Source organism: Equus przewalskii, chromosome X (assembly GCF_037783145.1).
Source record: "Equus przewalskii isolate Varuska chromosome X, EquPr2, whole genome shotgun sequence".
NCBI classification, from domain to species: Eukaryota; Metazoa; Chordata; class Mammalia; order Perissodactyla; family Equidae; genus Equus; species Equus przewalskii.
Window position 1 is genome coordinate 10,449,358 of NC_091863.1, and position 72,089 is coordinate 10,521,446.

The following is a 72,089-nucleotide window of genomic DNA, read 5'->3' on the forward strand; positions in this document are numbered from 1 at the left end:
TTTGTGGCCTAATATGTGATCAATCCTGGAGAAAGTTCCATGTGCATTTGAAAAGACTGTCTATTCTGCGGTTTTTTGATGGAATGTTCTGTATATATCTGCTAAGTCCATGTGGTGTAATGTGTCACTTAAGGCCAATTTTCCTTATTGATCTTCTGTTCAGATGATCTATCTGTTGGTGTAAGTGGAGTGTTAAAATCCTCTACTATTATTGTATTACTATCTTTTTCTCCTTTTATGTCTGTTAATAATTGCTTATATATATTAGGCTTCTATTTTCAGTGCATAGATATTTATTTGTGTTATATTTTCTTGTTGGATTGTTGCCTTTATCACTATGTAGTGTCCTTCCTTGTCTCTTGTTACAGTTTTTGTTTTAAAGTCTATTTTGTCTGATAGAAGTGTTGCTATCCTATCTTTCTTTTCATTGCCATTTGCATGGAGTATCTTTTACCATCCCTTCACTTTCAGTTTGTAAGTGTCTTTAGGTCTGAACTGTGTCTCTTTTATGCAGCATAAATATGGGTCTTGTTATTTTATCCAGTCGGCCGCTTTATACCTTTTGATTGGAACACTTAGTACATTGACATTTAAAGTCGCTATTGGTAAGTATGTACTTATTGCCATTTTGTTACTTTTTTTCTGGGTATTTTAGTAGTTCTTCCCTGTTCCTTTCTTCTTCTCTTGCTCTCTTCCTTTGTGGTTTGATGGCTTTCTTTAGTATTATGTTTGTGTTCCTTTCTGTTAAGTTTTTGTGTATTTATTACAGGTTTCTGGTTCACGATTACCATGAGGTTCATATATAATAATCTTCATATGTAGCAATCTATATTGAGTTGATGGTCTCTTCATCTTGAACTCTTTCTAAAAGCTCTACTCTTTTACTCCCTCCCTCCCATATTTTATGTTTTTGACATGATATCCAACCTCTTTGTGTGTGTGTGTGTATCCATTATCCTCTTATCATGGAAATAGGTAATTTTAGTACTTTTGTCTTTTGACCTTCATATTATCTTCACAGGTGCATGATCTGCTCCCTTTACCATATTTTTGCCTTTACCAGTGATTTTGTTACCTTTTTTGGGGTTAATTTTCTTATTCCTATCTGCGGTCTTCTCTTCCCCACTTAGATAAGACCCTTTAGCATTTTCTGTAAAACTGGTTTCTTGGTGATAAACTCTTAGTTTTTGCTTGTCTGGGAAACTCTTTCTCTCTCATTCCATTCTGAATTATAACCTTGCTGGGTAGAGTATTCTTAGCAGTAGGTTTTCTCCTTTCAGTACTTTAAATATATCATGCTACTCCCTTCTAGCCTGTAAGGTTTCTGCTGAGAGGTCAGCTGACAGCGTTATGGGGTTTCCTTTGTATGTAATTGTTGCCTTTCTGTTGTGGCTTTTAGGATTCTCTCTTTATCTTTAATTCTTGACATTTTAATTATAATGTGTCTTGGTGTGGGCCTCTTTGGGTTTATCTTGTTTGGTGCACTTTGTGATTACTGTACTCAGATGTCTGTTTCCTTCCTTAGGTTAGGGAAGTTTTCAGCTATTATTTCTTCAAATAGATTCTCTGCCCCTTTGTCTCTCTCTTCTCCTTCTGGGACACCTATAATATGAATGTTAATGTACCTTATGTTGTCCCAGAGGTCCCTCAGTCCGTCCTCGTTCTTTTTATTCTCTTTTTTCTTATCTGTTCATCTTGGGTGATTTCCTCTAGTGTTTTGTCCAGCTCACTGATCCATTCTTCTGTATCATCTACTCTGCTATTGAGTCCCTCTAGTGAATTTTTCATTTCCAGTATTATAGTCTTTATTTCTGATTGGTTCTTTTTTATATTTTCCAATTCTTTGTTGAAGTTCTCGCTGAATTCATCCATTCTTCTCCCAAGATCAGTGAACATCCTTATGAGTCTTAGTTTGTACTCTTTGTCAGGTAGATTATTTATCTCTGGTTTTTTAAAGTTATTTTTCTGGGGTTTTGTCCTGCTCCCTCACTTGGAATGTATTTCTTTGTCTTCTCATTTTGCCTCTTTCTCTGTGCTTATATATGTGCATTAGGTAGGTCAGCTGCATCTCCTTATCTTGTAGAGATGGTCTTATGTAAGTGATGCTTATGAGGCCCAGCAGTGTGCTTCCCTCTTGTCACCAGTTCCAAATGTTCCAGGAGTGTCCCCTGTGTGGGCTATGTGTGTCTTTCTGTTGTGGCAGGGTTGCTCTTGCTGCAGATGCCTTGGGAGGCTAAGCTGTTCCCCTGGTTGGTTGGTTGTAATGCTCAGCTTTTTGTGGCAGCTATGGACCCTTCAATCACTTTATTGGGCATAGGGAGCCCCAGCACAGTTGGCTGTAAGGTCCAATAGCACATTCCTGTAGCAGTTTTCTGTTAAGTGAGTAGGCCCCCAGCATGGCTGGTTGCTATGCTCAGGGGCTTATAATTGCTGTAGGCCTCAGGCCTTCAAGGCTATTGTCAGCTCTCTTAGGATTGCAGCTGAGTGGGGCCAGCTCTAGCCATGAGAGCACCCAATTGTTTCAGGCTTTGGAAGGTGAGGCCAATCTCCTATGTGGCTGTTTGAGAAGCACAAGTCTGCTGCAGATGACAAGCACCACTGCCCACAGGTTACACACACTGTCAACATAGTCCTGGCCCATGTGTGCACCCTGACCCACTGAAGTGGACACAGTCACCCCACTGCAGAGGCCCCACATACTCTGCTAATGCAGACCCACTCCTCTTACATGCTCTGCCCTGCAGATGTGGACTCACTTGCTCAGCTGCAGAGGTTCCAGGCACCCCATCTATGAGGGCCCACAAATTGTCTGAGGGCTTGTTGTTGGGTGGGGCCAATCTCTAGGGTGGACTGTCTGCCCTGGCTAAGCTGGATTAAATTGGTGCTTTAGTGGGTGGGGACGATCCCTGGGTTAACAGACCAGGGGAAGAATGCCAATGGCATCTGCCAGCTTCTGTGTCAGCATGCCTGTGCTATGTTACAATAATGGCTGCCACCAATGTCTCAGTCCCTGGGGAGGTCTCACCTCTCACCCAGATGAACCCAGAGCCTATCAAGTGAGTCTCTTTTCACCAAAGGATTGTGCACCTTTCTTTCTGGTGATTTTAGTTTGCTTTGCAAAATGGGTGAATTTGTGCATGGGCCCTTTAGGATCAGGATTTTTCTGCTTATGTCCAATAGCTTTTCTAGGGGTATTCCCTGTTGTAGTTAATTGCCAGCAAAGCCAGATATTATGACACTCATCTCTGTTGTGCTGAGTCCAAAAGCTGCTTATAGTGGTAATGTTCCCCCGTTCAGGTCACCCACTCCTCCAGGGAAGGCTTCATACCTTAAGATTGCTCCCAGCTGGCTGTGAAGTGCCATCACTCAAAGGTGGCATTTTCCTCTCCAGAAAAGAATTTCTGCCTCTTCTAGTTCAGTCAGCACTGTCCCTTGTTGTGGGGGTTCTTTTTATCCAGTTTTCAGTTCTCTCTCAGGGGTAATTGTTCCAAGAGTAGTTGTAAATTTGTTTTGTCTGTGGGAGGAGGTGAGTTCAGAGTCCACCTATGCTGCCATCTTGACACTGTCTGTCATTTTGAATTAGGAAGTTTGGACCTGCTCTGTGGGTATGTCTTTCTGGCATGATTACATTTTCCATAGGGATGTTATTTGGCTCCTCATTCTCTCTTTTTTAAAAATTATTTTATGGCATTTCTTACTTGTTATGGCATTTGGCTTTGATAATTTTTGGTTGCTTATCTCTATGTGAAATTAATTGTCTCGAACTTTTTAGGAGAAGGTGGGGCTCAGTATATCTTTCCTAGCTTCACAGAGCTCCCTTGTGTATTGGCTCCATATAGTGTTCAAGAACATGGTTGTTTACCTTTTGCTATTGTTTGGTTCTGTTCCTCTCCTCCTTTTATCTTGACTCTGTTTTTCCTGAATCTCCATTTCCCCCATCCTGCTCAATGTTGCTTTCATTCCTAGTAGCTTTTCTAAATTGTGAGACCTTGTCCTGGAAAAGAGCCCTGGCATGTCAATTTTGAGAGTCCATATGCTCTTAGTTGCTCCAGCCCCATTGGTGTTCTTATCAGTGGGTCCTTGTCCTCATTTCCTATTAGAGTGAGCAACCCCCTGCAGTTTCAACTGGTGTTCTCAACTTAAGCTACCCTGATCTCTCTCAGGGGAATGCCTTGGCTAGCTTGGTATTCTTTAGTCCTTTAGACACCAATGCTTCTTCCTGCTTTCTCTCACAAGCTGGTACCATGCAGGTCTCAGAGTTAGTGATTTTTCCCCACCTGCTTATATTTTTGGATTCATAGGGATAACTTATCAGCCAGTTTGTTTGAAAATATCGTCTATGAGTTTTTTTCTCTCTAATTATTCTGTCATCTTTATGTGAAAATTTGAAAAGATTCAGAAATGATGTCACTGCCATGATTTCATCTTCCAGCTTTTTCTATTCTTTCAAACATTAATTTTTACAACTTTCTCTTGAAGAGTGACAATGTTTTATATCTTTTTTAAAATACTACCAGCAAACATTTTTCTTGTGTCATATAATAAGGTGATTTTACTTTTACACCAATACTTACATCTAGAGTTCATTATATACTTGAATTTCTGTCATATTATTCAACCCACCATATGTGGAAAAACACAAGCTGTATAAGAGGGACTTATATTATGTGATAGCTAGATACCAATTACAGACCTACTGGGTCTATAATTTAACAGTAAGTCCCAAGTGATGCCTTCAAGTGAAGTCTTTAAGGGTTAAGCTCAGTGTGTAAGTGGTGGTGATTGTGAGGGAGGTGAGGGGGCATGTAGCTTAAGAGAGTACTCGCTTACTGTGAATGCTTGAGTATTATGAGTATTCTCACTGAAATTGCTTCCATCTACAAAATTTGGATGAAAATTTACTGAGGTCTTACGAAGGGGATTTCAACAGTTTTGGGGAATTCAGCAGAGTGGTTTTCAGGGTTATAAAAGTTATCTTCTAGGCAATTTTCTCTTTCTCAGCAGGGAGAAATATCACTCAATCTACAGAAAAGCCTCCTCAGGCCCCCCTAGGTGCACTATGCAGTTTGCTACTCTGCTTTTGCCCCTGGGTCCGTGTGACTACATTAATATATTGTATTCCTCTCTGCTTCTTTTAAAATGTAAATAAGATGTGATTTTATTCATTTATTGAGGAAAATGTGCAGGAAGGTATTAAGAGGTAACTCATTTTATTTTTATTTCTTGTTTATTTTGAAGGTGCATTAGAAGGGCCTTAGTTACTTAGAGGTTGCCAAATGGCTGAGCAAATTTACAAAACCCGTGGAGAATGATTTTTTAAGACATGAAAATCTGAACATGCAGACTTTTAGCTTTTGCCCTTGCATTCATAATTCCCATCAGATGACAAAACTAAAAACCTGAGTGTGACTTTAGGTAAGTCATTTGATGTCTTTGGGCTCATTTTTCTTTGTCAATTGATAAGACAGGCTTAGCTATTTTCAAAATTCCCTCTCTTGCACTTGTAATCACCAGTGATCTTCTTAAAATGAATTATAAAGAAACAATCATAACGTCACTGAGTTTCACATTAAGGCTTTAGCCCATATGCCATTTTGAAGTATTCAACAAATGTCCAAGCTTTAGGATATAGATAGAGTTTGGATAGTTGCAGGGAGATCCCTTCCGGTTTAAGGTATTTGAACTACTCATCTTTCATCTCCTCAAATTTCTTCATGGTGTTCTTTGTTAAACAAAATTTTAAAATTTTGACATAGTAAAATTAATCAAATTTTTGTGTTATAGTTTTAAGAAGCTCTTCCCCTCACCTACACCACCAAGATATTCTCCTACCTTATCTTCTATTATTTGGTAGATTTAATTTTTCACATTTAGATATTTAATTAAGGTCAAGATCCCATTTGTATATGATGCATAATAGAAATGCAGTATTATATTCCTCTGTATAATAAGCCAATTTTCCCTGAGGCCATACAAGGAGCAGTCTTTCTTTCCTTTATTACTTTGTGGTACACTTTCAGATATTAAGTTTTCATACATTTGTGAGTCTGTTTCTAGAGTTTCCATTTTGTTCCATTGTTTTTCCATATCTGCTTGTTTTCCTGGCCAATCTCTTACTGTGTTTATTACTATGGGATTTATGGAAATCTTAAATTTTAGCTAGGCCAAGTCCCCCTCTTTGCTTTTATTTTTTTGGTGAGGAAGGTTGGCCCTGAGCTAACCTATGTTGCTGATCTTCCTCTTTTTTCTTGAGGAAGATTGTTACTGAGCTAACATCTGTGCCAATCTTCCTCTATTTTGTATGTGGGACACTGCCACAGCATGCCTTGATGAGTGGTGCTAGGTCTGCACCTGGGATCTGAACCTGTGAACTCCAGGCCACTGAAGTAGAGTGTGTGAACTTAATCACTACACCACCAGGCTGGCCCCTCTTTGCTCTTCTTTTTCAAAGTTGAATAGCTATTTGTGCATATTTATTCTTCCATATTATTTTCAAAATAATTTTATCAAGTTCCGAAAAAATCTACCTGTAATTTAGATAGAAATTACATTGAGTTTATAGATTAATTTGGGAAGAATTGACTTCTTCACAATGTTAAGCTGACCCAGCCCAGAACATGAAATATCTCTCTTTAAATTCAGATCTTTCATGTCATGTAATATAGTTCAATAATTTCTCCATTGAAGTCTTGTATATTCATTTTATACACTGTATTGCCATTATGAATGGCATATTATTTATACTATATTTTCTAGTTAGTTATTGCTGTTATAGGAAAATATTGATTTTTGTAAGTTGATCTTTAATTAGTGGTTTTGCTGAGACTTCATTTTTTTCCAGCTTTATTCAGATATTATTGACAAAAATTGTATATATTTAAGGTGTACAATGTAGTGCCTTGATATAAATAAAGTTTGTGTGATGACCACAATCAAATCATATCCATCACCTCACATAGTTACCATCTTTTTCTTGTGGTAAGAACACTTAAGATCTACTCTCTTAGCAAATTTCAAGTATACAGTACAGTATTATTAACTATAGTTACCATGCTGTATATTAGATCTCTAGAACTTATCCATCTTATAACTGAAATTTTGTACCCTTTGACCAACATCTTCCAATTTTCCCCACTCCCAGCCTCTGGCAACCATATAAGTGGTATCATGTAATATACGTATTCTGTGTCTGACTTATTTCACATAGCATAATGTCCTTCAAGTTCATTCATGTTGTCACAAATGGCAGGATTACCTTCTTTTTAAAGGCTGAATAATATTCTATTATACATATATGTACACACCATAATTTCTTTATTCATCCTTTGACAGACACTTAGGTTGTCTCTATACCTCGGCTATTGTGATAATGCTGCATTTCACATGGGAATGCAGATATCTCTTTGAGAAACTGATTTTATTTCCTTTGGACATATACCCACAAGGGAGATTGTTGGATTATACAGTAGTACTGTTTCTAAGTTTTTGAGGAACCTCCACACTGTTTGCCATAATGGCCGTACCAATTTACATTCCCACCAACAGTGCACAAGGTTCCCTTTTCTCTACATCCTTACCAACACCTATTATGTCTTGTCTTTTTCATAATAGCCATCCTAACAGGTGTTAGGTGATAGCTCATTGTGGTTTTGATTTGCATTTCCCTGATGATTAGTGATGTTGATCACCTTTTCATATAACTGTCAGCCACTTGTATGTCTGCACAAATTTCCCTGGACTTCTAACTTTGAGAGAGTTGATTTATTTCTGGTTTATCTTTATTTGCAGAGTGTAGTCCTTTGTTGTCACAACTGCAAAACCTGTAGTGTTCCTCAGAGTCTCCTCTTTTGGGTGGTCTTGAACTCCAATTTGTGTCTACTTAACACCAAGGGTCTTTTAAAATCTCTTCTCAGTTTCATAGTCTTTCAACCACTATATTTTGAATTAAAAGTTAGCCTGAGTAGAAATGAAGCCCCAAACGCCAAGCTCATTTCTCTTGAGTTTTCTTCTCTCTTGACTCTTGGTCTTGTCATTCTTTACTTCCTTTGTAGTTCTCCAATGACTTGAAGGAGACATTTGAATACTAGTCCAGTATTTTAGTTGTCCTCAGTGGGAGGGTATTGCCCAAAACAACCTAGTTTGTTATTGCTAGAAACAGAACTTGACAAACCATTTTTGACTAACCCCATAAGCTGCTACTCCACCAGGCAACTCCTCTTGCTGAGAATTCAATAGTAGACTCTTAGAAAGAAGCAGCACAAGAATGAGGCAATCTCCTCCAGCCTCGGGGCTTTGAGGGGATGGGGGGAGAAGGAGTGACTATTAAGGATAGCAGAGTCACCTGCACCTGTTTTACTTAAAATTTTTTTGAAATTTGAAATAATTTCGGATTTATAGATAAGCTGCAAAGATAGTACAAAGTGTCCCCATATACCCTTCATTGAGCTTACCCTAATGTTATTAACCTAACATAATCATTGAACGTTTGTCAAATCTAAGAAATTAACATTGGCTCGATACTATTAACTAAACTACAGACTTTATTCATATTACACCAATTTATCCACTAATGTCATTTTTTTCCTGTTCTACGATCCAATCTAGGATGCCACATTGCATTTATTTGTCATATCTTCTGATGTGTGAGAGTTCTCAGACTTTCCTTGTTTTTCATGACTGACAGTTTTCCATGACCAGAGTACTGGTCAGATATTTAGTTGAATGTCCCTGAATTTGTGTATGTCTGATGTTTTCTCAAAACTAGAATGGGGTCATGGGTTTTGGGGAAAAATACCACAGAGATAAATTTCCATTCTTATTCTGTCATATCAGGGATACATGATATAGTTGTGACATTACTGATGTTGTTAAGCTTGATCACTTGGCTAAACATGTGTTTTCCAGGTCTCTCCGCTGTAGAGTAACTATTTTCCCTTTCCAACCATTTTCCCTTTCCAACCTACACCTGTTTTCATTAGCTGCTCACCACGGGGAAGAACTTCTTTGCTATCTGGATATCACCCTCACAGACCCCCAGCAGCCTGAATTTCTTTAGTGGTGGAACAAGCAATGATAGCCTCAAGGTAATGTGAAGAAATAAAAACAATAGGAGAACTTTAAAGCTGTCTTTCAACCGAGCTTCCATTGCTGCAGCTGCTGCCTTCCACCCCAGGAGGCTGCCTTCTCATTACTTCGCTCATTTATGACAGACTCGCCCTCAGCCCCTCAGGGCATCTTGAGGCTTTCCTGATTTTACTTCTTCAGTTCATGGTTTTGTCTTACTTTTCTAGGAGGTGGTTTGTCAACTTGTCAGAAACCAGAAGCCACCCTTAGGTAATTTTCACAGCCCTATGGGATTCCATAGTAGTGATGACTCAGTTTTACAGCCAAAGAAACTGAGGCTTAGAGAGGCTAAGGAATCTGCTCAGTGTCACAGAGCTACTTACGCAGAGTTCAAGTTCATACCCAAAGCCCTGGATTCCAGCCATTTTGATATACTACCTGTCTGACACCAACTTGAGCAGCTCATACTCAAAACAGTGCCCTCTCCATTCATACAGAACCATTGTCCTTGGGTCAAATGAGTACCAACCTCAACTTTGTTTCCTTAGGATGTGTTATTTTACGGGAGACATTGTCCTCTTATGTGAGGAGCCCTAAGAAGTCAACCCACAGCCCTCCAGACACCTGCAGCCTTATCTGAATCTCCTGGATTTCTCTTTATGGCTAGGGCTCTCAAAATAGAGCCCCTGCGACACTTGTTTAAACTGATGCTTCATCTCTCCTGCTCTGAGTATCTCTCTTGAGCAGTGTGTCAAGGTCCTCTTCAGACAAGTATTTCAGGGTAGTCTAAGATGAAATTTATCCTGCAAATATTTATTGAATGTCTGTTGCTGAAGAGCTGTGTTAGGTGCTGGTTGAGAAGAAGTGTAATTTGGGGAGAAATAAAGATTCCCAAGACACAACTCCAAACGTCATGGGGTTTAAACTAATTGGCATTATAGTGAAAAAGTACATATTTCTACCTCTATCTCTATATGTATTTCTATCTACACACACACACACAACTGGTTGCAAGTTTTTTCCATTACCTTGGAAGTCAGGGAAATATTTTCTGCACCTGGATATAGAAAAAAATGACCAACAAATGCAATTCTGTGGCCAAACTATATGCCTTGTCAACCTTAGAGAAGTTTTCTGGGTTAGGAAGCTACAGAGTTTTATTTTTTAAAAAACTTAATTCTTTTTTCTATCTGTGCATTTGGTGACAAATCTTGTTTCACTTTCCTTGTTTCTTTGATGATAGCAATTTCCTCTTAGAAACATGTTTAATTTTTCCTATCCCATATGTCATTCCTGCACAAAATCATCTTGTTGACTCATTCTGATATTATATGGAATAGAAACCTGGTGGCTTCTTTTTGGTCTCCAGAGCATAATTAAAACAAAATTCTTCTGAATTGCTTCCATAAAAGAACATACAGTTTGCCAAAAAAAGGGCTTAAAAGGACACAGATCATCTCTTTTTAATTGTCATTACAGTGGGCCTTCCGGATGCATGCATTTTAATTTAGATTTTTTCACCATTTACTGAAAAACAGCTATTTTCTTCCTCAGCTAGGTAGAACAAATGCTAGGGGCAATTTAGAAATAGACTGTGGCTTTTGTGACATTTACTGGCAATTTTTGGCTATAATAACTGTTCCACTGTACCAGGCTAACAAAGGATGAAATATTGCTGGAGAAATGTTTTCTCCTCCCTTTGTATAGTCTTACCAATTCATTTGGCTTCTACTACACAAATATATTGCTGTTTTTTTAAATTGGAGGTCATAATCTCATGGTTTGCAAACTCCTTGAATTCTCGTGAACTGAAGCTCTATTTTAGTAGTTTATTTTTAATCCCAAGAAACTGGCAGTTTTAAAGATGTGTCATGTGGTGCTTCCTGAGTAATTTCCAAATAATCATGTTTTAAAAAACTACTTTTTAGGTTAATTAGGAATTTCTCTAGAGATAGTTAGAAAGCAGATCAGTGGCTGGGGAAAGTGGTTGTGGAATGGTGACAGAACGCTTCTGGCAGAATGGTGCTGGAATTTATTTAAGTATGGGTATTTAATTTATGTATGTATGTACATTATGTATAACATATGTGTACATATATATACAATTTAGTATCAAAAATTAGAAAATTCAAATAACTGGATTTAAAAAATATGTTCACCCTACTTCTATGGCAAACTACCCATGTAAATAAAATCCTCATATCAGATTTTGTGTAGTAAATTATGTGCTGGAGTCAGAAAGGTGTGGTTCAACCCCTGAGATCTATATTAACTATGTATTCTGGTAATTGAGGTAAGCTTTAATGTTAGCTTTATTTTAATGTAACTGAAGACAAATCAGTATTTTAAAGCTATGGGATCACTTCAGAATACATGTATAAACCTAACGGAAGGAACATTTTCCCAGATCAATCCAACAATCTGTCAATTAAATGCAACAGCTACATTGAGGTATCTATTGTTTAAATGGTTTCATCTCCTTGTTGATATATATCACAAATATGCAAAACAGAGCTAGTGTGGTAAAGTGAAAAGTGCACCCAATTAAGTTAGGACACCTTGATTCTAATCCTGAGTCTGTCACTAGCAATATATACACATGTATCTTTTTACTATTATTAAAGCACTTCTACATATATTGTATCATTTGATATCAACACTTGGGGAAGAAGATATTCGCATTATTACTTTTTTCTTTTTAAAACATTTTATATACGCTTGTATGGATACTGAAACTCGTGAGATGAAGGTCCTTGGCCAAGATAATTTAGTACCTGGAAATGTTTGGCACTTGAATCCAAGCCTCTGGGCTTTAGAATTCTTATCTGTAAAATGAAAACTGGATGCTCTCTAAGGCTCCTTCAGTTAAAAAAAAAAAACGACTATGTGGAAGTTATGTTTTGTAGATGGAAATAGTATATTAACAAACCGAACTTGTAGGATATGACCAGACAGCACATTGATTTTTGTCTCCCAGTCACTCTACAACTTATGCAGTAGGGGAAATGCCACCTCTGGTCCTGGACAGAAACTCAGGCAGTCTTGGGACTTTTATGTCCACTTTTAGGGAAAGAAAAGCCTAACTGTCTTTTTAAGTTGCCAGCATAGTCCCAATTCAGAATTTACAATATCATGGCCTTGTTATATTAAACAGTTCTAACTTAATTCTTCTCTTCTGCCTGACCTGGGAGCCTTCTTCAGGAGAGGAGCCAGGGAGGCAAGGCACCCTTCCCTCCTTCCTCTTCCATCATTCTAACCACAGTTTTGACAAGACCAGGGTCTAAAGAGTGGAGGGGAGTACAGAGGTACTAAAGCAGGAAAGTTCTTACATATCTGGCACTGTTATAAGCTGTGTCAATTCTGGGCCTGAGTCCTGCAGGGGCCCTCACTGGGAATATTTCATGGCACTTCTCGTGATGTGGAGTGCGCATGTCTCTGACTGCTGCTTCTCCTCAGCTGCTGACCTTTCAGTGGTCCACTTTACATGAACTCCCTCTGTTGAGGTCCCAGCTCCCCTCCACACTGACCTCTCGGGTAGGATTTAAAATGGCACCAGGTCTCCTAGCTGGTCCATGGGAAACACTCATGCATTTTCTGCCTTGGTAAGACCAGTCCCAAACCAGCCACTTGTCTTTTGCTCCCATCTTCAGGGCCTGTTTCTGCTTTCAGTTTTTGCAGGTGGAAGTCGGAGATCTGGCCAATGTGTCCCTTTGATGCTATGGAACGTGTCAAGCCTCTCTTGACTAGAAATGAAGGACAGGCATTCCACACACTCCTTGAGATGATGGGGCTCACAATTCAACTAACTCTGTCCAAAGAAACTCTTGTCAAAAATTCTCCCTAAATCTCACCTTCACTGATGCTTTATATCTTCAATAGAGACAGTCATTGAATTATTTCTGAAGCACTAATTTTGACATTTTTGTTCTCTTTGGAATGCAGTATTTATTATTTTCATATATCAGCCAAAACCAAAATGGGAACAGAAAGTGTTCCATTGTTTCTAAGCCCCATGAACATACGGAGAAACTAGTAAAAGTTTACACCTAAGTATGGCTAGTCCACATTGGCTATAACACAGTCAACCTAATCATTTTGGCCACTATGGTAATGAACAAACCAAATGAACGATACTTATTTTCTGTTGATGAAGTTGGCTGTGTCACAGTTTTGGTGGTGGATAAAAAATTCTGGATTTCCTCCTCTTGTCAAAGGAATGGAAAGACAAAAAGGTGAAGAAGTGTTTCATTAAGGTTTTTTTCCCCCAGCTTTATTGAGATATAATTGACATATAACATCGTGTAAGTTTCAGCTGTACATCGTGATGACTTGATACATGTATATATTGTGAAACGATTACCACAATAAGGTTAGTTAACACCTACATCATCTCACTTAATTATCTTTTTTTGTTGTTGTAAGAACATTTGAGATGTACTTTCCCAGAAATTTTGAAGTACACAATATAGTATTGTTAACTATAGTCACCATGCTGTACATTAGATCCCCAGAACTGCCTCACCTTGTAACTGGAAGTTTATACTCTAACATCTCCTCATTTTCCCCACCCCTACCCCTAGGCTGTGGCAACCACCATTCCACTCTCAGTTTCTATAATTTTGGCTTTTTGAGATTCCACATATATGTGGAATAACTTCCAGTTACAAGATGAATAAGTTCTGGGGCTCTAATGTACAGCATAGTGGCTACAGTTAACAATACTGTATTATATATTTGAAAGTTGCTAAGAGAGTGAATCTTCAATATTCTCACGACAGATGAATGGTAATTGTGTGAGGTGATGGAGATGTTAACTAACCATATTGTGGTAACCATTTCACAATATATATGTGTATCAAATCATCACGTTGTATACCTTAAACTTCAAGATGTTATATGTCAATTATACCTTAATAAATCTGGGGAAAAATACATAAACCTTGACTTCCCTGCCTTCCTATTCCTAACCCATTGAGCCCTCAGAGCAGGTAGCATTATATGGTCTAAGACTTTGAAGACGGATCCGTCTGCTACAGGAGCTTCAGTTCTAAGCTTGTGAATAGTTTCTGCCATGTAGGGCTTTTTAGTTTCCCATGTGGTATGTTAGGGCTATATAAATGCAAATTTCATTTCATTTGGAAAGGAAATGAGCCACACAAAATGGACATGGCTACAACTCTGGAATTAAAGGGAAAGTGCATTCCTTCTGTCAGGAGGGCCAACACAATACTCCATACCCAAATGCATCTTTTTAGAAGTCTTAGCCATTAAAAAAGAACATGAGAGTTGGGATGGAAACAGAAACAGGATGAATTCTCTGTTCCATTTCATTGCTTTATTGCTCAGCAGCTACAAGGCAGAACTCACCTGTTGGTTTTCTCTGATGATTCCTGATTCTGCACGACACTGGGCTCAAATGAGATTCTTTTTGAACTGATTCTAACAATTAATTCTAATAATGAGAGACAAATTGCTGCACCATTGTTGGATGGAGTTTTTCTATTGCTTAGCAGACAATGAACAACTTAGGAGCAATGCTTCCTAGACAGAAAAAAGAGCAATATCAGGCAAATTGTGTGCCTTAGTATCACAGGGCACATGTACAAATGTTGTATCTTTCTTCTCTGTGGCAGAAATTTCTTATCAGCATAGCAGAAAAATCTTGTTGCATTATCAAAAATAATAACTGCAAATTGGCTTTAACAGACATATCTTAGTTTCCTAAACATTGAAGTACACAAAAGAAATATGGAGTCCTGGCAGGATAGCTGACAATCCTACCCTCAAATAAAAAACTCAGAAATGACTACATTAAAATGAAAAAAAATATTAAGTACTAAGTTGAGTTCAAAAGGAAAAATGAGATTAATTTTCAGTTGCTAAAAACAAAGAAGGAATGTAAATTCATATTGGAATTTTATGAGTGGAAGGTCAGAGGGGTTTGAGGGAAATGAAACAGATATAAACCCTAGTGGGATTGAGTCAGACGTGGATTAAAGATGGCCACAAATTTTTTGCCACTCTTTCCATCAAGAAGTAGAATTTCCATTTGTACCTAGGCTGGCCTATTACTTGCTTTGATGGATAAAATGAGACAGAAATGATGCTGTGTAATATTCAAAGTCATGATTTAAGAGATCCATAGCTTCCACCTTCTCCTCCTGGAATCCAACTGCCTTGCTGTGCGAAGCTCAAGCAAGCCTCATTGAGTGGTCATACGGAGGAATGCCAACACATCCTCTCCGAAAGCCCCAGCTGAGCCCCCAGCCGGCAGTTAGCATCAACTTCCAACCATATGAGTGAGCCATCTTGAATGTTTCAACCCCAGTAAATCCTCCAGATGACTGCAGCCCAGCTGATACCCACATGCAGTAGAAAAATCACCCAGCTGAGCACAGTCAACTTATAGACTCATGAGAGATAATAATTGCTTGTTTTGGTTGTAAGCCAATAAGTTTCAGAGTAGTTTGTTACACAGCAATAGATAACAAAAATAGGGCCTGAGATTTTAATGCCCACCTAGTAACGGAATGTATGGCTTTAGCCCCACCAATGCAGAAGGGAGATGCTGAAACTAAGACCTCTGCATAAATCCAGGACACAGAAGTCTTGCTCCCTTGGTAAGAGGAACTAGAAACACTTTGCCCACCATCCCAGATATGCACTAGGAAGCTTGCCTTTCTTGCCTTTATTAGGGGGCTAGATGAAAAAAACAATCTTGCATGAAAATTGAAGCCTCAGGCCAACATTATGCCTGGCTGTGGAGTCTAAATTTACACTACTCATTTTGTGCAGGATTTCTCCAAGCTGCGAAATTAACATAAAAATTGATCAAGAATGGATGAAATTCCATGAGCACTTTAATAGAAACAATTTAAAACTGTCCTATTGCAACACTTCCACAATTTAAGGTGGCTATGACACTTAGAGTGGGAGGATCCTGCTGAAGATGATCTCATAGTAAAAATCTGCAAACCACATGAAGAAATGATTCACTTTGAGGAACGGTCAAAAGATGCAAAACACAGAGGGGTTAGCAACCATCAAACTGAAGAATCTATTTTTAAGAAGTGTATTTAAGGGGTTGGTCCCATGGCCGAATGGTTAAGTTCTCGTGCTCCAATTGGGCAGCCCAAGGTTTCACCAGTTCAGATCCTGGGCCTGGACCTATCACCACTCATCAAGCTGTGCTGAGGCGGCGTCCCACGTTTTCAGCTGAGAAAAATGAGACTTTGAAAAGCGACATGACCTGGCACTGTATTCCTCTTCCCTCCACAGTAGTATCTGTGCAAGTTCCTGTTCCGCCATGCTTGGTTCTACCCATTTCTCCACCGCACTGACACTGCTTTTTAGCCAGGTCACCAATGACTTCTGTGTGGTCAAATCCAGTGGGCTGTAGTTTGCCAGTCTCTGCTCTATATTAATGCCATGTCAGGCCCTCAACCTTGTCCACTGCTACAAATGAAGCTGTTTAATATAGAAGTTGAAGATTTGAATGGAAAAACTTGCTGGGGGGAGGAGACACATATGCATCATTAACAAATATTGCAATCCCTCTCTTCTTAATGCTAACTTTTCTGCCTATATGCAAGCGAACAAATTCTTGATGCACCTCCTTTCCAGAGGAAATAAAAGATTTTTAACCAGCCTGCTTAAATCAAGATTTTATATTTTAAGGAAAGTGACATTTCCTATGTATGATTGGAAGCATAACATTATAAATGTAACTAGCATTTAGACTATAAGGAATATCTTACTTCTGCATCATTTTGAGTTTATCAAAACTGTCAGAGAGGACTCCAGTAAGGGTAAGCAAGAGAAGTGGTGGATTGGGTCCAAATTTATTTCTTTCCATTTTACAAGATAAGGATGAAAGTATGAGAAAGAGAGTTTCAGGGAATAACTGAAGCATAAAGATGAGAACTTTCCAGCCCTCACAAGAAATAAGTTTATCCTTAGTACCGCACTCAGCCCTCATGGGAGAAATCCCGGGGGAACTGAGGTCTGCTAAAAAATTATTGCATTTTGTAATAACTGAGAACCTGGCTATAAGAAGAGCTCGATTTTCACTTGCACTGCACAGGACAATGGTGATTTGAAGATGGTAGAGGGAAGGCCAATCCCCTCCCACCCCTATGGTGGCCCTACCATGTCACTGTCCCTAGCCTGCATATAGTAGTGACTGAAGCTTAAATATCTACATCCTACATTTCTCTCTGATCTTACCTATCTTCCTGTTATTTCTGAGAGAGTAAGTTTTATGATCCTTGTTCTAAAACAGAAAGGGTCCTCTCTGATTTTCCTTCTGAGGACTGCTTGCTCTGCTGATTTTCTCTCTTCTGTCCCTTCCCCTCAACCTCTGTTGTTTTTTCCCATGACTTTCCCTTTCTCCTCAGATTTCCTGTACTCAACAGTAGCTTTGGCTTTCCCCCAAATGGAAGTTCATTCTATAGTTACTTGACTGTTTTCTATTTCCATTTTGTATTTCAATTTCTGTATTTTCCAAGGGTCTTTCCTCATTGAGTAATTCCAGCTCCTAACTTTGGAAAGAGTTAGAAAGCTAAAGTTTTAATTTAAAAACATTTTTTAATGATAAGTTGGCTATTTGGAATTAAGACCACTTGTTACAGGGCAACAATATTGTAATTGATGGTTATGTGTCAAACCAACTACAGAAGTATCTTGAGCCCATACTCTGTATAGAGTATGGCATAATTATAACACCTGTAAGTTTGTGAAACAGGAGGAAAGTGGAAGAGGAAGAGAATTCTACCTTATTCCTGGTTTGAGCCCATTCCTAGATAAATTTTCGCTCTTGGTACAGCTTATTGTTGGCTTCTCATTAACCTCTCCTTCTGCATCCTTCCTGGCTTCTCTTTCCTGACCTTCTGAATCCTTATGCTGTCCTAAGTTCTAGTTTGTGGAGTAATGAGCTAGACTTTTCCTGTTTCCCAGAGTGCTCTGATTCAGTATTCTTTCCTTTCGCTTCTTTACACTCTAATCAAAATATTCATGCTCTCAATGCATTGAATCTCAACTAAGCTTTAGGGGAAGGAGGCAGAGGGAATAAATTAGCTTACATGGAGAATCTAATATGTTTGGAGAACTTTAATGAACATTATCTCATTAATCCTCACAACCATTTTATTAAAATGGCATTTTTTTCTTTGGTGAGGAAAATTGGCCCTGAGCTAACATCTGTTGCCAATCTTCCTCTATTTTTTTTTTTGTATGTGGGATGCTGCCACAGCATGGCTTGATGAGCGGTGTGTAGGTCCATGGCTGGGATCCGAACCCATGAACCCAGGGCCGCTGAAGCGGAGTGGACAAACTTAACCACTAAGTTTGCCACTGGGCCAGCCCTAAGAATGGCATTTTCAAACCCAGTTTACAGATGGAGAGACTAAGGTACAGAGAACTGACCTCACTTCCTTTGTTAGTTATCTATTGCTGTGTAATAGAGTTTACCCAGTATGTAGTGATTTAAAACAATACACATTTATTATCTCATAGTCAGGAATCTTGGTTCAGCTTAACTTGGTCCTCTACTTCTGGGTCTCTCACAGGATGCAATTAAGGCATTGGCTGGGTTGTAATCATCCAATGACTCAACTAGGGAAGGATGTAGTCCAAGCTTCTGTGGTTGTTGGCAGGATTCATGGTTTGTCGGACTGATGGCCTCAGTTCTTGGCTATCTTTTGGGTAGAAGCTGCCCTCAGTTCCTTAAGACATAGGCCTCTCCAATGTGGCAGCTTGCTTCATCAAAACATGCAAGCTGAGAAGGTGACAGAGAGAATCAAATAGCAAGACAGAAGTCCCAGTTTCCTGTAACCTAATCATGTAAATGACATCCCATCAACTTTGCTATATTCTACTTGTTAAGAAGCAAGTCACTATGTTCAGTCACACTCAAGGGAAGGGGATTACATAAGGGTGTGGATGCCAGCAGGTGGGGATCATTGGGACCATCTTAGAGTTTACCTGCCACTCTTGACAAGACTCTACGGCTGGTGCATCTAGGCAATAATCTGATCGAGCTAGCTCACATTGGTAAAGAGTAACAAATATCTTGCAGTGTTTGTAGATGTCTCTCTCAATGTGCTATCTCAAGGGGATATAAGTTTTGATAGTAAGAATGGGACCCGGTTCTGGAGAACTCTGGTGTCCATGGGGATGAGCCGAAATTTCCTGTGGTGTGAACTATGGAGTTATGGGTGGATGAGCCTGGCATGGCCTGGTGCAAATGGTGGTGGAGGAAAAGGAGGAGCTATGTGTAGCATGAGAGCAGAGAGAGGTAGGGAAGTCAGTCACAGATTATTGCAGCTAATATCTAAGACTTGTAGTATGCTTTAGAATCTAGTAAAGTGCTTTCACTTGCTACCACAATTGATCATTGCTTAACCAGGTAAATCAAAGCATAATAAGTACTCCAGAGCATTATGGAGGTAGCAACTGCAGGAAGCAATAGCATAGTGTGACGATCTCTCTTTTAAATATAAGGAAATTGAGAGCCAGAGAGCTTACTCAAGAAATGATAAAATTTGATGACAGAGCTAGTAAACTATGTCCTGATGTGATGACTAAAATACTTTGTCCTGCATGTAAATAAATAAATAATTAAATACAATCAAGCTTCCCTCTTTCCACCTATGAGCAGGGGAAGTAGGTTTGACTAAATAAGGAGATTGATGGCAGGGAAGGTGGATGCCTTACTGCCAAGGGTATGAGCCTGGCTGCTAATGAATAGCTTCCATTAATCCACAGATGCCCATGGTCACTGCTGAATTGATAAGGATCTGAGCAGAGACTGGGGGCCTTTCCCATCTGACTGTCACGGTGCAGGTTCAGAGCCACAGCAAGTCCTCCCTGTATCCCTCTCTGGGATACACATAGGCTTGTGTGGTCTACTCACAGCCCCTGGTCGATAGTGCCACACCTGCATGGGTTTAGCTCCATCCTTCTTCCAAGGTTATAGGATGACTATGAGGTGAAGCTGAGATTTGAGCCCAGGTCTCATGATTCCAAGTGGTTTGCTCTTTCCTCTACACTAAACAGTTGATCGAGCACTGGGAAAAGGCAGATGTGCAATGACCTGAATGTGGGAGTTCAGAAGTACGAGGCTTATGAGCTAGAAGCAGTGGGCCAGAATAAGGAAGAGAAGAAAGTGTCTGGAGTGTAAAAATAATACCTATGAATATTTGTTGAGTGTTTTTTTGTATTCTGGCCATCCTAGTAAGCACTTTATATGCATTTTCTCACTTAATCCTCTCAACAACCTTATAGGGCACATTCTGTCATTAATACTGCTATTTTACAGACGAGAAATCTGAGACTCAGATAGATTAAAAAGTCTTGCTTAAGATCCAGAGCTGATAAGTGACAGAGTTAGGATTCAAATCTGGTTATTTTTGTCTTCACTAGTACATATGCTACTACTGAGCCTGAGTTACCTCTGGAGTCTCCTCTCCCACCAGAACCTGACTCATAGAAAACACCTGGGAAACCAGCCCACCTACCTTCCTGCTGGGTATCTGCTTTGAGTTCATTTTAAAGGCTAATGAAATATCAACCATAATATCATATCAGTTTCCAATTTGAATTTGCACCTTAGACAATAAAATATGGAACTAAAATCTTCTACCTTACAGGTTATATATGTGGGGAATGTTGGGGAGTATAATTTCCAAAGGAAGAGGTTTTAGCTAAAAGATTTATTAAGCTGGATCTTTCATGGTCCAATGGAAGCTTGATCTGTTGCTTGGCAACTGGTTTTTGAGATGGTGCAACTTGATCCAACTGATAAGCAAAAAAAAAAAAAAAAAAAAGAATGCCAAAGCAACTTGTTTATTGCACAAACTCATTCTTCTCCAATAGTCCAATAACTAAATCTAGATTCTGGATCATTTGTCCTCCAGTAACTTCTGTATCTGTCTACCAAAATTACTAGTTCCCTTGGTAATATCTATACCTATGGTTTGTAGCAAAATGCTAGCATGACACCCATGATGTTCTTTTTACAAATAAATGTCGTGAGCTTTTTCAAAGCCCTGCGAATGTGTGGTTTCTCTTTGAGGAATATAAATCTTAAATCATCTACCCTGAGAAACACAGGCAGAAGTTCATGGATGATGGGGGAACATCCAGATTCTCAGTGACTTTTCATTCATGTCCACCTTGAATCAGATACAATTTCAGTTGGTTTTTCTAGGAGTTGCTACATCTGAAAATGGTAAGTACAAAACTTCTCTTTTCTCCTCACCATGTACCTGTCCTACCTGCCCTCTGAATGTACCCAGGGGAAGTCCAGGTATTCCACTGAGGCTGGGCAGCATGCAAAAGTTTTATTTACAAACAGCTCCAGTTGTAGTAGATCGGAGGCATGGCAAGTCAGGTCTGAGGGTTACACCCTTCTAAGAATTTCTTCGGCTTTCACATCCTCTTCTACCCAAGATTTAAGAGCTTCTAAGTGGTAGAGCCAAGATTTGAACCCAGGTTCACGAACTCAGGATCATACTGTTCCAACTTTACAATGGTCAAACCTCCTCTTCCTCAACTGTCAGGGACACTACTGTCATTATTTTTTTTTTGGCTTAAAACAAAAGAAATTTATTTTCTCACAGTTTTGGAGGCTAGAAGTCTGAATCAAGATGTCATCAGGGCCATCCTTTGGCCAGAATTCTTTGCCTCTTCCCAGCTTCTGCTGGTTTTCCTGCAATCTAAGGACATTACTGTCATTTTGATGAACAGTTTTATAGCCTGGAATCACCTCTGCTGTCATGTGGGAAATCATGGTGCTGGCTCTATACAATGGTCCAAAGAGTGTTGCTATGAAGCTCATGCTTGGACTCAACCTATTAAGGCAGTTGATGGCATCATACCAACCTTCAGCTTTATGAATGCTAAAGGAAGAGGAACATCCAGTGAGCACTTACATTGATTATCATTACAATGCTGTGTGTGCATTCACTACCATGGGTGTATATGTGTGCGTGTTTGTGTAATTGTGAAATTAGCAAACACGATTATGATTTTCTATTATGAACCACAAACATCATCATGATTATGGAGTTAACTGTTTCCATCAATTTTTTGTGGGGGGTCATCATATCAAACAAGTAAATGTATACAGTATATTAGATAGGCTTGGAGTTGGTTAATTCATCCATTTATGTGGTCTCATACAAAAATTCAAAATGATATATGCACATGGCTAATAATTGCAGCATTATTTTAATAGCAAAAGATTAGAAACAACCTAAATACCCATCAATAGAAGACCAGTTGAATAAACCAGGGTAAATCCACACAATGGAGCACTAAGCAGCTGTATAAGGACTGAGAACAAACTATATACTGAAATGGAATGATCTCCAGGCTAAATTGTTAAGTGAAAAGACCAAGGTACAGAAGAGGATTATAGTATCCTAACTTTTATGTAATAAATGTGGGGATATGAATCTGTATGTCCATATTTACTTATATTTAAAAAATAATAATCAACTAAATTTTAAAAAAGGGTACCTATGGGGGAAGGAGGACTCAGGATGGAGAAGACAGAAGGAAGAAGTCTGTGAATGTACCTTGTTATTCAGTTTGTTTTTGAATGTTGTAACGTTTTACATAATTAAAAAACAAAATTAAGTAAAAAAGAACTTAATTGAAAACAAACTGAAACAAATAAACCTAATTATATACAAGATGATGTCATAAGCTTATAGAAAGAAGAATAACCTCAAATGACTCTTTAAAAACAATGTACTGACTGCATGTCTCTAGTGGGATAACTTCCAAGGACAGAAAGAGCCACAAAGAAATCTTAAATTGTATTAGTGACTTTATTGTAGTAATAACATTAATATTGGTGTTTTGCAATTACTATAGATATATTTTAGATAAAGCAAATAAGTAATTGTGTCACTGTCATCAGAAATCAAGGTTTTCAGTGTTTGTGAGGATGCGGAGGAAAGAGAACCCTTGTACACTGCTGGTGGGAAGGTAAATTAGTAAGCCATTATGGAGAACACTATGCAGATTCCTCAAAAAATTTAAAATAGAACTACTATATGATCCAGCAATTCCACATCTAGGTCCTTGGACAGATGAATGGATAAAGAAGATGTGGTATGTGTGTGTGTGTGTGTGTGTGTATATATATATATATACACACACAATGGAATATTATTCAGCCTTAAGAAGGAAATCTTGCCAGCTGTGACAACTGGATGAACCTGGAGGACATTATGCTAAGTGAAATAAGCAAGACACAGAAAAAGAAATTCTATATGATATCTCTTATATGTAGAATCTAAAATAGTCAAATTCACAGAAGCAGAGAGTAGGATGGTGGTTGCAAGGAGCGTGGGGAAGGGGGAAAGGGAGTGATGTTGGTCAAAGGGTACAAAGTTTCAGTTGTGTAAGAAGAACACATTCTAGAGATCTAGTGTGCAGCATGGTGACAATAGTTAATACTGTATTATATACTTGAAATTTGCTAAGAAGATGTATCTTAAATTAAATCTTCTCACCGCATACACAAATGGTAATTACATAGAGGTGATAGATATGTCAATTAGCTTGATTGTAGTGATCCTTACACAATATATACATATATCAAAACATCAAGTTGTACACCTTAAATATACACAATTTTTATATGTTAAAGACATCTCACTAAAGCTGTTAAAGATAAAGAAATCAAGATTTTCAGTGTTAAAAAAAGAGATATAAGTATAAAATCAAAGAAGTTAAAACCTTATAGACATAGATGTGAATAGGAAAATATAATATGAACTTACTGCTTTTTTTCTCATAAAATGTTTTCCCCAAATATTCTCACTAAAAAGGTCTTTAATTAATGAAAATCAAGTAGCAACAAGCTCTTTTATGGCCCAGTCTATTTTGTAAAAATACAATTCCTTGATCAAAAGACCCAAGTCTGCTTGGAGAAATGACAGATTCTATGTCTGGAGCAGGACTTGGGAAAGACGAACCTGGGACTCTCTTTGCGCCAGAAGGCAGGGGATGCTATACAAGACTGTGCTGACTGTGTCAAAAGGATAATGAGAGCCCAGAAAATGATTGTTTCTGTAGGTTACACATTTTGCTGGAAAGTGATAAAGTGTCAGAGTCAAGCTTTTATTCTGACTTTCCTGTATGAATGGTATGTGAGGGTGAACAATAGTTCAAGAAGGGAAGTTGCTCTTCATAAAACAGTTCTAGATAATAAATACAGAACAAAATTAGAAAATCATTATTTCAGGAACTATTAAAGAAATAATGAATGTAGCCATGACCATTAATAAATACCAAATCATTGGGTGAAAAGTTGATAACTTCATAATGGATGGATTAGGCTGACGGTCCATGACCCCAGTGATCATTCTCACATCAATTAAAAAAACCCAATCAGACATTAGGTGCCTCACCACGAGATACAATAGGATGTTCCCAGAGCTACCTTTGAGTTATTCTTGCTGAAAACAATTGAACCTGAATTGAATTGAGCCTCGAGTTCTGTCTACTAGTTTATGGAAAATATTTGGGAAGAGAGGAACAAGTTAAACGATACCATGAGGAAGAATCATCAAAATCCCAACCATGCTGTATTCTTCAAGACAAATAAACAGGTTTATCCAACAAATTTGTATCTTGAGAACCAAAAAGTAAAAAGGACAAAGCTCAGTAATAGAATTAATAGAGACTTTGAGCCATAGTCAAAGGTAATGAGTAGACCTTGTAAATCCTGATTGAAACAAATTAACTCAAAAATGACATTTTGAGACAAATGGAGAAACTTGTATGTAGACTAATTGTGAGATGATATTAGGGAATTGTTAATTTCTTTAGGTGGGTTAATGGCATAGTAGTTGGGTTACAAATAATAGCCTTATCAGATAGAGACACAACTGAAATATTTACAGTGAAATGACATGATGTCTATCATTTGGTTTAAGATGCTCCAGCAAAAGAAAAAAGTGTGTGTGTATTTGTGTGTGTGTGTGTGCATGTGTATGTGTGAATAAATGAAACAAATGGCAAAATGTTGATTCTTTGTTGAATCTGAGTGATGAGTACCTGAGAGTTTACTATATATATTTTTTCCTCTTGTGGTTGCTTAAAGGTTTCTGTTATCAAAAGTTTTCAAAAATTGCCCCAAACTCAAATCAATTATTTTGCGTTATTTTTTGATGATGTAAACACTTTTTATATTGGTAAAAGCACAGCGATTTTATAATGACATAAAAGTTTATGTTTACATTTATGTGTAATACAAGAAAAGCATATTTGATGCTTCAGCTAATTTGAAGTTGCCATGGATTTATTTACTTTAATAAAAATCCTAGGCTAATTTTTCCTTTGATTTTGCAACAGAAATAGGCTGGATTGACAGCCTTTGATTTTATTTTTCTCAAACAGAACATAAGAGGCAAGATATAAACAAGGATCCCCTTTTCACGTTCTGCAATTCTTCACTTCCTTCTATTTCAATAAGTAAAACCTGGTTTGCTTGTCAGTTCAATGTTTTATTAAGAATCAGACTGCAGTTTGTAATAAATAAATTCTAGAAAGGCATGAGTAACAGGCATTGCATTTGAGGGCAAATCTAGCTGTTAAAAATAATTATCAGAGAAAGAAAAATATTTCTTTGGTGTTGGCATTATTTCATTATTTATATCATTTGCTTTTAAGTAAATATCCTGCTTTATTTTTATATATCCTATTTATTGTGGCCTATCTTTCTCCATCACTTCCTCCTCACCCTCTTTTCCTGGCTCATATCTTAAGGCTCAGTTGAAATGTTACTTCTTCCATGACTCTCATAGTTATTAATAACGATGCTGTTCATTTAGTGCTAATAGGGCCAAATGTGTTATAATGACTTTACATATAAAAACTCATCCAGTCCTCACTACAACATTATGAGATAGGTGCTATTTTATACCTACTTGCAAGGAGAGGCCCAGAGAGCTTGAATCATTTGTCCAAATGAGAAGATCTAGATGTAATGTCAGGTTATACTGAGGGATGGCCAGTAGGGTGACCAATGCCCCAGTTTACCTGGGACTGAGGGCTTCTCAGGAAGCTGACCACTTAGTTGTGAAACAGAGACAGTCGGGCAAACCAAGGAGGTTGGTCCCCCTAGAGTAGATGCTTCCCTGCAGTGAAGCCAACATATTCGTCCCTACCATAGGGTGTTTCTCTCTACCTGAAACTAGGAGGAAGAGGGAAGAGCTGAAGTCAGAGGTTAGCTTTTTCTGGGTTTTTGCTGGGTTCCTAGAACCCGGAGAGAGTATTAACTTGTGGATCTTTGCTTTATACACCAGAAGTTTGTTTGACAAATCTAAGTAAATTGCGTGCTTGTAGATTACATTTTACTTTAAATGTAGTCAGGTCTTTAAAAAAGAGAAGGCTCTGATTTGAACCCACACTTAAACCAATACTGTTTATGTCAAGGATCCTATATTGACCTACCTCCATTTCCCTCTCATAAAAAGGTACCAACAGAGTAGGGAGCGAGGTATGGAGAAGAGAAATAATTACTAAATTCAGTGTGAAATAAAATCATCCTTGCCTATAAGTGATAATGGTCATTCATGGGCAAAACACTGTCATCAACTTCCTTAGTCACGAAACTTACCCCAAAAAGTATCTTCTAGTTCATGAGAACAGGCTATTTTCTTTTGTATTCTATATCTTTACAACAATTCTGCTACCTATTTCAGAATTTAATGATATGATAATTCAGTTTTTCAATAGACTGCACAATATGGTGAAATAACTCCAGTGGCCAAGGACCTACCCCTTTATTTCTTAAAACCAATTTGTAAGTGTAATTAAACCATGGGAGAAATTGTGTATCTGACACCACTTCACATCCCCTTCTGAAAGGATGCCATTAATTGCCCATATCCTTTTATCTGTCTGAGTCCTATTTATTACAGGGATGTCCTCAGGGTGAACCTTGGGGATTGCTTTCCTGAAACGTTAGGAAGATTTAAAATCTTCAGTGGTCAATGTGCTAGGACCTGTTTTATGATTTGGTCATTTAGGACGACACATGTCAGCTCCTTGATCCCAGGGGATAGCTTGAATGTCAGAGTGAGCGTCCAGATAGTTTATTCAATTGCATCAGCCTTTGAGGTGCTGTTTTTGAGAATGAAGACAACTTCATGTATGACTGTTATAAAGATGGAGGTGAAATTTGTCTACCCTATGTGTCCAAAGTCTGCCCTTTGATCAGAAGACAGAATGTCATCCTTGGGTCTGCTGACATTTGTAATTCACTCTACATAATGTTAAAAAAATCATTATAATCATTTTTATGTATTTACAAATATTCTCACTTACAAAATATGGACAAGCCAAAGGAAGAAAATTGTAAGTGAGCCATAACCCCATCCTCTGGTTGATGTTTTATTAGTAATCATTCCTGGCTTTTCTCTTGGAAGAGAGACAAATTTATTTTTACTAAAAATAAGATATAATTCAATAAATAGTTCAAAAATTAAGAATAAATAAAACAGGAACCAAATCAATATAGTACATCATAACTTGTTTAACAATGTTTATATAGTGAGACCTTCTTCCTATGCTATTAAATATTTAACCTATAGTGTTATTTTTAATGACTGTATAGAATTTTGTTGTATGGATATTACAGTTTATATAGTCCAATTCACCCTTTTTGGAAATTAGGTCCCTCCCCCGTTTTTTTTTTTTTTTTTTTTTTGAGGAAGATTAGCCCTGAGCTAACATCTGCTGCCAATTCTACTCTTTTTGCTGAGGAGGACTGGCCCTGAGCTAACATCCGTGCCCATCTTCCTCTACTTTATATGTGGGACGCCTACCACAGCAAGGCTTGCCGAGTGGTGCCATGTCCGCACCCGGGATCCGAACTGATGAACCCTGGGCTGCTGAAGCGGACGTGTGAACCTGACCGCTGTACCAACGGGCTGGCCCCTTTTTCCCTTTTTTTAAAACACTGTTGGAGGGACTTTTTTGTCGCCAAATATTTGCACATATTCCTAACTATTTCGTTGGACAAATTTCTTGGAAGTGGAATTCCTGGATTGAAAGGCACTGGATATGTTTTAACCCAAAAACGTCTGTCCATTTGGCTTTATTTTGTTTCCAAGTAGTCTAAAAATATCTAAACATTAGGTCTTATTGTTTTGTTAAAAGATCCCTTCTGTATATCACCCAACTTCAACATATGCCAAGGAATTCCATTGTCGGCTTAGTGAGTTGCAGCAGCCCTTTAATAGGGATGACTTGCATTTTCATTGCTCCAGCATTTTTTCAGTCTTTTCTTTTTGTTTTACGTCCATGTTTTATAGGTAGCAAGACCATGTATCCTGGTTTGCCTTGGACAGCCACAGGTTATGTGTATTGTTCTAGCAGAATTATTCATAGCAACCCATTTCATTCCCAAAATTGTCACAATTTAGATGGTCATGATATGAATGTTAGAGAAATACTTTTGGAGCTTTAGAAATGAGCTTGAAAAGTACTTAGAGCTCACTAGGTGGAAGAGGAATAAGGAGCAATGAAATCATCATTATCCACACAAGACACCACTTGAAAATTCTAGTTTCCAAAGGAAAAATCAAGAAATGCTTGAAGTGGGTGAACCATAATAGTGGGGGTTTCCACCATGGCACTAGAAGCTGGATTTATCAAAGGGCTGAAAATTTTTTGACTTGGAGGGTACCTTGGGTCCCTGGTCAATTGAAATTCATAGGGTATCCCTGGAAGGGGCGTAACTGTTGGTAGTCGGGTCATGGCTTACCAAGAAGGGTAGTCCTCAAGGAACTGAGTTCCTCCAGCAGAGTGAACTAGCTTGAGAAACTGGAAACAGAGGGAGGTGGTTCTGGGCTCCACTGCCTACTTGCAGATTTTCCTAAAGTCCAATACTGTTACTTATTTCATGTACACCAGCATTACTTCCTGAATGATACTATATTCTTCTTTTGAAATTCCGAGGATATAGTTCTAGGCACATAGTAACTGCTTATTAAATGCCACGTATCTTGAATAAAGGGGATAATGAATACTGTAATAGAATGCATAAGCCATGAAATTTGGCATCTAAGTTTTTGATTTCAGGCATTTTGTCTCTAACTTTATTTTTTTTTCAAAGCAAATTATTTACTGCCCCCTACATCTGTTTCCTCTTCTACAGAATGTTTTGAGCAGAGCTTTAAGGAGTGCATTGCTAAAGCCCTGGAATTTCTAGGAAGGTCTAATTACTCCCACAGTGCTTTGCAGTTACAATGTATGTCTTTTATTTAGAGGAGTATGTTTTCATGAAGAAGCAGGTGGCAAGCAGAATTCTTCATCTTTACTGATGAGAAAGACATTTTGAAACAGTTACGGTGGATAACTCAGCAGTGAAATCTTTCTAGTTAACTACCCAACCATCTGCCATTAAGTTGTCACATCTCACAAGCAGAGATTTGGTATTTTCATAAATGCAATAATTATTCTGGCTATGGCCAAATGAGGACGTAGAACAACGATCAACCTAGAGATTTTGGTTATCATGACACTTAAATCTTTCTTGTAGTACAACCTAATTGGTTGTAGAGCCGCTAGTCAAAAATGGATGAAAAAAACCACTTTGAAAGTTTGTACTTTAAATTTTGCAGTTTTGAATTACACTTCCTCATACCTTGTCTTTTTTGAAAATAAATGTTATATTTCCCTTTTTTATCTGAACATTTTAGTCTAGAATAAAATATAATGGGTAGTCAAGATTTCAACAAAAACTTGCTGGGCAAAAATCTCACCCTTCTTTAAATGAGAAAACATCTGTGGTTCATATGTGCAGAGGCCTCAAGTCTATCCTTATACAACTGAGTTGGCATTCCAATGATGTCCTCCGGACCTCATCTTTAATTAGCTTCAGTCCTAAGTTTAGATGGTTTATTCAAAACATTAAAATAAGCCTTAAAAAATATAGACAGTATTACTATTATCAAATGTTTTAACAACAGATTGTAATTATTTCATAGATCTCAATGGATATGCACACAAAACAACTTTATTCTTTTCTCCAATTGCTTAGTGGACTAAGTTTTCCTCTGAAAGGAAATCTCAGAGCAGGTCCCATAATGTTTCCAGTTACTCTCATGTAATAAAAGCCTTCCAGTCATAAGAATAGTCTTATTTTGTTAATTGATACTTCCATTCCAAACTCTAATTTTTCTCCAGCCTACTTCAGATCTAAAAGCTGGGGAGTGGACTGGGCTTGGAGGGGTGAAAATACAGCTTGGGAAGATCTAGGATTCTTTCTGGATTAGCTCCATCTCCTCCTCCCTGCGCAGTTGGCTGGCCTTAGTTTCAGAACTCTCCAACATAAGGAATGGAGCTAGGGAGCAGGAAAGGTCTTAAATGACTCGTACTGTTGTGATCTCCTGTTTATACTTGCCAGGTGTGGCACGCAGTTAAAGCTGTCTTTTGGTGTACTTCAGAGTTTTTCAGAGGTTTCTCAGTGGGAACATCTGATATTGGTGAGTACACTATCTCTTCTAGCTGGCTGCTTAGGAACATTCTCCCCAACTTCTTCATCCAAAAATACATCTCCAACCTCTTTCTGCTCAGATCATTTTGTTCCAAATCAGGAAGATTTCTTAGGCAATTTTCCTTTTAAAATAGATCTATCTCCCATTTTCGGAGCCCACATCTTGCCCAAAGGATGGAGAGAGCACCTTTGTTCTACAATGGGTGGAAATGCATAGCTCTCGACACTGCCTTCTACTCTGAGGCCATGGGCTTCTTTCATCAGCCTTTGCCTGGTCTGAGTGAGTGTGAGTGAGACCCTAGTTCACTGTGTCCTTGATTGCCAAATGATACAGCTTTGGGGTCACCATTTATATAGACTATAGTGTGAATAAGACCCCTGCAGTTATGCTATACATATTGAGCCTTCTGAGTAGTCCTCTTAAAGTTTGTCTCCCTAGGCTTGAGGTGAGCTGGGAAGCATCTCTCTCCCTTCCCCCAGTGTGGGAAGAGGGTGGGAAAATACCACAAGACTTCATCAATGCTCTCCAAAGATAATTTCCCTCTGGCATCATTAATTCCAACCCTTTTACATCATCTTGATATGCTGAAATGCTCTCACCTCCCAGTCTGGAGTTTCCTTTTTGCACTTTTAATAGGGGAATGGGTATAAACAAATTGTCTATTCATACAATGGACTACTTTTCAGCAACAAAACAAAAACAACACACAAAAAACAAAACCAAAAAACCCCCATGCAACTGCTACACACAAAAACATGGATGAATCTTAAAAGTATTATTTTGAATAATAGAAGCCAGGCAAAAAGTTTACACATTCTATTAAACCATTTACGTGAAGTTCTAAGTCAGGCAAAATTAAGCTTTCATAATAGAAATCAGAACCGTGTCTGTTTCTGGTTGGGAGAGAGGGCTGGCCGGGCATGTGCATCATTGAAGTGATGAGGATGTTCTCTGTCTGGATTTGGATTATAGTTCCCTGTCTGCATACATTTATCAAAACATATCCAATCTGGTATGTGCTTACATTGTATGTCAATTATACCTCAAGAAATAATTTAAAAGAACTTAGATTTTACTGGACGGATTTTGCAGAATATTGGCACAAGGCACATTGAAGCCAGTTACATAAAGGACACCGTAAATTCGCCTTCACTCGCAAAAAATTACCTTGCACGCTTGGCTCAGCATTTCAGCACATCAAGATGGTTTAAAAATTGTGTTCTTTCCTTGCTTTTTGTTGTCTGTTAACGTTGTTATTTTGTCTTCTCTGTCTTCACCCATATTATCAATATAAATGCTGAGAATACGCCCCCCCCCCACTCCTTTCAGGTTGAGATCAGGCTGTTCTATCAAATGCCTGCAGTTGTGCTCCTTAATAAACGATGCTCCTACCTAAGCCTATTCGTCCATAATGAACATGCCATAAGTCACCTACATGAGTGTCACAAAACACTTTAGCAAATATGTTCTTGACTTCAAGATGCACTATATTGCCATGATTCCTCTTATTTACCAAATTATCAATGTTTTCAAGATGTATTTTCTTTGCTAAACTAAAATATGTGAAATTGAGCTAACATCTCTTTCAAAACCATTTCTGATATTTTCCATGTCATGGATTCCTTTTATGTTCCTTATCTTTTTCACTGTATTTTACTTTTATGTTTACAAGCATATAGTATAGAGAACACTTGAAGGGCCATACCCCCTTGCCCTTTATAGATGATATTAGATAAAATGGGAAATGTCTGAAAGCTTCCAGCAATATGGCAGACTGAGCTGATGAGGAAAAGCAAATAGGCAGAGAGGCTGGACAAAATGTAGCAATCTTTTTCAATACAGCTTAACTTGAGAGAAAGTAAGGAAAATCCCCTCAGACTAGAAATGAAGGGGAAACTGAACACCAGAGCAAAAGGCAGAAGCTGATGCAATGAAGGCTTATGGGAGTATCAGGCCCAGGAGTCTGGAGATTGGATTTTGATGCCCAAACAGGGACAGAAGACGTGTGCTTGAGCCTACACATTTAAGGAAACTAGAATTGAGCCCACATATAAAGTAGAGAAAGATGGGCACGGATGTTAGCTCAGGGCTGATCTTCCTCAAAAAACGAAAGAAAGAAAGAAAGAAAGAAAATCATGAAGAACGGGTTCTGTATTGATATTACCTGCATGGTCCAGAAACCCCAAGCTGAGACGTTAAAATAAAAAATTTAAATAAAGTGAATGAAAGCCATCAAATTCCAGTTGCGGAAAAGTCTGTTATAAAATCCAGAGCAATATAGGATTCCATCCCAACTCCCTGGCTTCCCAAAAAAAGATGTACTCACAGCAAAAATCACACACAATTATGGTTCTAGCAACACGGTGATCTTGCTACTGGGACAACTCTCCTGCTAAAATGGCTAGAAAATGCCGGACAATGTATAACAAATTTTAAGTGTGTAGTTCACAAAAAAAATGAGCGAAGTCCACAGAGAGAAAAAATAAAGAGGTGGCTGTAAACAAGAAATAAAATTATGATCTGAAGTTACCACTTTCCTAGGGTGAATGCAATGGAGGTTGTAAGTGTTAGAGTCATCAAGGTTTGGGTTTTAATACACAGAAAGAGGCAATGAACATTTGGTTCCAAATGAGGAGGAAATTTGGAACCATGTCTTCCAAGCAAACCCAAGAATTTCAAGAGTGGTATCTTTAATTTACTAGATTGTCTGTTGGCATGAATCATCTTTCTCAATTCCTGTGCTCTGCCCAACATTGCAGTAGTAGATGTGTAAGAACAACATTCCTGAGAATCTCTTGTGAAAAAGTATTTTGGCTTAGATTTGGCCAATGGTATAGAATTATGAGAGGTGAGTACAGAAGAGAAGGTGAAGTTGTTTTTCCCCTTGTGATCATGCACAGATGTGTAAGCTGCAGATGCGAAGTTTTGCAGTGGCCTCTTGGTGTAATACCGTGAACCACCCTCCAAGGTTGTGCAGAAGCGGTGAGCCTCTGAGGTATCTTTTGAAGTGATTGACCTGAATGGTTATACTAACTTCCTGCTCCCCTGAAACCTAGCAGTGAAATGGAGCTATAACAGCCTTCCCTCAACTTCATACTTCAAAAACCTCTGATGGTTTATATTAGCACGTATTTCCATTATTCTTGCAAGAAATACCTAGACTGAATCCTGATTGACAGACCTAGTTAAAGGGTGGATAAGAAAAAAATATCCTTCAAGTGGAGCAGGTAGACATCAAAGGAAGCTTGTCTGTCTTGGCCTAGGCTCTGGGTGAGTAAAAGTCTCCTGTGAAAATTTGTCACAATGGATCTGCTCCTCAAGCAGATGGTCCAGGAACCACAAGGTCACAGAATTAACATAAAAGTGATCATAAAGAAGTGAAACTCCTGGTGTACCTGGAAGATGCTTATAGAAATCCTCTCTGAAGGGATGAACCCTCAGTCCTGGACACATAGATTGTTACATATACAACCCCATTGAACTTGAGCTCACAATCCCAAATTAGGAAACTCACAGGATAATAATCCATCATAAGTGAGAACTACCCTTAATATCAGGTGTAATCATAGCAGGATTATACTCTCAAGAACTTCAGATAATAGAACCATTTGATTAAAAAGATAAAATAAGTATGTTTGAAATAATTAAAGATGTGAAGAAGGAAATCAAAGTCAACTATGAAAAAATACTTGGCAGATTTGAAAAGTAACCAAATGGATTTCTGAAAGGAACAAAATAGCCAAGAAAATAAAAACACAATTGCTAGTTTTAAAGCAGAATAGACAGTGCGGAAGAGAGAGCTAGTAACTAGAAAATAGCTCCAGAATGAACCACAGAGAGTTAAAGATATAGAAACAGGAAGAGAATTTAGAGACCTGGAGGATAGAATGAGAAGAACCAACATACCTCTAACTAGAGTTCTAAAAGGAGGAAATACGAGAGTCAATTCTTTTGGCATTAGTCGCAGGAATTATTCTATAATCGATGAAGGAATTAATCCTCAGATTTCAGAAGCACAAGTATCCCAGAAAGAATTAAGAAGACTAAAAGTACACCTAGACTTATCATTCTGAAACTCCAGGACACAAAAGACAATGGGATAATTTCTGAAGCAACCAAGAAGAAAAGACAGTTCTTAGGCTTTAGAAGGTGTATAATTTAATCTCAGACAAGTCACTTAACCTTTATCAATAACTGATATCGTAATTTGAGATGTCATATTTTTACTCACTTTGTTTTATCGTCCTTTTAATATTTTTTGATGACTCACTATAAAGTCGCTATTGGTGGGCTGCCCATACCCCCTTGGCACTCACCATTCCTGTGGACTCAAAAGTTTTCAACTGCAAGTCTGCAGCATGACTCTTTTCCTGAGGACCATCTCTGTCACCCAGGAGAGTAGGCTGGGAGTTCTGGGGAGGTGGTAAAACTCTCAACCAACAACACGGAAAATATCCCAACTGCCTCTTCTCTCATTTTGGATAACTCTGATGCACATAAACTATCTTGAAGAGTTCTCCAGGGGGCCTGGGCTTCAGTTTCCCATAGTGGTAACTTGCTCTATAATGTATCCTTAATTGGCTTCCTTCCTTCCTTCCACTAATTCCCCACTGGTGCTTCCTGGGCTGATGTCTCATATAAACTATGTGCGTTCACGATCCTTGTGTCAAGGTCTGCTTTGAGGGAACCCAACTTAAGACAGACATAAAAAAATATAATTTGGGGGGCCTGCCCCGCGGCTGAGTGGTAAAGTTCGTGTGCTCTGCTTCGGTGGCCCAGGGTTTTGCCGCTTTGGATCCTGGGCACAGACATGGCACCACTCATCAGGCCATGCTGAGGAGGCGTCCCACATAGCACAACCAGAGGGACCTACAGCTAGAATATACAACTATGTACGGGGGGCTTTGGAGAGAAGAATGGAAAAAGAAAAAAGATTGTTGGCTCAGGTGCCAATCTTTAAAAGAAAAAGAGTTTAGCCTTTTAAAAATTATATATATAATTTTTGTCCAACGATTTTAAATAAACACTTTTTTTGGAGGGGGAGTATTGTTTTTCATTTTCAGACTTTTAAACTCTGAATTACCAAGTGACTTGGCTATGTCTGTATGAGACATATATGAGGAAAGCAGGATATAGTTCATTCAGCCTCTTCTTGGCTGTTTCTCATCAAATTCTGAGTGAGGAACTTCTGACTCCAGCCTCTGAAAGTCATACTCCTTTTACCTTTTTGAAATTTTTAAATTTTGAAATATAGACTCCTAGGAAGCTGAAAAATAGCAGACAAGTTCTGTGTACCCTTCACCCAGCTTCTCACAATGGTAACGTCTTACATTACTTACAGTATAATATCAAAACCAGGAGATTGACACTGGTACAATCTGCAGACGTTATTCAGATTTCACCAATTTTTGCATGCACTCATTTGTGTGCACATGTGGGTATGCGCATGTGTACTTCTATGAAATTTTATCATGTGTACAGGCTCACGTAACCATCATCACAAAGGAGCTTCCTTGTGCTACTCATTTAGAGGCATACCCACTGCCATCTCCACCCCTCACTCCTGGCAACCACTAACCTATTTTCCATCTATATAGTTTTTTATGTATAACCTTCAGGCTTGTGTAAGAAGAAAAGTTTTAATCTCTTACAGAGACAAAGCAGATTAACAGGCAGTTTTTCAATGTCAATGGGATTTTCGGACTTGGTTCTAAATAAATTCACTGACACTTTTGATACAGTGAAGTGTTTCTAAGACTGTCCTTTATATGGGTACAAGCAATCCTACTTCAAGGGAAATAAATGTTCATTTCAAAATTGTACTTTAAATATTTATGAAACTGATATGTCCTGCTCTACTAGGTTGGGATACAAAATAAAGGTATTTCTCATGACTTTTTTATTTGCACTAACCAACACCTCCCAGCCCTGATACCTTCTATTTGCAAATATATCTTTCTTCCTTCCATACAGTCTAGCTTGATGATAATTCTAAGAACTTTAGTGTTGGTTGTTTGGTTCAAGGGACTCAGTTCTGACTACTATGACCTTGAGCAAAGAACACTGGAAATATTTTGTTATTGTTGCTGCTTTGGCCCAGGAGTCCCAGGCTTTTCCATTGCTGCTGTTTTTGTCTCATGATATTGCTGAGAGTCAAGCAGTCTGATGATGCAGTCCTCCTCTGCTGTGAAGACGAGGCCAAGCACATACTGCCACTGCTGGGCTGGAAGCTTCTTGGGTGCTGTTGGGAAGGAAGAAGTCTCCACATACCCACAGAAATGTCTAGATCTGAAGGCATTCTAGCATCAGCCATGCACTGGGAATAGGATCAGTCTTCCTTACAACCTTTAAGGAGGACATAGCTTATCTGTATTTGAGAAGTGCCATTCCTGGCTTTCATGCTGCTTCCGGTGGTACTGAATTTTACAACTGTGATACCTCACCAGCAAAGTGGGGAGGCAGAGAGAGAAAGGAGGTGCCAAGGTGGTGTTTACTGTGCCTCCCCTCTACAAGGCCAGGGGAAGCTTACCCATAACCCCAATAACCTATTATCTCCAGTCTTCTTGAGTCCTGATGTCCTTGTCCCTAACCTTAACCCTAATCTACCCCAACAAGGCTTACCCATTCCTGCTTGAGATGACTGGGCATTTTAATACCATACGTCTTGGAAATAGACAATCACAGCTTTAAAAAATATTTCCGAAGATCTGGATCTTTCCATCTTATCCAGAATTACTTCGTTATGTTCAAAAGTAAACAAGTTTTAAAACAGCCATCTATAAAATTGACTCTAGGACTTTCTTTAATTATATAGTTCTATTCTTACCAGGCATAATTTCAGTGGGCAATTATAATAAATGGTAATTTATTCCAATAGATGCATTTCCTGTGAAAAATCATCTAAGCAGAGGTTGAGTTCTGAGGCACCAATTACAGAGCCTAGTGAACCATGCTGTGCACCTCCTCTCTCTCCAACTGCCTGTACGGTTCTTGGCACCAGTAAAGAGCAAAACAGATATGGAGATCACATTCTAAAATGATGAGACAGGCAGTAAACAAATAATTTTGTGCATGATAAAAATGAAGAAAACCAAAGGGAGTTTTGGCATAGGGTGACTAAAGGTATGAATTTCTTTACCTAGAAAAACCAGAGAAGACTCAGAGAGCAGCCAAAAAAAAGTCCTGAGGAAGAGAGTGTATTCTTCACTAGGGCAGGGGTTTTCACGTGTTTAGATCACACAAACTAGAACAGTGCCTGACACATATAAGAAACATTTGTTTCAGGCAGAGGGAACATCAAGTGCAAAGGCCCTGAGACAGAAAGGTCAGTGTGGCTGGAGAAGAGTGAGTGAAGAGAGAGTCAAAGGAGATGACTGGAGGAATATGTGGGGGGTCAACTTTCGCGTTTTGGCTTTCATTCTATTTGTAATGTAAAAATTTTGGCTTTTACTCTACTTGTAATAAGAACCTACTGGAGATTGTTGAGCAGTGGAGTGATTTCATCAGATTTTTATTTTTAATTTATCTACCCAGTTACCAGGGGATGCAAAGGGATGACTTGGCATGGGAAAGGTGGATGGGAAGCTATGACTTGGAGGGCTTACCAGATGCCTCAGATCAGCCTGCCATGCAAGATTATTCATGATGTAGGCATCTCAATTTAACTCTACCCTCCCTGGAGCCAGTGGAATTGGAGGATGCCCAAGTCGTGAGCTGCTCAGGATCAGGAGTGAGGCTGAGATGTGTAGGTGACATCCAGGAGTGAATGCAGTGAAAGGACATGAAAATGCAGGAACAAGGAGGGAGTAGGAGGAAAAAAACATTGTCAGATAATCAATTGCCAGGACAGCTAAAAAGAATGATTGCATTGGAAAACCAATCAATCAGAGGCACTGTGTTGGCATGACCTTTTGCATTATAGTTAAAGAATCAAAATTTGCTTTCAAATACACTCACATGATGTCTGTTTTTGAACTTGCCTTGATCTTCTTAGAACAAAAACATTTGGGTTCATTGTTCAAAATGAGCATATTTCAAGAAAAAATTAATAAAATCTTAAAAAGTTTGTTATATAACTAATATATAAACGTTTTCTTTCACAAATCAATAAATATGCTCATATAAAACATCTCTGCTATGAAATAAAAATAAAAATTGATTAAAACATGATTTAAAAAATGCAGTTTTGTAAAGTGTTTGGATTTTCACTATTTTCTAAATAGTTATGTCTATTTCTCTGCTAGTATTTTATTTTGCTTTTTCCTCTAAGTCCACAATTTGCCTAGGCAGATTCTATTACTTTTGACCTTGTAGATGTGTAGGAAATGCTACATTTATAAATGGAGACAACCCAGCTGGAAGCCACAAAATTGTGATGATGGTTAAGTAGAAAACATGATCACTTTAACAAAAGTGGCCAAATAAACAAAGATGATTCAGCTATATTATCCTCACTTAACTCATATTTTCTTCAGCTTAGATAGGCTTATATAATAGCCATCCTGTTCACTGTAGAATTAAAATCAATTCTACTTAACTAACATTTTTTGTATCTTTGTACCTTACAACACAGCTTCAGTTTAGTAATATGCAAGCATGGAGTGGTGTGAGTTGGTTAACAGCACCTATCTTTGGCTCTCTAGAAGGGAGTGGTATGGGACATGGGTGGGAGATGGGGTAAGTTGCAAAAATGGCTCCATTTCTTTTCCCTAGTTGCAGGCCCTTTGCCACGCAATTCTGTGATGCCTCCTACTCTGACTCTGGGCCAGGCTAATAGAATGAGATGGAAGTGGTAGTATGCTCTTTCTGAGCCTAGGCTTTGAGGGGCCTTGACTGTTTAAGCTTGTCCTCCGATGCTCTACATTATTGTGGCTTGTGCCAGGTGGAATGATGGTCACCCAAAGATGTTGACAACCAGTGAATGTGTTACCTTACATGGTAAAGGACACTTTGCAGGTATGATTATATTAAGGATCTTGAGATGGGGAGGTTATTCTGGATTATCTGGGTGGGCCCAATTTAAACACATGAGTCCCTAAAAGTGGAGAACCCTTCCTAGTCAGTCAGTGGGAGATGTGACTATGAAACAATGGTCAGAGAGATGCTGACTTTGAAGATGGAGGAAGGGGCCATGAATCAAGTAATATGGGTGACCTCTAGAATTTAGAAAAGACAAGGAAATGGATTTTCTCTTACAGCCTCTAGAAAGGAATGCAGCCCTGTTGACATCTTGATTTTTGCCGAACGAGACCTGTCTCAGACTTCTGACCTCCAGAAATGTAAGATAATAAATTTGCATTGTTTAAGCCACTAAGTTTGTGATAATTTATTACGGCGGTAACGGAAAATTATGCATGGCCACAGATAACTGATACAAGAGAGAACAGTTAACAGATTTTCTCTCTCTTCTGGTTTAAATAATCTCTTTTGTATGATTCAGTCCATATTATGCAATATTCAGTCAATTCAAATTTCAACTCCCCATTAAGGCTGTTTTCCTGCTTATCCTTCTTCCCCAATTGTGGTTGGATGGGGAAACTTGAAGCTCTTCCAATGTTAGAAGTGGGTGGTGAGGGGCCCAGGCTGTTCCTTTATAGGGCTGATCTGGTCCCTGGATGGGTGTTGCTGTATTCTCTGGGGTGTGCTTGCTGTGGTCCTGGCACTGACTGCCCTTTGGCATCCACTGCTGAAGTCCATGGCTTGTAGGTCTTGTGGTCTGTCTTCTTGTTACAGACAGCCATCTCTCCTTGCTTCCTGGGTCCCACCCTGATTCTCTCTGGCTTTGTGCACCCTTCAAGGTTTGCCACTCTTCTGCTCATCCACTCCCTGGGTGGCCATCCCTGTATCCCTCAGATACTAGGCTACTTTCTCCTTCATAGGAACCCTCTGTGGCAAGTTCTACAGTAGATTCTCAAGCTTCATTCTGGTCCTTCCCTGGGGCATGGGAAAATTTCCAGATTCATCCCACATATGGGAAGTTGGGAGTAACACAGCAGTGTCACATCAGGACCACTCTTTAAAGTGTCCTTCTTCCCCACATGGCTGCCATCTCAGGAATTCCCAATTAGGAGCATACCCCCCAAACTACTCAGCTTTGAACTTCTCTCTTAGACCATGTAACAGACCTCTCCACTGCAGGATTCAACTCAAAGCAGGGAAGCCAAGACAAGTATTCTGATACTTTCCTTCCTCTTGTCCTCCTTTCTTTTCCTCACGTCACCCTAGGGCAGGAGTGGAATCCTTCTTCCCGTCTGAGAGGGATTCTCAATACATCCCAGCCTCCCTCTAAATAAGATACTATTTTCCCTGCCCTACTCACTGAGTTTACAATTGAAATGGGATGCAGGGAGAAAAACAGTGTTTCTAATAATACAAGATCAAAAAATACTTTTCCTGGGGGCCAGCCAGGTGGCACAGTGGTTAAGTTTGCACGCTCTGCTTCAGCGGCCCAGGATTTGTGGGTCTGAATCCTGGGTGTAGACCTACACACCACTCATCAAGCCATGCTGTGGCAGAATCCCACATACAAAATACAGGAATATTGGCATAGATGTTAGCTCAGGGACAGTCTTCCTCAAGCAAAAAGAAGAGGAATGGCAACAGATGTTAGCTCAGGGCCAATCTTCCTTACCAAAAAAAAAAAAAATTTCCTGTTACATGCTAGGCACTAAGCTATGTATTTCAATGTGAAGTATAGCATTATTCACAAAGATATCTCTGTTTAAAGAAGAATGTGGTATGTGTGTCTATTTGCATATGGCTGTGCAAGGAAACAGTTTCGTCTAGTGTAACAAAAAGAAAATTATTTACACAACATTTTTTTATTACACAATGTTTTTGAGTAGATTAAAGAACAGAAGAGAGATTTTTTAGGATGGCATATAAAACTGAGTGATGGATCACTTGAATCTGCAAAAAAATTGTTCTACCAATAGATAACTGTGGTCAAGATTCTTAGCTTTTACAGCAATGCATTTGGTTCTGAAGCATAAGACAAATCATTTGTACTAAAGCTGAGAATAAGATGAATGGGAAAGTCTTCGCTAAGTTGTGATTCTTATCAAAGTAGCCCTTTCTGCGTCCAACAACATCAGATTTAGGGCTTAAATTTGATGCGTTCATTCACAACATAGGATTTGGTAAAAATAGAGAGTAACTGTTTTGACTTATTGGACAAACTCCCAAGTCAGATTCTCAGCTTTGTTTTTAAAAATTATCCATTAAAAAATCTGATGTGGGGGCTAGCCTGGAGGCATAGCGGTTAAGTTCACATGCTCTGCTTCAGTGGCCGGGGATTCGCCAGGTTGGATCTCAGGCACAGACCTAAGCACTGCTTATCAAGCCATGCTGTGGCAGGCATCCCACATGTAAAATAGAGGAAGATGGGCACAGATGTTGTTAGCTCATGGCTAACCTTCCTCAAAACAAAACATGATATGCAAGAAAAGACAATAAAAGCCTACAATGAATAATAGTCAACATGGCGTATGTAAGAGCACTTTGCAAATGGTAGCATTCTGTTCTAGGTTGGGTTCTTTGGAAAAGACCCTGAGGCAAGGATTCCTGTACACATGATATGTTAAGGAAGCGCTCCTAGGGGAGACTGGTAAGGGAGTGGGAGAAGCAGGGCAGGGAAGAGAGGATGCCACGAAAGTTTGCAATCTTAGGCAAAGTTCCCTGAAAGTTACCTTCGGTCTGATTCTGCAGGGGAGATATGGGGTATAAGTTATGCTCCAGATTTTGTCTCAACTTGCAGGAAAGGAACTAGGCTTTCATACTCTGGCATCTATTAGTCATTGATTCAGGGCTGCCAGGAAAAGAGGGAGCAGGGTGTGTGGGGAACATCAACCCCACATGCTTCTGGCTCTCTACAGCACAAAACGCAGTTCCAGTTGACTGTGAGATATGCTCAAAAGAGATCCAAAGGTGCAGGTGTTAGAAACAAAGGCACACCAAAACCAGAGGGGGTGTGCACTGAAATGGCAAAAGGGATCAGAGGGGTTCTAGGTGGAGCACTAAGAGTGTTCACTACATGTGTTAACCAAACTAATGTGAGCTCATATGATGAGGAAAGACTAAGCTTCCCCAACAGATTCTTACTGTTCCCTGAGGATTTTGTGAGAATCGTTAACATCAGTTCAGTAACAGTTGATATATGATCGTGATGCTGCTTAAACTCCAAGTTACTTTCCCATCTTTCTCCATTTCAAGATAAGAGACTTGCTATGTCCAGAGCTTTGCTTTCTTTATCCAGCTCAAACATTGTTCAATTTAGGAATATTAGGTTCCGAAAGATGGCACCATCTGTCATGACAGAAGACCAAGGACATTCCTTTCACTGACCTTCCAATTGCATTGTGCTACCAGTTTATGCTCCTTTGCCTGGCTTCTGAGGCCCTCTGTAATCTGACCCATTTTACCTTATCCAAATCTGTCCCCTCGCCCCCTCACTTTCTAGCCTTCATACTCCCCCCTTACCAGGTTGACTCTCAACCATGCGCATCACATAAAATGCTCATGTCTGCTTTGTTCCTTTATCCTGGCTGTTTCCACTGCCTGGATTTCCCCTTCCTTCTGTTTCATCTGTGCAAATTCCATTCACTGTTCAAAGTTCAGCCTAAGTCACTTCTCCCTCATCATCCCTGGACAACTCCAGGCTTCACTGCTATCACCCTTCTTTGAACTTTTATGAGTATTTAAGTTGTCACTAGAGCATTTTACATATCTTTGTATTTGGCTTTATCTGTGCACTATGGAAGTGTTCTGTGAATTATGCTCAACTGCAGTGCTATGGTTTGGTACAGTCCAGCTGTTCTCAGCCTTGGTTGCTTTTTAGAATTTGCTGGAAAGGTTTACAAAATACTAATGCCTGGATTCTAACAAAACCAATGATATTAGAATCTCTGGAAGTGGAGCCCCGCATATTATTTTTTAAGAATGCTGAATGATACTAATGTACAGCCAGATTGGAGAATTTGCTTTGAGATACAACTGAATAGAACAGTGGTTGTAACTACTTACCTCTAGAAAACAGATTCTTTTATTATCACAAAGAGAAATATCCAACACTAGAAAGAGCTTTTCATTAGCATGTGATGTTACTTATGATTACAGGATTCACTACTTAGGATGATTAAATTGTTGTCAGGGTTCGCATGATGTCAAGATCAGCTAAACCTTTGCAGAGAACAGCAGTCAGTCTGAGCCATCCTACACAAGCCCTGCATCATCTTCAGCTAAACAAAATAACAGAAAATAAGGAAGGAACACCCATCTATCGCCATAACTTCAGATCCCTGCATTGGGCCTTTTAAATCTCATTTTTGCTAACAACAACTCATGGTGGCACTCAGGTATGATTTCCATCATGTTCCCTAGAAGAGACCACTGTAGGTGTTTCAAGCAGAAAGAAATTTAGTATAGGCAATTAGTTGCTTACAGAACTATTGGAAAGATTAGAGGGATAAAAATCAGGAGGTCCCCTCCAGTCTGACTTCAAGGTCATATACAAACATGACTGCAATGCAGAGACGAGGAAACTACTACAGTGACTATGAGATCCAGCCAGCATCATACTTGCTGGGCCATATTTTTATGCCCAAAGAACATAGAAGAGAATGCTTCAATCTCCCTCCTGCTTTCCATATCTTCCGTGAGCATATACAGTTGGCAGAACCGACAGTACATCTAGAATATTAGTGTCAAGGGAGTTTGATAAATGTAGTTTTTAGACTTCCAGTCTTTTAGATATTGTGGGTAGATACAGATTCTGAATGCCAAAAGGCAGTATCTCACATACATTTCCGAGCAAGCCCATGGGTCAACCACTATAGAGCTGTTAGTGAAAAATAATAATGTTTTATGTCAATAGCATTGCCTTGTGTCTGGGTTACAAAGACAGAAAAGATCCAGATCTTGAGATAGCAAGTTCATTCAGAGGAGTTCTTACATCTTAGGCTCCATTTGTGGCCCACAGCTCCTTAGATGCCTTGTTATGTCAGTCACACTTAAAGTGGACTCATGCCAGTTGTGTGTGCTTGGCTCATTGGTTAATTTCCCAAAGTAAAATTAATGCGTGAAAAATTGGCATCCCTGATGGCGGCAGTTAAGCACTGCTTTTCCAAAGACAACTCAAAGTTTAGGACAAATTTTAAACACGGAAGTGGTTCAATGTGAGGAGCTTTGAAAGTTTTCAGTTTGTAGTACATATGGAACACTTAGTTAAATGTTTTCGTTCTTTATTGTTTAGACAGAAACACTGGAATAAAATGACAGCTTGAAATGTCAGTGCTAATATATACTAATATACATTGAGAAGTTAAGGTTGGCTCTTATCTGCCTGTCTTACATTTATTTCCATTCAAGCTGAGATTGAAATATCAGTGGAAATTTTCTAATTAAGGGAGCTGTAACATTTTGGGCAAATTAATAACTTCTGTGAGCCTTAACCTCTACAAGTGTAAAGTAGGGAGCATTGCACATTTGTTAGGATTAAATAAAAGAAATTCCTCTCAAATTTCTCCTCTAATGTTCTCCTAATGGCAGAGAGAGAGCAAAGGTACCCATGGAAAATTCAAAGCTTCTTTGAAGTCTTTTATTTTACCATAAAATGTCAAGTGAATTCTACATACAAATCCATTTTATGTTCATTACAGTTTTATTATAGTAATATCTTAGATATTTTTCGTCAAATAAAATTGACATTTTAGGAGAATGTACTAGTTTTGTCCTATGGTTTCCAGTGGATTCTAGCATGCTCTCTTGAGAACCAAGGTTATAATTGGAATTGTTTCACTAGTGTCTGCATGTAGGAGCCCCCTAATAACACTTAGTTGAATTCTGCAGATGTTTTCAGATATAGAGAATTTAGAATATAAACATAGAAGAGTAGGTAGCAATTTCTAAAGTTTGAGGGTTACTGTTTTCGTGTTGCGTTTATAACTTTGCCAGAGAAGTTTCATTCTTTTGCATATGCTGAGTGTGCTTGAGCCTGCCTCTTCCTCTTCTATCCAGCTACGGATACTGAAAATTTTTACCCAGTGAGGTCTTCTCTGTCCAGCCATTTAATTAATCCAGACCAAGTCTGCTTTTATGCCTTTATATTAGGACCCCTATTCTCACCAGCTGGTGGTGTCTGGGAATGGTCCTTCTAAGCTCAAAAGTCTCACATATGTAGAGTGTAGCCCAAGTAGCATGAAGGTATGCAAACTATTTCCCCCATCACGCTGCCAGTCAACATTAGGACTGAGCTTACTCTGTTTCCCCAAATGTGTTCCAGGTCCTCTACTGTGGCAGGAGAACTTTCCTCATGAACAGACTATTCTACTCGGGTGCATCATGGGGGCTCAAACACTACTACATTAGCTTGCAAACATGCTGGTCCTGTTCTGCGTTCCCTACACTGACTAGCCAGATATAGGAGGTCTGTGTATTCGTCAATCTTGGAAAAACCTACTCAGAGTTTCTCAGTCTTTACCTACTACGCACCACCTTCATGACTTTGCTTGTGAGGTTTCCTAGACCTGCAAAAGTTCATTCTTCCTTTGTACTTGAAAAAAATCCTGCTTTTCACTTAGGACCAAATTCAAATGGCAAGTGTCTAAGTTTTCTCTTCCTAGATGCCTACTGCTTCATCCACCATCCTCTTTCCCTTGCCGTCCAACTAAGGTCTTCTAAGATCTGATAAATGTGTCTATTTTAGCATTTATCACATCATATTGGTGGTTGTTCTATGTTGTCTGTCTCTCATGCTGGCCTCTGAACTTCACGAGGGAGGGAGCCCTGTCTTAGCTATTATGGCATTCCCAGTGCCTGCAAACTGCAGGTGACCAAATGTTGGTTGAAGGAATGAATGAATGAATGAATGAATTGCAGCCTAGATCATAAACAAAAGCACAATCCAAATGGTTGAAACATATCAGCACCACTGAGTGTTCTTTCTTTCCTTGTGAAATATTTGTGAAAACAATATAAGAACTGAGAGAAATCTTTACATGAAGGTAACTCATTTGCAAATGAAACATATAGAAGGCAGTGGCTTAATACCTTAAACCTGCTTTACTAGGAGAGTTATTTCTGAATAAAACACATTAGAAAGATGAACACACTCCCCCCGCATCTATTATAAATCGTATAGAAAGTAGAATCTGCATATCTGAAAGTCACTAATGCGTAGCTTGAGTTTGTGAACTGGCATTGTATCTATGCCATCACTTAATTATTTTGAAGTTAGTGGATTAATTAATGGTTAACAATTATGTGAGAATGATGCACAAACTGCTTTTTCCAATGTTAAATTTAATATTTAATAACAATTTCACAAATTACTTATACGAGTAAAAGACAGTCTTATGGAACCTCCTTTCTCAAGGAAATGTAAAACACTTCCATTTTTAATTTAGCACTGAGATTGCTGTTTCTTTGTCATAGTAATTACGGGTCTTCCTGCCAGGGTCCCATTTTTGCTTCTATTTTACAACATGGTCATGGTTGAACAGCTTTAATCAGGCACCAATTAGTCCCAAATCTATAACTCATTTCAGTCTGGTCTTTGGTGTTTGTGCTTCCTCCTTTCCAACCGGTAGGGAAATGTTAGAAAAGTTTGAGCAAATGATCTCAATCCCTGATGAATAGTTTGTAGAGAGAGATTTCTGTAACCTGCCCAATAAACTGGTTATCATGTTAAACTCATTTTTAGCAGCTTATATTCACTTAAGCATTGCTCCAGATGGTGGCTGTCAAAATGTTTCTTATAATTAGCATCAGTAAACTTCTCCTGGGCCTTGAAAATTCATTGCAAATCACATGTTGTCTATAATCATAAGATCGGAAATGTTATTAATATCCTGCTCAGTATTCTGCTACATCAGTTTCTGTAAAACTACATGGACCAACAGAGCCAATTCTTCTCTACTGTGCTGTCTCAAAGCTGTTAAATGGTAAATGTGACTATATCTAGATATCGTTAAATTAAATATAAAATGGAGAGCGGACTTGAGAATTCCCTGGGCAGACAAAAGCATTTAAGCTATGTAAGCAAAATTAACTCCACCTTATTTCATGAACATAAGTGAAACTTAGGTTATTTCTTGTAAATGCCCCTGATAATCATAAAAGAAACTTAAGTCACCTTCCTAAAAATAGTATGAGATAATCACTTTTAACCAGTCCCTTGCCATCTGGAAAGCCCCATTGTAATAACCAATCATTTTAATGATTAAATAACTTCTCGTTTTCACTTTATAAGCCATCCTGTAACTTCACGCCCCTGAGCTTTGTATCAGTTTTTACTTTTGGAGCCTCCCATTTTGTGAACTGTTCTTTCTATGCACAGTAAACTCCTACTAAATACTATTTATTGATTGGGTGGGTTTAATTTTGCTATTTGTGGATTTTTGACAATATACAAATTGATTTGATCATTTTCATGGGGTTGGCTAATCAACTCTGAAATATAAAGACCTGCCAAACCGTTTAGTCAAGCACACAAACTGTTCTGTTCATATTAACATATTCTATAAAATAATCATTTGAATTACACCATATTCCATTAAACTGCATGTCTCAGTTGTTGAATTAATCAGGTCTCTTTTGGTTGCAAATGACAGAACCCCTATTTGAACTGGTTTACAATGAGGAAACAGGCTAGAAAGAGCACTGGGCATTTTAGCAACGATACTTCAGAGGTATACGGAACAGTCCCAGGGATAATTGGGTCCAGTGACTCACCTGAATGCTGTCTTAGTTTCTGTCTTTCATGCTCCTTGGAGAAACCAGGAAGGGAGTGTGAGAAGCAGGCCAGGGAAGGGGAAGAAGCCAAACAAGGATGCTATTCCAAGCCAACTCCCAGCTTCAGCATGATCCTTCAGGGGAGCTCCAAAGTATAAATTATAACTCAGTTTGTTTCAACTGGAGGCAAGGAAGCTTGGTTTTCACACGCCAGCACCAGGCAGTTATTGACTAAGCCCCCAACCCTCACCCTGGGAAACGTAACCCCAGGTACTTCTGGCTCCACATGTCAGGGCAAAGAAGCTCCAGTAGCCAAAAAAATGATGTCTTAAAAGAGTCACAGGTGTGGACCATCAGAAGCCAAAGCACAGAGAAGCTCCAGGCATGCAAAAGCTGTTGGCCTAATAGAGTCACAGGTGTAGACCATTACAAGCTAAAGCACACAGAAACTGGGGAAGGGATGCACAGAAATGGTTAAAAGGATGCTCAGAGGGATATGCGTGGGATGTTGACATTATCCACCACAAACACTACTGAAATTATTTTTTGTCTTTTATCTCTTTCTGCCTGTGGGCTTTACCTTTTCCCCAATACACCAGCTTCTTCCACGAGTCAGGGAACATAGCTGCCAATTTCTAAGTATCATATCGCATAGCTTTCACTACCAAATCGGGAGCTTTGCACCCAGTGCCAACTAGAAAAGTCATGAGGAGGAACGTGCATTGTCCTGGTTTGGGTCCAGTGCCCACTTTTGGACCAATCAACTCTGGTCTCGGGAACAGGGTGATATAAAAACATGGTGGCTCTACAAGAGCTACATTTGAAGTAAAGGAAAAAGCAGTTCTAAGAGAAGAAGGGCTGTGATGTTACTGGAAGAGAGTAAATATGCTGGGGAGACAAAAAGAACATTTGGTTGAAGGATGGGAGGATGCGGTTGTCATGGCCAGAGTTGTCAGTGCTCCACAAACATCCTATTTAAGATTACGTCCTTACTATGACTGGGGGCTGGAGGTGCCGATTTCTGGCCACAAAAATAAAAATGAAAGAAGAGATTGTAGATTGTTTTGAAAAAAGAAACTTAAAAGGACACCCTCTTGGGATAGATATAAATTCATAATAATATAGAATAGATATTACATGAACATGAATTCAACGTTCATTAATTTATTCTGTTGGATTCCTATGCATGAACTTCCCTGTTAAATACAAAAGGGATTTTAAATGTAGGAACCATACAGCTGGAGGGGAATTGGATCATTTAGACCATCTAAATTTATCTCTTAGCCTGATTTTTCTTTGTGAGGTTACAGATGCTTAATAACTGTCTAATCTGACTAGAGCCCCACCACTAGTATCTCAGAGGTGAGATACCTACTTTTAATTCTTCAGTTTAAAAAGATGCCATCTTTGCTCATTTAACATCCCTTTAAACCTGTATCCTCACTTCTGTTTATCAAGCATTTTTAGTGTAACACGCTCTGATATTAGCATAGCCTTGCATGAATATTTCAGTCGCTGAGGGACAGCGTTGTTATCAAGCATCAGCAGCTGCTGTTTATTGGTGATAAATGAGTTTTGTTCCACTGAGAGCAATTTTCCTGGTTTTTACTCTATTATCTAGGTAGAGATGAAGGATATAATATATTCTTAAAGGGATATTCACACAGTTACCCTATTAATAAGGCATTGCGGGGAGGGGTTGTGGAGAGAGAGACACAGAGAAGGAGAGGAAGAGAAAGGGAGAGAGAAAGAGAGACAGGGAGGGGGCAAAGAGAGACACACATGCAGAGACAGAGAGACAAAGAGGCAAAGAGAGACACACAGAGAGGCTAAGACACACACCATATACAGAGTTGCAGAGAGAGAGAAAAAGAGAGAAGTGCAGAGAGAGGGAGAGGGCACAAAACAAAGGCAGAATCTGAAAATACTTTGGATCCTTCACCGTGCCTCTATCTCCAGGCTTTTGCTGAGCTATAATTTGTAAGGAAATATTATCTGATGGGCCAAGGTGGCAAATCATTAGTTGATGACGAACAAGTTTCCAGGATTGTATTTCATAGTAAGATGGGTGCTTCTGCTGCTGTTTGGAGTTAGTCTCCCTAGTATTGACAGCAGAGGCTTAATTCAGTGAGTGAATTCATACCTATATGTTGGCAGAGTCATCACTGTGTTTACCTCTGCCGAACATTGAATCAAGGGAATTAAGTGGAAACAGTTCGTCAGCCTGGGCATTTGGATACGCTGTGTGCAGGGCAGAGAAGTTTAACCTGTTGAAGGAATAAGTTTAGGGAAGATGGAGTAGTTTGAAAGCTGGCTGCTAGGAGTTGCTCCAGATCTTAGGCCTCATTTAAGGAACAGCACTAATTCGGATCAATTCAACAAACGTTTCTTGAGCATATATCATATGCCAGATTGTATGCTACATGCTAGAGACTCCAAGGTAAATCATAGTTCCTTCTCTCAGAAATGAAAATAGATTATTTCAAGTCACTGTAGTATATACTGTGGTGGAACTGGACACAGATTCTATGGAAATACAAAAGAGAGTTACCTCATGCCTCTTGGGTGGTGAGCATGGGCCAGGAAGATTTGGAGTTTGAAATATAGCAGAGATGGGGAGGTTGATTGATCAGAATGGACTACATAGAGACAACAAATCCAAGATCTGAGTCACCTGGTCCGAAGGATAGATCTTGTATGATTATCCTTGGTTGTTATTCTTAATGCTGCAGGAACAAATGGTTACTGCTCTATACCTGGTTCTTGAATGACTATATTAATGCTGCTCAAGGTAATGCCTATCCTTAATGGTTATCATTAAGGCTGATTCATAATGGTTATCCTAATGCTGGTTAACATAATGCTTATCCTGAATACACTGGTCAATAGTAGTTACCCTTAATGCTGGTCAACGTAATGCTTATCCTTATTGTTATCCTAAATGCTGGTCAAAAATGGTTACCCTTAGTGGTGGTGAACAATGCTTATCATTAATACTGGTCAACAATGGTTATTCTTAATGCCTACCCTTAATGATCATATTTAATGCCATATAAATGTTGTTATATTTAGCAACTATTTATGGTTTCCTCTACTGTCTGGTCACATGATAGGTATGCACTTTCTGGCCCCCTTATAGATGGGCTGTCTCATGTGACTAGTTCTGACCAAGACATTGTGGCTAGAATTGATGTGTGTCACTTTCAGACCAGAGGAGCATTTAATCCCTGGAGTGAGAGCCTCCAGGGCTCTCTTTCCCTCTTGGATAGTGACTGGCAACATCTGAGGTGGCAGTTGCTCCATTAGCATGAGTATGGTGAGCAGAGCAGCCCTGTAGCCCTGCAACACATGCGTAACATGAAGGATAAATAAACGTGTTTAATTTTAAGCCACTGAGATTCTAGTATTATTTGTTCCTGCAGCAGATCTGGGGACAACGGCTCTCAGCCCCAGTTGCACATTGGACTCACCGAGGGAGTTTGAAAAGATAGGAATATCCATATTTCACTGCAATTAAGTTGGAAATAGAATCCATAGGTCTGAGCCCCAGATATCATTATTTATTAAATTGAGTTTTAATGGAATTTGTAAAAAACTCAAATGAGGAGTGACTAGAATATAAACTTCACAAGGGCAAGAACATTTTCTTGGTTACTGCTCTATACCTGGTTCTTGAAACAGTACCTGGCACATAGCAGATACTAAATAAATATTTGTTAAATGAATGAATAAGTGAATAAATACAATCGTGCTTAGTTTATTTAATTTTCCTACACCAGGGTCTGCATCCTGCTCCCTATGCGATCTACTCAAACCAAACCCATTTCTTGGGGCCCTCTTCTAAAAGGATGCTTTCATTGTTTGCTTTGCCTACCTTCTAGCATCTGGATCTCTGCATATGTGTAATCCCACCACTGTTCTGAGCCTGTGTTTGCTACAACTGCTGGAACACTGATCATTAAGAAGCCCACAAGGTCCAGCATCTCCACAAAGGCCATGAACCATCACTTTATTCCCGTTACCTGTATCCTGCCTGCTTCTGGCTTCTTCCCCTTCCCATAAACTCAGGTTGCGCATGATCCTTCTGAGTTTGGGCACTTGCATAGTTATATTCTTGTCTTTAATAATTATAATTGTTATAACACTTTATATCTATTTAGTAATTAATCATTTTTACATAGTTTTTTACATCTCAGTTAAGACCTTCATAAAACTGTTATCCTACTAAATAAATGTGCTTTATAAATTGAACATTCACAATACACTTGAAGTTGCTTTGTCATTGTATTTCAGAATCATGGCCTTGGCATCTATAAGGAAGTCATAGTTAAACTTGTTTATATTGGGGGCCAAATTTAAAAAAAACGCCCTCTTTTATCCTGTTCTTACCTTTCCCATCACTTATTCATCTTGACTGCTATTCCATCTCTGATCATAGATGTGAAAAAGAAAAATGATACTTATAACAATCTTCAAGGCCTAGCTGAGTACTTCCTCTTTCACTAAACATTTCCCCAGGCTTCCCAAATCACAGTGAACTTTTAATTCTCTGAGCTCCTAAAGAAGCTTTTGTGGCCTGAACTAATCATCTTGGCTCTTGGGTTGTGTTTGATTGTGTGTCTGGCTGTGTGAATAGTAAGTTCATTGAAAAATTAAGAGAGTTCCCTAGTAATTATTGTATATACTCCATAATGTTTAGCAGTAAAGTTGATATTTAATACATTTTTTTGATAAATACTTGAATGATACATTTATTCAAGCATTATAGTAAATATATGATCCTTGACTGACAGAATGAATAAATAAGAGCATAAATTATATATGTGTATCTATATATGTATACATATATATGCCTTTATTACATTCATCAATTGGAAATTTAGAGTTCATATTAAGATCATAATTACAGTGAAATGATTCTAAATCTTGAAGCTCGTGTTAGAGTATTTAATCACTTATAAAAATAAAGAGTTGCCAAATTCACACATCCATCATATTCCGTAGCACCTCACCATAATTGTTGGTTATGAATTTTAAGCAATGCTCCTAGCAAGACTAATGCCTGAAGTGTGAAACATAATACAACATTGCCTAGTTGCACAACCCTGCTAAACACTTACACGAAAAAGCTGCAGGTGCAGTTCCATTAGAGAATAGTTGATGTTAGTGAATTTTCCACCAGAAATACAAATACATAAATCTGGCCCCCAGGCAATCTTTTATTTTATTCCAGTAAAGAATATTGTACTTTGAACAAGTCAGGGGATCTTTATAAGATCAAGATCCTTCTTAAAACCTTACTTCTAGTCATTCAATACAGTGATGGTATTAATAAATTTTTAATTTTTAAAAATATCATCTTTCTGATCAATTGTAAAATTGTTGGCAGAAAGAATAGTAAACTTCTTGTGAGCAAGAATAAAACTGTCTTGGTCACCTAGAACAATGCTTTGAATAAGGGTTATATTCATTAACTCTTTGTTAATCTGGTCATTTATTAAATTGAATTAAATAATACAGTTAAATGTGCATGCAACATTGATTATACATGATCTATTATAAAATAGAGTCTCATTAAATCAGGTTGTTTTTTCTTGTCTCATGGACTTCTTTAGCAGTCTGGTGAAATCTACGTCCCCCTTCTCAGAATCAATGTTTTTAAATGTATGAAATAAAATGCATAGAATTTGGTAGCATCAAGTTCACAGATGCCTTGAATTCTGTCCATGGGTCCCCTAGTCCATGGACTCCACGTTATGAATCCTTGCACTGGGAGCATGAAAGCCCAATAAAATGTATAAATCATAATTGATCAATAGCTGTTGCCACCATGTGTACACATTCCATGGAAAGTTTCATGTAATTTACTTGTGATAAAAATCTTAGAGTCGAATCAGTTTTTCTAAAAGTATCAACAACATAATTAAGTAACTATGTTATGAAACATAGATGTTTTGACATAAGTAAATGAGAATATGACTAATGAATAAATGATTTGCACAGATTTTTGTGGGAAAAGGAAAGTTCACCATAGATATTCCTCCTTGAAGACATGTTCAGTCTTTTTATGTGTCACATACAAAATAAACAGAAAATATAAAGCTGTATTTATAACTACTGATACATAATTGATATTTTTATTGTACTGAATTTCTATTTGTCTGTGTGTTTGAAAAGATTCCCTCGTAACTCAATGGATATATTGTGACCCAAAATAAAAACTGATAATAACCACTTGTAATTCATGATTGCTAGCTTAAGTTAGCCACTATTTATAGTAATCATCTATTAAAAGTATAGGGCATATACATATGGTTATATGTGGGTGTATATACACACATACACAGGCACACATGCTCTGGAGGCAATGTTGCATAATGGAATGAAGTTGGGTTTGAAATCACATGGATATGACTTTGAATTCTGTCTCTTCCACTTAGTACTTTTTTGACCTTAGGGGCCTCCCTTTCTCCCTTCTTTCCTCTTTTGCTTCATTCAGAAATATTCATGCTATGTTTAGCTGGTTATACTGTGAGTAAAAAAATTGATGTGAAACCTGTCTCTCTAAGCCTCAATCTTTTTATATTTAAAATGGGGAGCATCTTATCTATCTTATAAGATTGAGTTGAGGAATATAATGAGACACTAAATGAGAAACATTTTATGGAATTCCTGACACAAAACAGGCACTCTCTAACAGGCCCTATGTGTGCTTGAGACTCCCCTAGGGAACCTTTATGGTAAAAGAGTTGTTAAAAGGAAATTGGAAGGATGGTGGCAAGGGAAATTAGAGGAAGGTGGTCAGAAGGTAAAAACTACTTATAAGATAAATAAATCCTAGGGCTCTAATGTACAACATGATGACTAGAGCTAACACTGTTGTGTAATATATAGGAAAGTTGTTAAGAGAGTGAATCCTAAGAGTTCTCATCTCAAGGAGAAATTTGTTTTTCCTTTTTTCTTTTCTTTTTATTGTATCTATAAGATGGACGTTAGCTGAACCTATTGTGGTAATCATTTCACAATATATGTAAATCAAACCATCATGCTGTGTGCCTTAAACTTGTACAGTGATGTATGTCAATTATTTCTCAACAAAATTGAAAATAATTCAAATATAATAATGTAGTTAAAAGGAAAAAAAGGAAATTGGATCCAATTTGAAATGGCTTTCCCATAAGATTTCGGTGTCTTTTGATCGCATTGCTCTAGCAAAAGAGCTCAAGGCCTACTCACCCTGCCCAATACTTGCATCCTTGCTAGAGCTGGTAAAGCTCACTGGAACTAAGAAGATGTGACCAACACTGTCATAAGATTATGAAGGCTAACATAAATAATACATATCAGAAACATAAATCTAGACCAATGGTTCTCAAACTTAAGCATGGATCGCCTAGGGGGCCACAAATCGCTGGGCGACATTCCCAGAATTTCTGATTTTGTCCAAAAACTTGTATTTCTAACAAGTCCTAGGTGGTACTGATCTGCTTTTCCACACTTTGAGGACAATACTTTGAGGCCTAGACTTTGCCACACTGCAAATAGTAGTGTAACAGAAGATCTATTGGAGTTCAGAGAATTTTGTAGTTTGCCAATGAACCACAGAACATCACTTGAGAGTTCCCATTTTATTACTTATTTATTTATTTACTTGTTGGTGTCTTGTTTTTTTTTTTTGGTGGGTAAGATTGGTCCTGAGCTAACATCTGTTACCAATCTTCCTCTTTTTTCTTAAGGAATATTCGCCCCTAGCTAACATCTGTGCCAATCTTCCTCTATTTTGTATGTGGGATGCTGCCACAGCATGGCTTGATCAGTGGTGTGTAGGTCTGCGCCCAGGATCTGAACCTGTGAACCGGAGGCAGCCAAAGCAGAGCATGTGAACTTAATCACTACACCATCCCTTGCTGGCCCCTTGCTTTTTCTCTTTTTGAGGTAACATTGGTTTATAACATTGTATAGATTTCAGCAGTACATTATAATTTGACATCTGTATATACTATAGTGTGCTCACCGCCAAAAGTGTAGTTTCCATCCATCACCATATACCTGACCCCCTTTACCCTTTTTGCCCTCCCCCCACCACCCTTCCCCTCTGGTAACCACCCATCTGTGGTCTGCTTCCGTGAGTTTGTTTTTGTTTTATTTGCTCATTTGTTTTGTTTTTGTTTTACTTTTTATATTTCACATATGAGTGAAATCATATGGTATTTGTCTTTCTCCGTTTGACTTGAGCGCTCCCATTTAAAAGGAATGGAGAAGACAGATGGGAAGCATGGTAGACAGATTAATGGCCCCCAAAGATGTCCATGTCCTAATCTCTGGGACCTACAAATATGTTATCTCACATGGCCAAGGGAGTTTGCAGGTGTGATTAAGTTAAGGACCTTGAGAGGGGGAGATTATCATGGATTATCTGGGCGGGCCCAAGGTAGTCATAAGTGTTCTTATAAGGGAAAGAGGGAGATAGAAGAGTGAGAGAGAGGGAAAGAGATATGATGTCAGGAGCAGATAAGGAGAAAGAGATGTAACAATGGAAGAAGAGGTTGCAGTGATAAGAGGAAGGGGCCATGATCCAAGGAATACAAGTAACCTCCAGATGCTAGAAAAGGCAAGGAAAACAGACTTTCTCCTAAAGCCTCCAGAAGAAATGCAGCCCTGATGACAGCTCATTTTAGACCACTTGGGTCCATTTCAGACTTCTGAGCCCCTAAACTCTGGGAGAATAAATTTGTGTTGTTTTAAGCCACTAAGTTTGTGGTCATTTGTTACAGCATCAACAAGAAACAAGTACAGCAGGTAAGAGTCAACATAGCTCCTAATGCAATTTGCCCGAGCAAAAGATTATTATCAATGCTTCAGAGTGCAATTATTTACTCTTTCCTTTAAGGAAATTGGTAAAACAGTTTAAAAAATGAAGTTTCCAAGCTTTTTAATGGGCCGTAGCTTTAGCATCAGCCACCACTCTATTCAACAGTACCCCTCAACATCTCCCCATCATCTTTACTCCATCCACTTCTGTACCAAGTCAGCTGACCCTAGGCTGTTGATTCAAGTGTAGCTATCAGAGTCACAACGTAAAACCAGGTCTGGTCTGATTCACCAATAGAACTTCAGGTGTGTTGGTCTCATAACTCTCAAACTATTAAGATAAATGAAACCCAAATGTATTGTGTATAGTCAGCCAAAGAAATTGCATACACTGTTCTTGGTTAAGTTCACAGAGACTTGTCTACTCATTCTTAAACATAGATTGTACAGATTGTTGTGAAAACTAAGGAAAAATAAATGTATATATAGATTCTTCTTAAGAATATCTTTCTGATCATCATTTGGTCCATTATGATATATCTGGATACCTGGGCCAGTCAAGTACATGTTTTCATAATTTTTGTATGGTACTCACATCTTTCATATTTACAAAACATTGGTAGGTATTCCCTTCTTTTAGCAAATGCAAAATCTTATAATTCATATTTATAAAACAGATGAATTAAGACATTGCCTCAATACTACGGCATATGCCTTCCCCAGATATTTTGACGGTTTTTGAATAATTATATACAATCAATGTGATACTCTATTTTTCTCCCCCAAAGCTGTTATTGATTCAATCATAATTTTTATAACTCATGGTGTCCTAGATTAACAGAAATACAGGAGTAGTATTATTATTTTTTGCTTGGCAAAAAAAGATTTACAATTAATTTTAAATATGTATTCAGAATTTCCTGTGAACATTTAGAATAAAACTAAACTAACAAACTATACGCATGGATTTTTAATATTCACAGTGAAGATATATTTTACAAACATTTGAAAGCTTTCCTGGGTCGTAGAAGAGTTGCAGACAGTCTGGAAGTCTTTACTTCAGGAGTCATTGCTGATCTAGAATGACAAATGTGCCTGCAGTGAAGAGCAGAGAATGGAATATGTGTGAATTCCTTATGAAGACAAGATTTTTCTTTAGGGAGTGGGAATGCTGCCTGTAAAACAAGTGAGGAAATAGATGTAATTATTTATTTACTGTATATTGATTCAGTCAGGATACATAAGAACAAATGACCTCATTAATTTTTGCGAGTCTGCAATCTTCATGTGGTATATAGCCACACCAACAGTTGAGAATAAATTAGAATTATCCAGATCCCTCAGACTAAGCTTTGGTGGGAATAAGAGTGAGTTCATTGCTTTCGATATTAAGATACTGAGGACACGACTTTGGTTGGGCTCTGGCATTTAACGTGATGTAGTGTGGTATAATGTTTTCCACCTCTCATTTGACACCAGCTGCCATTGTGTCTATTTTAAGAATTCAGGTGAATCAATGTCATGTATTCATTTTATCATTACTTGTTCAAGTGTGGGTGATATTCTTTGCAAATTGATTTAATATTCCCTATTTTGAGTCTCTTTCTAATCTGGCATAGAGAAGAGTTCTCCTTTGGTATTGTAAGGAAGAGAAAAAAGAAAATTCACTAAACTGAATAGGCAAGTTGGTGATACCCTTAGAGAATTTAGAGATAACATTGATTTTACCACTACTCTAATTTGCCATTTATTTCATTGGAATAGTAATTTAGGCCAATAAATAATTTACACTAAATGAATGTTTGTTGACAGAATGAGTACCATAAAAATGCATTTCATAGAATTGTTCCTCACTGGAGGTTTATCCATACCCTTATGATCGTTATGGATATGCATTTGGCCTGGGGGGCTCATGAAGGCAAGACTGCATATGTGAATTTGGATTTTGAAAAATTATATTTTCCTTTCCAATATTTACCTTTGAATGACTGTAGAATTATTTTCTCCTATTACATGAATGACACTTTTAAAAAGTTTCATTCCTTGCCCCTCTGTGTTGATGTGCATGCTTCCTTTCAAGAGACCTATATTTTCCTTCTATTTCCAAATTTTCTGTCTTTATTGGTAAACCTATTACAGATCTATTCGACACAAAGATCTTTTCATTTTCCACTGTAATGTCAGCATCAACACCTAATGTCCCTTAGTTGTCAGATTTTTTTGAGAACCATAATTAACTAGATGCATGCATCGTTGATGTTTACATGCAACAGATGGCTTAGCTGGGAGGGGTAGACAAATTTAGCTTCTGTTGAGCACGTATGAGTAATATACTGGAAGGAAAAATGTGCAGAAAAAATGACTTGAATTTTCCTACACTTTGAGAGTTTTGTAAATTCAGCTTTGGGGAACTGTATCTTTTTATAAAAACAAAGTTCCTTGAAGGTAGAGGTCTGGTGTATGTTTGCCTTGGTGAAGAACTGGCAAGAACATAGAGAAGTTCATGGCTTCAGACTCTGGAGCAGGACCTTTGGCTAATCATGGACTTTCAGGGATGGGGCAAGTAGCTGATCCTAAAGGACAAAACTATTTATTATACATTGTAGTTAGACTAAGTGTTACATTCTCAATAAATGATTGCTGGTAGAAATGAATAAGTGAATGAATAAATAAATGAGTGACTGCTAAGGACAATTAGCAAGGGCTAGTAAAGACACAGTTTACAAAATTCTTTCACATGCATTTTATTTGGATTTCATGACAAATCCATGTGGTAGAAATTATTGTCCCCATTTTATAGCTAAGAAAGCCAAAATTCAGAAAGGTACAAAGACTTGTCCAAAGTTATTAGCCGGTAAATGGTAAAGGCAGAATTCAACCAGAACTTCAGGTTCCATATTCTCTACTCCCTTGGTCACAACTTGCCATGCCGTATGTTCAGTCTAAACTGGAGTGTCCAGGAGGTTAACGGAAGGATTTCTTGTGGGATATTTGTGAAGCCGCAAATTTCCTTGAGGGCCTAACCTAAGCCTCCCTTTACTTATGGCTTATGAGAGAGGAGGACCGATGATCCCTGACCTGGGAGAAATACACCTGACCCCTCGGATGGCCGCAGCTTCCAACATGGAAACCAGAAGCCATTTATTTATCTTTTTATTTATTTATTGAGGTATAATTGAAAAAAAATTGCAAGGTATTTAAAATGCACACATGATGGCTTCATATACATGTATATTGTAAAAGAATTCCCCCCATCAACTCCAGGTAGGGAGAGCCATATCTCTGGAAAACAAAAAATGATTTCAACCATCTTCCTAGCTTAACTGCAAACACCAAGAAGGCAGGGACCACACCAGGCTTTTCCACAAACTTTTCCTCAGTGCTTAGCACAATTTCTGAAACACAGTAGTCCCTCAATAAACATACTTATCTCTCACTTATTGACTTTAAATTGCACCTGAAAACCTGACTGCAAAGTCAGAAGTCTTTAAATGACAAAATATTTCCATTAACATTAATGGGAAAGATTATGCTGCATCCCATGCCAACCCAAGACCCCTAATTAATTTTTTATAGGTAGAAAAATATTTCAACTGAACAATGAAAATAAGCTTTTTAAAGTAATAAACAACTTGAAAGTAAATGAATACTGTTTGACATGAAATATAATAAAAGCTACTACACTTGACAAAGGCAGCTGAGAAGTCTTGAGAGTGGCTGGGGGTGGCGAAGAAGGGGTATCAGGGAGTCATCCTTTATAAGGTATATTTTTCTTTCTGACCAGTTTTATCCACTAATTTTTCAGCCTTTTGGGAGATCCTGGTTATTTTGCACTCAAACTGGCCTTAAAAATATTATAGCACAGAAAACCACTTATAGGTAAAAATAAAGGCTAATTTATGAGAGGAATTTGATACATGTGGAAATACCTCATGTACCCAACAGCTTGAAGATCTGTAAGCAGTTTCCATCACTGGGTATATGAAGCCAAAGCAAAGCATTTGGGTTCATTCCAATAAGTCACACAATTCAAAGATGTTCCACGTGATTTTCTCTGACTAGGAAATTATTGTTTCGAGTAAATCGTGGAATATGTCTTTTTTTATGAAATGGTAATGTTGATATATTATTTCTTTAGTGTATTTACTTAGTACTTTTTGGCGTAAAACCCAAAAAAGAATCATCTCAAAAGTGGAACAACTTCCTAAGAACTCTTAGGAAGACAACTATTAACTGACAGTCACTATGAGAAGTCAGTCTGTGTTTGACGATTGATGGATGGATTTAATCCCAGTTCTGAGCAAACTAGAAGCTCTAAATTGACTTGGATGGTGTTGACCTTTGTAGATGAACATGCATAGCTCTGTCAAAAACTTACTAACTTTATTTTGGTTGGAACAAAGCCAGAAACCAGTTGATCTGCTGCTTGAAGAGGGAAATGAGGGCACGGTAGGGAGAAGGGCTGGCTCCAAAGACCCCCACAGCCTAGTCTTTCTCCCCTCGGGTCCCATCTGTCTACCCAGATGCCTTTCTCCTTACTTCCTTGAACCCCTCTGATTCATTGCATTTTTAGTTTTGAAAGTCTCAAAAACAGTTTGAAAAGGCAACTTGAATTTCAAACCTTAGTTAGAGATATTTAAACAAATCTTTCTAATATTGGTAAAAAATGCACTCAAATCTTCAGTTAGAATTTAAAGGTAGATAGACACTCTTGTAGGACTTTTAGTCTATCTCTATTTTTACTTTACATAATGATACTATTTAAGTATCTTTTCTCCCAGAGTAAGTGCAACTCCTGTGGGAGAGACCTTATTCTTTTTCATTGCACTATCTCCTATGCTTCACATATACAAGGACTTGTGTCTCTTGAAAATACGAATGCAATAGATGCCACATGGAGAGACTGAAAGAAAGATTCTTTTAAAGATCTCTCACATATTCACTCATTAAGTTATGCACTTATATGCATGTCGATCTCCCAAAGAAGAATCCAAGTATGTGCCCAGTATTCTAGATTATCTAGTTAAGGTATGTGCTAAAACTAATGTTAGGTTTCCAGTTTTAATCATAGCCCATTGTCTGAAGTATCATGACTCTAAGATGCATTCCATACCTGTGGTTATCTTTATTCTATCCAATGTACTTATTTTGCAATCTCTGCATTCATTTCTGTATACATGTAATTTGAAACTCTCCCTGGAATCTCACTTAGATATATTTGTTTTTAGGCTCCCTTGCCTTTGCTTTGGGTGGGATTGTGGCACATTTGTCATCTAGGATTATTCTTTAACATAGCAATACGTTGACCTTTAGTTTTCAATTTTTTTGGCATTGAAATTGACTCAATCATATCACTTGCTTCAACTCTTACCCACTTATTAGTTTCCATCCTGTAACATAGTATATATATCCTATGATATACAACATTCAATGTAGTAACATAACAAATTCTAGAAATCTGAAATTAGCAATAGCTAACCCCAAGATATGCATTCTTAAATGTTACTTGAATATGTGGAAGTTTTAGGACACATTCAAGGTTCATGTTTGTTTTGTTTCTAATAAGAAAAAGTTATTTTTGTTACACAAATGGTAATGGATTATACGAACAAACAATGGAGAATCTGAATTTATAACAACAGTCTACAAGAAATGGGAATATATGCTTTGATATCTAAATAAAAATGAAACATCCTTTGGTATTTGGAAAGGAAGATAGAATTTCAGAGATTGTTTTCCTCATCAAATGAGAGCTAATAAGAACTGATGGCTGGGACAGGTGGTAGAATTAACTAGGCCAACCGTCCAATCATACAAGCTGACACAAATCACTTGAATGTACTTTTCAGGCTGAAAACATAGGCTCTGAAACCCATCAAAATAAATTTTACAGATGGTTTGACAAAATGTCATCATGTAGGATGCAAATAATTTTTTGCACTCTTTCAATACATATTTGTTTTTTTTAGATTCCATCCTAGAGGTTTCTTTTAGCTCATAACTCTACCAACAAGAGTTATAAAAATAGATCTATTTTACGTATTTCATGATAGAACCTGAAAAACACACATGTACACAATACACCCATCCACACTTTTTCCCTTGTTAGAAAGAGTGTATATTCATGTAATTGTATTTTAAAGTATTTTGATATTGTAATGTTTTAATGACAGGTTTTAAGAATGCTCTCTTGGGGTGAGGAGGGAAATTAGAGAATATTGGTTATACCTTATCATTATTGACTTCATCTAGGCCATCACCCTTCCCCGTCATTAGAGGGTGATAACATTCCTGACTGGTCTCATGTGCTACCAGGGAGAAGGTTAAGTGCTGACCCTAGAATGATCAAGTATCCCACCAAATCACATAGTAGTTACAACCCAAATGTTCCTGGACTGCATTAGACACAGCCTGGTCAACTGTCCCAGCCAGATATAGTTGGGCAGGCTAATTCCCTAGATACGAGATGGAGATGGATTCCCATGGGACTATGTGAGTAGAGTTTTCAACATACATCATCCCAGGAGAAGGGTATTAATATACTCTTTCACAAGGACTCAAGAGACATTTAGTGACTCATTCAAGGTTGGTTGCCCTATCAGCAAAGAATGGAACTGGGACTCCATCCTAGTGCCTCAACCCATGATATTTTGGTTTTTCCATGATGTTACACATGTCTAACAGTACTGGCAGATGTTTAACAACTGTGTCTCCAAGGGAAAATGAAAAAGCTGTGATTTGTAGTAAATTCTCCCACGATGGCCTATGTCAAGCTACCAATATGATGTCATTGTAACCAGAATTGGGAAGTGATGCACAGTAGCACATCATTATATAGTACTTCCATCATACAGATATAATAGGCACTTCAAACACATAACTTCAAGTGCATAGACAATAATAAAATAGTTAGGAAGTGATGAGTTTGAGTACTACCTTTGTTTTTGATAATTTATTTCATTGCAAGTTTGTATAATTTAATTTTTAATAATAGCTAATCTTAACTACTGGCTTGCAAAATTTCTGAATATGTAACAATTGGCTCTCATGAGCCAGAATACGCTGGCTCCAGTGCACTGTTGCCTGATATTTGCATGAAGACCAGGGATAATGAATATCAGCACTTTGAAGATTTTGTGTTAAGTCTACAACTTACTCACCGTTTGTTACTTCTTATCTATTTCTGTGCCTGCAATAAGAATACTTAGACAACAACAAAAGGAAAATGTGAGCTTCTTTGTGAAACTCTATGAAGGGGAAAATTTGGAAAACTGAGCCAGACTTTGAAGCCAGGGCTGGAGAGAGGAACTAGGCAGGAACTGGGAGCTACCACAAAATTAGGAAGGAGATTTGGAGCCTGAAGCAACAAGCAAGAAGGCCTTGTGCTCCTGGACAGAGTCCCAGAATAATGTTTCTCATTGCTGATCACCAATGTGTTTTTCCTAGACAACTCACAGATATATATGCTGTTTTTATTTTAGTGCTATAAATTGCTTCAGGCCTATTAAACTTCACTTCCTCTTTTCTCACTTCCCTAGATGACTCAGAATTTTTAATTTCCACGATGTAAGATCATTTGAGCTTCATTTCTGGATCACACCCAACTCTTCTCTCTAGCATACAACTCTTTTCTGATACAAGGTCTGAATCCTCAACTGTCTATAAGAACATCTCCACCAGGGTGGCCTTGAACCTCAATTTGGTCTCAACAATCTCATCATACTCTCTCCAAACAAGCTGAGCCCACTGGATTTTCTGGCTTCTGTTGGTGGCCCTACTGTTCACCTAGTCACCCACGCTTAAAACTTCTGAGTCATATTTGACTTTTCTCTCTCATCTCAGTGGCCAAGTCTAGTCAATTCTGTCATTGAAAGGCCTTCCTAAGATGTCTCTTCCTTCTAAGGAACTTTTCTTTTCTTTTATTTAAATTTTTTTTTCAGCTTTATTGAGATATAATTGACACATAACCTTGTGTAAGTTTAAAGTGTACCACATGCTGATTTGATACACTTACAGATGGCAAAGTGATTACCACCATAGCCTTAGCCAACACTTTCATCATATCCTATAATTTGTTTTGTGGTGAGAACATTTAAGATCTACTCTCTTATCAACTTTCAAGTACATAATACAGTATTATTAACTATAGTCACCATGCTGTGCATTAGATCCCCAGAACTTATTCATCTCATAACTGGAAGTTTATACCCTGTGACCAACATCTTCCCATCTCACCCACCCCCCAGCCCCTGGCAACCACTGTTCTATTCTGTTTCTATGAGTTCAGTTTTTTTAGATTCCACATATGTGAGATCATACAGTGTTTGTCTTTCCCTGCCCTTTTTCTATGGAACTCTTCCTTTCTATGCAACTGCCCCACACTAACTCTACTAACAAGGCTTTTGTGTCTTATAATTGGGCACTGCAATGATTTCCTCTCTGCCTCTTTGCTTCTGACTCCTGCAATCTGCTCATTTTGTGAGGTTTATCTTCCTCAAGTGTCTGCCTAAAATCTCTCATTGCCTCCTGAATCTAGCCCAGATGTCTTCTCCTGGCTTCACAGTCTTACCTTCCAACTGTCTGTCCCATGACTCCAATCTCAACCCTACACTAGTCAAAGTCATTTTCTCTCGACTATGCCTTTCCCTTTTCCAACTCTCAACTTTCACCCATTCTACTGTTTCTGCCTGGAATTACCTTTTCATCAGTTAAGTCACTTTTTGCTGACCTCAGCTTTCCATTCAGATTCCATCCTTCCTCGCTGCAAACCTCTATGGAATCACTGTTCTTCTTTTATGGCACCCAGCACCTTATACCTTTTATAAGCCATTTCGGTCATTGTTTTATCCTTCTTGCTAGAAAAGAAAGACCATGGATTACATTTGTTTTGCATCTTTGCAGTGCTCAGTATAGAGATATTTATTGACTTATTGAGATGGGCAGCCAGCCGCATTTTAGAGAGTTTCTTCCAGACTAACTTCGTTGGGGCTGTGAGGGAAAAAAAAATGCTGTGGAATGTCGATTGCCAGGGTGGGGAAAATTAACAATAACATAATGTAACAATATTAATAGTTATAATTTATTATAATTTATAAGTGTCTGCTGTGTTGTCAGACACTTGCTAAGTGAGATATACATGTATATATGTGTGTGTGTGTGTATATGTACACACATATATACATGTATTATATATATATATGTGTATGTATCTCCTGATCCTCACTACTCAGCAAGGGATGCACTATGTATGAGTAAACCTCACCTCAAAGAAGCTAAGTGACCTTTGTGACCTTTGCTAGAATTTTTACCTCAGGACTCCCTTTAAGTGAAGCTCATGTCCCTAGCATCTGTTCGGGAAGGAGGGTAGTTCTAGCACTGAAATACCTGGGAATGGGAGGACGACTCACCACTCTCTCTGTGCCCTTGCCAATTGTTCAAAATAATTCTCTGTCAATTCTGCACAAACGTTTAGAATTTGCCTAAATTTTACACCCACATATCACTTGATTTCAAGGATGGTGCCTCTTGACCTCTTCCTGTGCAAGGTCTGAAGCTGGCTGGGTGTGCCTAAGGTTGGTTCTTCCAGCTTGACTCTTTTCACATCCTCTTTTATGTACATGGTACTGGCATCACCTCAGAGAAAGCTCTTATACTCGGAAATGTGATAAAAGATTAATGTTAAATAAAGGTCAAGAGATGTGTAAATATCAAGTATAATAAAATGAAGGCAACTTACGTGTGAAAATTCTTTCGGAGTGAGGAACATGGATAAATATCTGTAAATAAAATCCCAAAGGGTGACACCAATGAGTGTCTTTCAAGGGACTTTTACTAGATATTAGACCATTGGGTAACTAGCTTCTGGGCTAGAAGAGGTAGTTGGGGCTCAAATGACAGCACCTCCCAACGTTGGCTACTGAGCAGCATGATTGAATTTGTCCTCAAGGGGTTTTGAGATCATGTTGAAGTTGAGACCTCTAAATTTTCCATTTATTTATGTACCTTTTACTTTATAAGCAATATAATATAGGAGAAAGAGGGCTTCGGGATCAGGCAGGATTTGATTCCTGGCTCCACCTTCTGCTAGCTGGGCATTCTGGGGCAAGTCACCTAGCCTCTCTGAACCTGAGTTTCTTCATGAATAAAACGAAGTTAACACTACCAATCTCAAGACAATGTTGCCAAAATAATGAAATATACAACCATTGTTTATGGATGTGTAACTTAGTGGCTTAAAAAAACAATCATTATTTTTATTCATGAGTCTAAGGTTAGTTGACTGGTTCTATTGATCTGGACCGGGCTTGGCTGATGTTGGCTGGACTCACTTGTGCATCTGCCATCAGCTTGCAGGTCAGCGGGGACAAGCTGGTGTAGGACGGCCTCACTCATATGTCTGCTGGCTGGCCAGCTGCTGATTGGGGTGAGAGAGTTGACCTGGCCACAAGCTTCTCATAATCCAGCATGGCAGCTTGAGCTTGTTTACATGGAGGCTGAGTAGGGTTCCTAGATAGCTAGCCAGAGCAAGTCATGATGCCAGCCCAGATTCAATGGTGGGATAAATTGACTCCACCTCTTGATGGAAGGAGCAGCAAAGTTAATCATAAAGGGATATGGGTATGGGAAGGGGTGGAAATTGTGGCCATTTTTGAAATCTATCACATGACCACTTTGAAAAATTGTCAGTATTTTCTAAAACTGAGCACATGCATCCCTTTTGACCCAGTAATAGCATTTTAGATATACACCTAAAAGATGCATTCATATGAACTCAAAACGTAGGTACTAGAATGTTCATAGTGGCACCACTCATAATAGCCCCAAACTGCAAACTACCCCAATGCCCGTTAGCTTGTCTATTTAGAATAGATAAATATGTTGTGGTATTTTCACACCGTGGAATATTACATGCAATGAAAATGAACAAGCTACAACTACATGCAATAATATGGATGAATCTCCCAAGCATAATGCTGAAAGAAACAAGCCAGACACAGAGAAGTACATATTTTCTGGTTCCATTTACATAAACTTCAAAAACAGGCAGAATCAATCTATTCTAATAGAAATCAGCATGGTGGTTACCTTTGGAATAAAAAAGATTGGAAATGGGCGCAAGGTGGAGGGGGGATCTCAAGGGTACTGGTCATGTTCTGTTTCTTGATCTGGGTGCTGATTAAACAGGTGTGTTCAGTTTGTGAAAATTCATTGAACTGTACTCCCATGAGTTAAGCCCTGTTTTGTATGCATGTCTGACACCAATTAAAACATTTATAAAAGATAGCATACTTCAAAGTACCTATGCGTAGCAGGCTTTCAAATATTTATCCTTCCCTTTCGCATTCCCAAAAGAGACTATGTGTGTAGTAATAATTTCCATTGTTATATGTTTAGACTGAAATAATCAATCATTTATGTGAATGCAAACAGGACACCCAGAGATAATTAAAACAATGGGCACATTAAAATCTCATGCTTTTAAAATACCCATCCTGCCTGAGATATGAAGTTGGCATTCAAATGGCTGAGTTTGGTATAAGGGCTGGGTTGTATACCAGCTGGACAGAGTGTCTCAGCAGTCTTCAATCTTTTTTCCACCTGTTCAGATCAGCAAACTCAGGGTTACATTCAATTTTCAGGTCAATAGCCTTATGGCCATTCCTGTTTTTCCCCCACTCAAAAAAAAAGCATATTGGAATGTAAGAAATCAAGCATTAACTTTATTGCAGAGAAACTGTACATTCTCTCTAATTTATAGCAGAGGGGAAAAGCATTCCAAATTCTAGAGAACAATGGTGAACTAGACAGATTACATCCCTATTCTAAAGGAACTTTACATCATTGATAGTGATAAAATACTTGCAACATATCCACAGTTAATCAGGATAACTAGTGTATTATGACAGAAAACTAACAACCGCTAAATCAGAACATGGCACTAACACAGAGTGTTAATCTGGACAGGGCTGGGATTTGCTGTGGCAAAAATAATACCCCAAATTCAGACCAAAAAACAATGAGGGCTTGTTTCTTGCTTTTGCTGCATGTTCATTGAGAGTTGGCTGGGAATTTTGCTCCACCTTACCCTCAACCTGGGACAAACGTCAATCTGAAACAATGCATATCATCATGATATAGGGATAGAAAACATGACAAAACACACACTTGCTCTTAAAGCTTCCACCTGAAAGTGATACACGTCACTGCTGCTCACATTTCACTGGCCAAAGCTACTATGTGGCCACACCTAACTTCAGGTGGGTAGTGAAGTTCAAAACTATCATTTACTCAGGAGAGACAGCCAGACTCTTGAGGAACAACCTTAATGACTACTATATATCATCAATTTCAGGTCTTAAAATAGCTTTCTTTCACTCTTGGTCACAAGGTATACTTTCATCCCTATACTTCCTACCCAACCCCTCCCCCCCCACACACACATATTTGTTTTCTGCTGAGGAAGATTCACCCTGAGCTAACATCTGTGCCAATCTTCCTCTATTTTTTACTGTGTGGGCTGCCAGCACAGTATGGCTGCTAACAGAGCAGTGTAGGTTGGCACATGGGAACTGAACCCGGGCCACTGAAGAGGAGTGTGCTGAACTTAACCACTAGGCAACCAGGGCTAGCCCCAAAATATATCTTGATAATCACAAGAAGGAATGGCTGAGAACTTGAACATGAATTAGCACATCTACCTTTGTATTATTCATAAGATGTTAGAGTGGAAGAGACCTTCCAATAGCGTCTAGCTCCACCCCTTTATATTACAGGTAGGGAAACTGTAACTCAGAGGTGACCTGCTTCACGTCAAAGAGCTATTTCATGGTAAAACCGGAACTTGACTGAAGTTTAATGCTTTTAAATCAAAGTGTCAGCTTTGTATGTAAAAGAAAGAAACTGTATATTGCAATAATATTTCAAGCATTTATAATTTTGACCAATATTCAGTGTTTGTTCATTCGATAAATATTTATTCAGCACTTATAGGCAATGAACTAGATACTGTAGGAAACAAAAGATGAAATAGCCACAGAATGTACACTCAAAGAGACAGTCTGGTAGAATCAACCAAGTAATGAGATAAGTATAGGAAGAGTTACAAAGGGAACAGCAAAGATAATTTATACTCTCTACACGATGAACTGTTAATGATAGCTGGTCAAGAATTGATATGTAGCAGTCACCTGATCTTTGACAAAGGTGTCAGGAATACACAATGGGCACTGTGTATTGTCTTTTCAACAAATTATGTTGGGAGAACTGGATATCTACATGCAAAAGAATAAAACTGAGCCTTTATCTTACACCATACACAACAATCAACTCAAAATGGAATAAAGACTTAAACATAAGCTCTGAAACGTAAAACTCCTAGAAGAAAACATAGGAGAGAAACTGCAGGACATTGGTCTTGGAAATGATTGCATGGGTCTGACACTGAAAGCACAGGAAATAAAAACAAAAATAAACAAGTGGGACTACTTCAAACTAGAAAGCTTCTGCACAACAAAGGAAACAACCAACAAAATGAAAAGGCAACCTACGGAATGGGAGAAAATATTTGAAAATCATATATCTGATAAGGAGTTAATCCTTAAAATATATAGGGGATTCCTACAACTCAATAGTAAAAAAAACTAATAACTCAACTAAAAAATGGGCTAAGGACTTGAATAGACATTTCTCCAAAGAAGACATATGCATAGCCAATAGATATATTTAAAAAATGTTCAACTTCACTAATCATCAGGGAAATGCAAATTAAAACCACACTGAGTTATTACCTTACACTTGTCAAGATGGCTATTATAAAACAAACAAAAGACAAGTATTGGCAAGGAGGTGGAGAAATTGGAGCTCTTACACACTGTTTGTGAGAAAGCAAAATGATACAGCTGCTATGGAAAACAGTACGGTGGTTCTTCAAAAGATTAAAAATAGAACTACCATAGGATCCAGCAATCCCACTTCTGGATATTTATCCAAAAGAATTGAAATCAGGATCTCAAAGAGATATTAGCATTCCTATGTTCATTGCAGCACTATTCACAATAGCCAAAATGTAGAAACCACCTAAATGTCCATCAACAGATGAAGGGATAAAGAAAATGTGGTATATCTATATCTATATCTATATCTATCTATCTATCTATATACACAACGGAATACTATCCAGCCTTAAAAAAAAAGGAAATTCTGCAATATGTGACAACATGGATGGAACTGGAGGACATTTTGCTAAGTCAAATAAGCTAGTTACAGAAAAACAAATATGACATCTTATACAAGGTATCAAAAATGGTCAAATTTTTAGAGTCAAAGAGTAGAATGATGGTTGCCAGAGGCTGGAAGAGGGGGAAATGAGGAGTTACTAATGAATGGCCATAAAGTTTCAGTTAAGCAAGATGAATAAACTCTAGAGATTGGCTGTACAACATTGTGCCTATGGTCAACAATAATGTATGCTTAAAAAATTGTTAAGAGAGAGGGTAGATTTCATGTTAAGTGTTCTTGCCACAATAAAACAAAATTTAGGGAAAGAATTGAGGGGCCAGCCTGGTGGCGCCTTGGTTAAGTTCGCACGTTCTGCTTCAGCGGCCCGGGGTTTGCAGGTTCGGGTCCCAGGTGCGGACTTACAGATTGCTTGTCAAGCCATGCTGTGGCAGCCGTCCCACATATAAAGTAGAGGAAGATGGGTATGGCTGTTAGCTCAGGGTCAGTCTTTCCACATATAAAGTAGAGGAAGATGGGTACAGATGTTAGCTCAGGGTCAGTCTTCCTCAAAAAAACAAAATTGATATGCAATCAAATCTAGAAATACTAGTTAATATCAGTTGATTCCTTTCTGTGCACCACACACTCTTTTGAGGATTTCCTAGTTCCATCTTTTCAGACTGATTTAGGAAGAATTGGCATATTTATTATATTGATCTTCTGTCCATTTATTCAGGTCTTCTTTTT